The 72089-nt window shown below is 36.9% G+C and overlaps 1 protein-coding gene across 1 annotated transcript; it reads left to right on the top strand.

Annotated features, from left to right (window-relative positions):
* Positions 1 to 51155: 51155 nt before the first annotated feature.
* On the top strand, positions 51156 to 59580 carry LOC113318668 (BURP domain protein RD22-like). Its single transcript, XM_026566873.1, has 3 exons — positions 51156 to 51393; positions 51650 to 51755; positions 58533 to 59580. The coding sequence occupies exons 1-3, from the start codon at positions 51352 to 51354 to the stop codon at positions 59363 to 59365; spliced, it is 981 nt and encodes a 326-aa protein (XP_026422658.1). The 5' UTR covers positions 51156 to 51351; the 3' UTR covers positions 59366 to 59580.
* Positions 59581 to 72089: the final 12509 nt, after the last annotated feature.

Here is a 72089-nt window from a genome sequence, read left to right as displayed (position 1 = left end):
GGACATCTTCTTCCCAAATTCAAAAACCAAAAATTGGCGGGAAAAATACTATCAACTGGCAGATGTTTTGTTGGAAATTTTTGAACGTGTTCTAGGGCGATTCAATGGCTGATTTTTGGTAGGAAGTTGTGATATGTCCTAGCAAACACGTTTTGGGCTTTTGCTTCGATCAAATTTGGCCAGAATTAGCTGGATAATTCATGAAATGCAAAACATGGAAACACGGGTTGGACACGGGATTGGAGAAGATTTGAGCGTGTTCTGCTCATGCATGAGAGCTCTGGCAACATTGTGGGTCGTGTGTAAACATTTATAAAGTGACCAGGATGGAAATCTACGCGTGAGAAGCTAAATCAGGGAAGAAAATATTCCCAGAATATTTTTTCATCAAACCGAGTTAAGAGAGAATTATCTCGAGTTATAGAGAGACTTCTTGATCCTGTGGAGTATATATAGAGTGCTGGGGACTCATAGAAGGGGGGAGAGAGAATTGGGAGAGGTTTAGAGCACTATATAGCAAGAAAATTGAAGTTGCAGAGATTGTGGTTCTGCTGCTGCTGCTGCTGCTCGAGGAGGAAGAAGAAGAGGAATAACGGACTACCAAAGGAAGTCGTTTACCAACAAAGACAACGACTGTCGTTTGTGGGTCATAGTTTTCCAACGAAAACAACACTTCATCTCTATCGTTGATTCTGGACGCCTTCTCTGGGTCGCAGAATCCTGTTTTATATCATTTTCTTGTCTTTCTCTTAATTGTAAAACACTTTTGAGCATCAATGAAATATTTTGAAAGGTTTTTCATCATGAGTAGCTAAACTCAATCCCAGGGGTGACAGAGGAAGCCATTCTCACAATAATTATGTGGTAATCTCTATTTTTTTTATGGAATATTTTTATGTGATTAATTGCATTGATAAAAATGAATTAAATGATTTTTATTAATCAACTGTGTTTTCCCTTGATAATGCATGCTTAGTTTTAGACTCTAGATGCATTATACTTGTGATTAACATTTGATATTTTGGAAATCTGCTTTTGGCAATATTTTGAATCAAACTAATTATTTAAATTGCATAGTAAAAAAAAATATTAGATCATATAAGTATTGTTGAAAGGTGGAATCTTAAACCCCTATTTGTCCATAAAATTTCACATCACTTTGCTATTTAATTTTGCTACATTCTTAAGTTTTAAAAAAAAATCTAAAAATTTTATTCCCTTCACAAATATGAAAAGAACCCATTTTTACCACTATCACTACAACCATTTGAAAACACATCAAATTTTTGGCCCCCCCGACGCGGATTTGTGCTTAGGTAGAATTTTAGGTTTTTATTATTTTATTTTTTTTTTTTCCTCTTTACGTTTCTTTGTTTGTGTCTTTGATTTGCAGGTTTGAAGATTGGACACTAAGGACTTGGAACAAAGCTCAAAGCTAAAAAAAGAAAAAAAAAGAAGACAAATAATTTTTTAGGATTTAGTTTTATTATTATTTTTTTAATTTTTAATTTTTTTTTAGAATTGTATTAGGAAATTTTTGTAATATTTTTGCACTTTACTTTGGACTTTGGACATTTGGACAATTTTTTTTTAACCCTACGGAAGGGTACCCTTAAATACAAACTGTTTGCAGGGAAGGACGACGATTACAATATCGTCTCGGCCCCTCGGGTTCGTACACGACATAGGAGTCGTGGCCCGAGTCGACTTCAGCGGTTCTTCCCCGTCTGGTACGGGAGGTAAGTCTTTCGAAACACCCGCGAATCTCCTGCAAGCGGGTTTACTGTATGCCTTAAGGTGATTATATGTTGAGGACTGAACCGTTGCTTTAAATTCCTAGTAAAGGGCAAGGACTGGCCATACAAGATAAGGGTTCGGATTTCATCACCGTTCTCTTCTTGCCCGCCTTAGGAAAACGAAACCAAACGCGAACCTAAGCCTAAAATTTTGAATAGAACGAGACCTATAGGGTAACGAGCTTAATAGGACAGTCATTCGAAAAATATTGGTTACTCTTTTGAGCATACTTCGAAGTTCAGGATGGTTTCTGTGAGTTGAATGCGTGACTGCGCCGCCTTGAATACCGGTGAGGCCTTGGGTATCAAAGCTCCACTGAGCTTCCCTCGCCTCTATTCAACTCACTTTGACTCGTACTGATTCCAGAGAATTTGCTCAGATTGTAACGAATTCCTTTTCGAAGGATTAGAAGCTGGTCTAGAAACAATCTAAGTGGAGCCATCATGCTTTTTGTTTGCTAGAAATTTTTAGGTTTGATTTGGTGGAGTCGGCCTGCTGTGTGTTTGCTTAGAACCTCCCTTCCTTAGGATTTTTGTTTGTGTATGCCAAGAGCGCTCGATTCCTTTACAGAGCGCTTGGAAAAGAGATAATTTTGGCCGTTTGATTAGTGACGAGCCTAAAAGATCTTCTTGTGGAAGCGGGGAGCTCGAAGACTCTTCTTTTGAGAGCCCCGTTTTTGGAAACTTCAGTTTTGAGAACCTATCTCTTCGTGAGGAAAGTACCCCTAGTACTTCTGTTGTGCCTGATGGCAACTTTGAAAGATTACATGTTCCCAACTAGGTCCAACCGAGCTTCTTGCATTAAATTCCAGCCACTACGGCTAATTTCGAGATAAAACCTAGTATTCTCAGATGATCCCTATATTCTTAGGAAAGGATGATGAGAACCCTTTTTCATATTAGGGACTTTGAGGAAATTTGTGGAACAATTAGATAAAGGACCTTACGATGAAGTCTTGAAACTTAAGATGTTTCCCTTTTCTTGAGAGATAAAGCCAAGACCTGGCTGAACAACCTACCATCTGAATCCATAGAAACATGGCAGGAACTTATCGCTGCCTTCTATATGAAGTTCTACCCTAAGCATAAAACTGCAGCTGTTAGGCAGAACATTAGTACTAGTGTGCAACAAGAGGGAGAGTCTCTTTATAGTTTTTAGAGAGATTCAATGATCTCTATCCCAGTGTCCTCACCATGGATTTGATAAGATGAAACTTGTAGAGATTATTTATAATGGTTTGGACTATTCGACCAAAGCATGGTCCGTCTATGTGCGCTGGTGAGTTCACTAGTAAAAATGCTGATGATGCTTTTACCTTCTTAGGAGCTATCGCTGAAAAATCCCAACAGTGGGAGTCTTGTGTTGAACCCCCTAAAAGACTCTTGGTCAATAGAAGTAGCACCAATATGGTAGATACGAGTTTTGCGTCAGATGCTAAGTTTGCTGCTTTATCTAGAAGGTTAGAAGCATTGGAAATGGGTCAATCTAAAAATAAGTCCCTTGTTGAACCTAATAGAGCCTCTCAAGTCTCTAGTTGTGGAATAGAGCCCGATAACTCTGGGAAGGTCAGGTTAGTGAAGAGCAAGCTCATGCTGTCTATAACAATGCTAGGTTTGAAAACCGTCAGAAGTTTGACCCCTACTCAGAGACCTACAACCCTGGTTGGAGAAACCATCCTAATTTCTCTTGGTCTAAGGGCCAGAATCAAGGCCAGTCTAGTAATTCTCAGCCTCCCCAGGTTTTGGTTATACTAAGAACTCTTCAGGTCAGACCCAGAACCCATCTGAGAATAGAATAACTAGCTTAGAGGAAACCCTTAGTATATTAAGGAAGAGCCAGGAGATGCTATCACAAAGCCAGGAAATGTTAGTAAAAAGCCAGGGTAATTTTCAAGAGGAAACCAAACAGAATTTTAAGAATAGTGCCCAGTCTTTTGCTAAATTAGAGCTTCAAGTCGGCCAAATAGCTAAGTTTATCAATGAGAGAGAAGAAGGAAGGTTCCCTAGTCATACTGATCCTAACCCTAGAGGAGAGAAATCGTACAATCATGTGAACTCTGTTACAACCCTTAGGAGTGGAAAGAAAGTTGATAATAAGGTCGACATACCTGAAAGTGAACATGTTGTAGTTCACCCTTATGAGCCAGAAAATGAGGAGACTGATAGAGTCTCCAAAGAGACCAATGAGGGTCCTGATGAGCCCGGCTTTGTTCCCAGAGCCCCGTTCCCCCAGCTGCTAGTTCCGACTAAGAGGGAGTCCAACTTTAATGATATATTGGAGGTTTTTAAGCAGGTTAATATCAACCTTCCATTAGATGCAATTAGGCAGATTCCCTCTTATGCCAAGTTCCTTAAGGACTTGTGTACGCGAAAGCGTAAGCTCAGTGTCCAGAAGAAAGCCTTCATAGCTAGTCATGTGAGTTCTATTATTCAGAATACCACTACTCCTAAGTATAAAGACCCAGGGTCCCCTACCATTGCTTGTACAATAGGTAATACCGTGTTGAGAAAGCGTTGCTTGACTTAGGAGCCAGTGTGAACTTACTTCCGTACCATGTGTACCTTAAGCTAGGACTTGGTGAGATGAAACCTACCCAGTAACACTTCAGTTAGCTGATAGGTCCGTTAAAGTTCCTCGTGGTGTGATCGAGGATGTTCTCATAGAGGTTGACAAGTTTATTTATCCAGTGGATTTTATTATCCTAGATACCCAACCTGTCCCTGACCCAGAGAACCAAATACCAGTGATTTTAGGTCGCCCGTTTTTAGCCACGTCTAATGCGATCATAAACTGTCGAAATGGTATTATGAATCTATCTTTTGGTAATATGACTATTGAGTTGAATATTTTTAATGTCAATAAGCTACATTCTGAGCTAGATGACACGTGCATTGAAGAGGTCAACATGATAGGAACCTTAGTTCCGAAGTCTGTACCAAACACCGAATCGGAAGATCCATTAGAGAGTTGTCTAGCCCGTTTTAGCATGGATTTCGACGATGATAGCAACATTGAACAAGTAAATGCTCTGTTGGATTCATTCCTATGTTAGATACCGATAGATGGAAATCTAGGTTTGAACCATTACTAGCTACCGAATCTACCTTAAGCCCTTATTTCGAAGAGCCTAAAGATCCTCCTAAGTTGGACCCCAATTATGCATTTGTAGGCCCATCTGAGATTTTGCCTATAACTTCCGATTTGGATAGTGATCATGAGATTAGGCCAGTAACCGTGCTTCAACACAATAAGGAAACTCTAGGGATGACCATAGAGGATATGAAACATATAAGTCCTATAGCTAGTATACCTCAAAATAATTTAGAGGATGAACCACCTGATTATAACTCAGAGAAAGCAATTGACCTTTTTCAGGAACCGGATGGTCTAGAAATTAGGAATATTGTGACTAGTTTATCTAGAGACACCCAAAACTCTAAGTTTGGGGGTAGTGAACTAGAAGAAGCTCTAGAGTATTTTAAATACTCTCCGGATCCGGAAATTCAAGCCATAGTTAAAGGTCTTACGGAGAATAGTGATTACCCTAAATTTGGGGGTAGAGATTGTCAATTATCCCCAGTAGAAGTCCCTAACTTGGGACTCAAGCCTAGTGCATCTGAGGTATCGCTTGAGTCTATTCAGACTCCACAACCTGATCCGCCTGATACTGTTCAGGAGGAAATCCATATATTAGAAACCCGTTTTTCGGATGAATCTATTTTTCAAGACACTCTTATGAAGCCCAACTGGAGGCTCTGGATAGATCCGGTTGTCTTGCAAGAAACCTTAGATGAGGATGTGCTCCTTCTGTTCATTTTTCTGAACCAGTGCAGTTGTCTCATATTGGTGTTAGCTCTATTTGGTATTATGGACCCACAACTTTTTCGGCTATTGGTATATGACTTTGGAAGGTGAAGATCCTTTTTGAGGTATTTGATGTCTGGCTGAAGACTTTAAACTTAGCACTTCTTGGGAGGTAACCCAATCTCACGCAACACGGTAATATCTTTCCTCAACCCTTTTTGCTTCAAGTGGTAACAATTTCTCCTCGTTCATGCTGTTAATTTTATCATTGGAAACATTGAGGACAATGTTAGATTTAAGTTTGGGGGTATGGGAAAATCTTTTAGTTGCAATAAAAAATACGCTCCAGAGCCTAGAGATTTATGCGTATTCAGGATGGCACTAACTAATCTAAGTGGATGGAAGCATCTTGGTTGTAGGAGTTGAGGAACCAATCTGATTAGATGGAAACATCTATAGAGTCTATTCATAAAAGCACAGAGCTCAGGTGTTAGAAATAACATGATAGTTGCACCATATCTCGTTGAGTCCTTTTCATTTTTTTTTTTATTTTATTTTTTCATTTTAAACTATGTTTCTCTAAGTGATTAGGTGGGGCACACGATTCAAGTTGTTACCACTGCTAGGGTGAATTAGAGTGACTGAGTTACTAAAAAAGAGAGGACCAGAGTTAGACCAATCGGAATAAGTATTAACACTTGGATAGCAATATGCGTGTGTTCTCCCTGTTTCCGTCGCCTAAGCAAGCGTGGAATGCAGGACCCGTGGGAACTATCGTGTAATCTGCTGACAAGAAGCATGCGCTTGGATCAAAAAGATCTATTCATGCCGTTAAGTTAAAAAAAAAATGGTTATTGTTCTGTGTAGTCAACTGCTGGTTCCCTTGTATTTGCCAGTTTGTTGATCTAGATTTAAGTTATTGACCACTGGTTCCCTTGTATATGCCAGTTGTGTTGATATTAGTCAGACCGGTATCTCAGTCCATTAGGATAGGTTCATTCTGGCAGTGGCCTTCAGACAGATATGTGAAACATCGATCATTTGGTTAACATCAAAACCATCTACATTTTTCTATTTCCATCTCCTTTTTCTATCCATATGATTAGTTTGACTCCGAATATGATGTCCATAGTGCAACTATCTGAGTAGAGCTCTGTCACTTTATATGAATTTTAGTATGCTTGAGTGTAAACTCGTGTACAACAATTGGAATTTCGCATCAGGGTACTTCCTCCTGTAGTCAGTGATTGTAAGCCAACCAAGGAGATTCTTTAGTGCCTTCCAAGGTTCGACATAGATAGCTAGGGTCTGGAGTAATGGTTTTGTGGGTACACCTCTGGTAAACCCTCCCGAGATTAACTCGGTTTTACTTTTTTATTTTTGCTCGAGGACTAGCAAATAATAAGTTTGGGGGTATTTGATAGACGCATTTATGTGTCTAATTTGTCCTCAATGTTTCGTATTGTTAGTACTTGTTTTCGTCCTTATTATGGTGTTTTGTGTGTTTGTAGGTATTTTTGGAAAATAATTATTGTTGGAAAATTCGGCTCGAAAAGTTGCACGGAGCACCCCCAGGTCACCCCCAAGGCAGCTGCTATTCGCACCCCAGTTCTGGTTAGGGGGAGGACATCTTCTTCCCAAATTCAAAAACCAAAAATTGGCGGGAAAAAAATACTATCAACTGGCAGATGTTTTGTTGGAATTTTTGAACGTGTTCTAGGGCGATTCAATGGCTGATTTTCGGTAGGAAGTTGTGATATGTCCTAGCAAACACGTTTTGGGCTTTTGGTTCGATCAAATTTGGCCAGAATTAGCTGGATAATTCACGGAATGCAAAGGGAAACACGGGTTGGACACGGGATTGGAGAAGATTTGAGCGTGTTCTCTCATGCATGAGGGCTCTAGCAACATTGTGGGTCGTGTGTAAACATTTCTAGAGTGACCAGGATGGAAATCTACGCGTGAGAAGCTAAATCAGGGAAGAAAATATTCCCAGAATATTTTTTCATCAAACCGAGTTAAGAGAGAATTATCTCGAGTTATAGCGAGACTTCTTGATCCTGTGGAGTATATATAGAGTGTGGGGACTCATAGAAGAGGGAGAGAGAATTGGGAGAGGTTTAGAGCACTACAGAGCAAGAAATTGAAGTTGCAGAGATTCTGGTTCTGCTGCTGCTGCTGCTCGAGGAGGAAGAAGAAGAGGAAGAAACACTACCAAAGGCAGTCGTTTACCAACAAAGACAACGACTGTCGTTCGTGGGTCATAGTTTTCCAACGACAACAACACTTCATCTCTATCGTTGATTCTGGACGCCTTCTGTGGGTCGCAGAATCCTGTTTTATATCATTTTCTTGTCTTTCTCTTCATTGTAAAACACTTTTGAGCATCAATGAAATATTTTGAGAGGTTTTTCATCATGAGTAGCTAAACCCAATCCAGGGGTGACAGAGGAAGCCATTCTCACAATAATTATGTGGTAATCTCTAATTTTTTGTATGCAATATTTTTATGTGATATATTGCATTGATAAAAATGAATTAAATGATTTTTATTAATCAACTGTGTTTTCCCTTGATAATGCATGCTTAGTTTTAGACTCTTGATGCATTATACTTGTGATTAACATTTGATATTTTGGAAATCTGCTTTTGGCAATATTTTGAATCAAACCAATTATTTAAATTGCATAGTAAAAAGAATATTAGATCATATAAGTAGTGTTGAATGTTGGAATCTTAAACCCCTATTTGTCCATAAAATTTCACATCACTATGCTATTTAATTTTGCTACATTCTTAAGTTTTAAAAAAAAATCTAAAAAATTTATTCCCTTCACAAATCTGAAAAGAACCCATTTTTACCACTATCACTACAACCATTTGGAAATACATCACGTGCCTTCTTTGACCAGACACCAAACCTGTTGCCTCACCCAACACCAGACTTGCTCATTGACCAACACCGACCTTGCCTTGACGAACACCGGCCTTGCTGATTTGACGAACTCCGACCTTGCTGACGGACATCGCTGCCTCGACCGACACCGGCCTTGCTGCTGTGACGTCTTACTGACTAACACCGGTCTTGCTAACCAACATCTGTCTTCCCTTTGCTCGTGGGACCCATGCTGCTTGCTTTGCCCAAACGTGAACCTTGTATGTTCGAACGTGGTGTAGGTCCCGCTGAGAGCGTTATAGCAGCTTTTGGAGCGAGCAGGTTCTATAGAGCGTTAGAGCAGCTTTTGGAGCAAGCAGGAACCAGAGAACGTTGAAGCAGCTTCTGCTGGAGAGAGTGTTGAAGCGGCTTCTGCTAGAGAGTGCTGAAGCGGCCTCTTCTTCAGCTTGGTTTCCTTTTGCGAATTACATGCTTCTTGATTGACTACCTCTCTTGTGTTGAAGAAGTTCTTGACTGACGGCGAAGGAATTTCATGTTGAGCCTCAGTCCCCAAGCGTGGTCTACGTGACTCCATCTTGTATGCCCAATGGGTCTTTTGTACGTAATGGTTGTTGATATGGTGAAGCTCTGGATGGTATCAATCGACGAGCAACAACAGTTCTTGGCAGTAACTGTGATCAGAAGAGACTGGCAGGGAGAGGCGTGGTGGCAACTTGCACGAACTTGGCACCCTCTTAAGTCCCAGGTGCAATCTCCTTTGGTAACGTAACTATTTTTTCCACGGGAGACAAATTATGAAAGCGTCTCTCATTGATGTAGTTACCGTTGATCCAGATATGGAATATCTTGGACGTTTTTTCATTATTGCGGCAGTCTTGCACGTGGTGCTGGAGTTGAAGTTAGCAATTTTGGACGCGCAGGATGTTGTATCTCGGTGGCTTTCCTCTTGTTGCTTTAGTTAAACTTCTTACAGAAGGATGAAGGTTGTATTGCATGTTGGTGAGATGTATGCTTTCGCGAACATCATGAGGCTCTTCATTACTAGCAGTCTTGTTCTTCTAGCAGGGCAGGTGCTGTCGTAACTAAGCGTTTAGCAGCTTTACGGAGTTCAGAGGATGTCTGAAAGCGCAGGTTCTTCGACAAATCACGAAAGACAGGTTCTGTCATATTGATGCAAAATTACACCACTTGTTGTTCAGTCACATTTGGATCGTGACCTGGTGGGCCCGGGAAAGCGTATAAAATTGAAGCGAAATGAAATGCGGGCCTACAGTAATACCGCAAGTGCACGGTCGTCAGTTGTAGCTCGTGCAAGTACGGGTCGATACACAAAGATTGGGAGTGTTTGGAGTTTCTAGCTATTTGGGCTCTAAATTGCTATTGGGCTTCTAATTGTGCTTTGGTCTTAGTGGGTTTTTGTAACAATGAAATGGTTTTGGGCTCAGTGGGCTTTTGGATTGACTGTGAACTTATGGGCTTTTGGTATTTTGAATTGCACTGCGCCTTGGTTAAGTCCACAGTGGGCTTTTGTAATGACTGAACTTGTAGCCCAGAATTGAACTGGACCTGAAGCAGCAGCAGTGGTGGCTTCAGCAGCAGCAGCAGTGGTGCACAGCAGCAGCAAGTAGTAGCAGCTGGGGGAGAACAAGGAAGCAGAGCACTAGGCCAATGAAGGAAAAGGGCAGAAAAGCCAAAAAGACCTAGTGCAGCTGGAGCTAAACAAGGCAGCAGAGCACTAGGCCAAGGTAAAACATGGATATTTACAATGGCAAAAGCAAACAACACAAAAGTATTATGAGAAGGTGACAGAATAATGAAACTAAACAAAGAACAATGGAACCAAGGCCTAAGCCAAGGTCAGGGGAGACAGTGCACTGACTTCAGTGCACAGCAAAATGTGAAGTGCAAAAAAAAACAGTTAAGTTGCAAGTGACTGTGAAAACAAAATGTGGGTTAAGCTAAGGCTTTGAATCCACCCTTGTGTCCTAGCCAAACAATGTGATCCTAGGTTGAGTTGAAAATCCTATGCATACATCTAGAATGGGAGGAAAACTAATTTGCTCACTAGTTTTCCCCTAGCATTGACTGTCTTTTGACAGAACAATCAATCACAGGCACTATGAGCATCAATCTCTTCCCATTGCTCAATCAAAACACTGCACTAAGGCTCTAACCTAGCATTCCACTATCAGACAGTGCACTAAAGCTTCATCTAAGCCTCAGCAGTGAACTCAGAACATAATTAACATTACAATGGAACTAAACATGATCATGTGAAATAACATAGCATTTAAACAACTAAACAGTGAATGAAAATTGCAAATGAAGAACCCTAAAAATTAACAGTGAAATCAAATTGACATTGAGAATTAAATTAACCCAATTAGGGGGTTTCTCGGATGACCCAAGAACAACCTTTGCATTCTCTACAGCTTCCCTTTTATAGCTTACAACAAAATCCCTAATTTCACAAAACCCTAAATTTGCAAACCCTAACTTTTGGGGAAAAATCAAATTCGACATACCCATGTGTGAATTCTGCTCGACCCATGCCCTGTTGATGTTCTACTGCTCCTCCTCTAGCTCTTGTTGCGCTGTTGGCCTAGCCCTAGACTTCTGTGAACCCTAGCTTCTCTCACTGTCGAGTTTGTAGCATCAGGACTCGATGCTACAGACGAGAAAGGAAGAGACAAGGGTGGTGATTGAATCCTGAGTTTGTCGGGGGAAGGTGGTAGTGGTGGTGTTCGAGGTGGAGATGGAAGAGATGGTGGTGATGGAGATGGCAGAGTTGCAGAGAATTTGGGAAGAAGAGAGGGGGAAAAACTCGAAGGAAATGGGATTAGGGTCTGTTTGTTTGGGGTGTAGGTGTTCGGTTGCTAGGGTGTGAAGCGGAATCATCAGAAGTTGATGCGCAGCGAGGAGATCCGTTGGATAATCACTTACTAATTGAATCTAACGGCACGATGTAAACAAGCTCTGAGCGACCGTTGGATTAAGTGATACAACGAAGCTGACGGCTCCAGATGGAGTTAGGTACTATGGTGTTTGACAGGAGCTTCGGAATTTGATGCACAATGATGAGGCGACCGTTGGATGACAAGATGGATCCAATCTGACGGCTCTCATGGAAATGGGTATGGATAATGGAAATGGATTTGGGTAAGGGTTTTGGGCCTTGGGTATGCCAAGCCCATATCTTCTTTAAGAACAATTCTTCCTCTTCAAGCCCACTTCTCGTTGATCCGACTCTTGCAAACATCATTCTTCGCTTCCTCCTAGCGAGAGTCTTTGCCGTTCCTTTGCTCTTTTCGCTCCGTGAGTTAACCATGCTTTATTTAGTACCTAAAAATGCAAAATTAATTAAGAAAAGTATTTATTCTTGAAAACAACGAAAACACAGAATATGGGATAAAATGTAGAATTAATGCACAAAAGATGAGTTAAATGCCAAGAAAAATATATAGAAATATGCACTTTTTAGCACTCATCAAATACCCCCAAACTTGAATTTTACTTGTCCTCAAGTAAAACAAAACTAAGGAAATCCTACCTATACCACTGTCGCTGGTCTCTCGAATGCATTTAGCGTATGCACTAAGCCTTTTAAACCACTAAGTGGCCCTAGTGGACGAGTTAATTCTCGTGAAGGTTTGCTTAGAACGTACCTACAAAGTTTTAGGTCAAAATATAAGCTCATATTCCATCAAATGTGACATGTGCAAGTCATTTTAAGCTCACAGCAAAATGGAGATATCAATCTAGCTATCAAAGGCACAATCCTAGCACTGATAACAAAAAAAGACATGTGATAAGAGTGTAAAGTGTATCTACACATGTGTAAAGAAAGATCTGAAGTTATGACTACTAATCACCAAGAGATAGTTTCTCAGGCTAAGAACCAAGGTCGAAATCTAGCTAGCTGTCCGGACTTTACGAGAATTGTGAATGAGTTGGAGGTATTTCACAATCAATCGCGTTGTACATCAATGGCATGCACCCTTCCTTGCTTAATAAAACAAAAAATGACTCTTTGCATGACTCTTATTTACATTGACTAGTCTCTTTTATTTTTGGAACAAGAGAGAATGGAATTGATAAATACTTGAATTTTTTTTTTTTTTTTAACAAGCAAACACTTTTGAAACATATACAAAAGGAAACAAAAGATTACATGACACTTTGCAAGAGGTAGCCCTTTTTGATGCACCCAGTTAAATTCGATGGTTGTCTTTCTTAATGTAACCTCCACCTTCTATCCCAACCAACCAAAGAACAAGCTAGTCAAGTTTCGTTCAGTATTCTAAAGTGATTGGCAATCGTGACTTCCTATCAAACACCTTGAAGATCGAGGCTATACATGTATTGGTAGATCGTGCGCGTGCAAATTTCTTATCACTATGTGAATTGTGCTAGAAACAGGGTGCCTAAATATCTAGACTAAGACTCCTAATAATTACATATTTGCATAAGAGTCAACATTTCAAGGTAAATGAGCTCCATTTTTATGATTTTTTTTTTTTTTTTTTTTTTTTTTAATTTTTTATTTTGATTTTTCATTTTTTTCAAAAAGGAAGGAGTTCATGTTTTCAATTATGGCATATTATCAAAGTATCTACTTTTCACCCCCAAACCTAAACTAAACATTGTCCTCAATGTTTCAAAATATGAACAAAATTATAATACAACATATGAAGAGGATCATGTTGAGTAGAGAAAAAGGAAAGAGAATACCCGATTTCGGCGAAAGCAAGATTAGAACTCCGTTATTCAAGGCAAGAATCCAACATATGTCAGCCGAGATCATATTGGATTAGCAAAATACATACAAAAGGAACAAAAGGATTTTTAAAATTTTTATCTACTGGATTATATACAAAAAATTCACCATACACCAAAAGTCTAAAGAGTTGAGGATCAACCCAAAAGACAAAGTGTAGCGGTTTCAACAACTTCACACATGAAAGAAAAGCACGTGAAGCTGTGAAATCAAATGAGCTACCCCCAAACCTGGATTTTACAGAAGATATAATTTTGATAACAAAATCGCGCAGTTTTGGGGGTTCATCATGCACAAGATCTAACTCAAAGTGTACTTTGCTATGGACGGGCAAACATGCAATTTCTAACTGTGGTTCCTCAAAGATATTATATTTAAATGCAAAATGGTCCAAGAGGACTTGGGAAGCACACAGTTCCAAACCTAGATTAGGGACTCTCAGAAAAGTTGGTTTGACAATATGGGTACAAACCAAATCTAGGTTGGGTGGAAGGCCATCAGATTGTGACTTATGTAGGACGATAGGCACATCATTATTAATCACATCAACATCTCCTAAGTCTTCTACACGTGTCACAACATGCTCACAATCATCAAACAAATTGGCAAAATCACAATCAGAGTCATCAACATCATCAACAAATTTATTCTCATGCATCGGCAAATCAGGAGAAATATCACAATGTGACCTAGGTAGAGAATCAGACACATCAAATATATTTTCATGCATATTAGCATTAGTGTCTACAGAAGATTCAACTATTCCTATGTCATGCTCATCTTCACAGAATAATTGTACGAATCCCATGTCAATATCAAAATCATATGAATTACAATGAGTATTAGAAAGAACAACATGCATGAAGGTCGAGGGCGAGAAGCCATATGTTTTTGAACCAACAGGTTCCACAATATTTTCATGTTCTTCTAACATATCATCATAATCATCATAATCATCATCATGGTAGCATGCATATTGGTCCTCATTAACAGTGGTGGTGTCATTAGTCGATTCATGTTCCTCTAAATTAGGTTCATATTCAACATTATTTACATGAATGGGACTAGACACTTCATTAGGGACAACATACATTTCATCATGAATTTCCTCCTTTTGTAGGTGAAGCAAAATCTGATCTAAATATGCATGAATTCGTGATGTAGATCTATCATAGTCTTGCTTGCAGAGTCTTAAAGCTTCTGTGGTGGAGTCTAAATTCATGGGAGTACCAAATTCTTCATGTTCAAATTGTGGTGAATGGTACATGTGTGCATGGTCATTAGGGTTTACAAAATATTGATCGCAACCCTCAAAGGATTGATTATGGTCCCAATGACTACCATTCTCATAATTTATGGGCATTTCATACCTTGGATTTTCTCTAGATTGCCTAAAATTATGCAAAATATGACAATTCTCAACAGGGTGGTCTAAACTACCACATGCGGGACATGCATAGATTTCAGGTTGCCTAAGAAAATTAGATGTGACAGATTCCTCATGTGATTGCATTTCTAAAGCTGTGATTCGAGCTTCTATTTGATCCATAAGTGATGATTGTGTGAGTGAGGCTCTAACATAATGTTCATTTTCACGTTGCGATGAATGATGCATGTATGAATAGTCATTAGGGTTCATGTATTGCGGCTCGGGACTTTGAAAATGTCCATAATAATTCCTATGACTATTGACATCATGGTCTGTGGAAGGTTCATAACGTGAAGTTTGTCCATATGCAAGTTCTCTAAGGGATTTGTTGTACTCCCCAACTGTAGAAAAATATCTATTCATGATGGGGCTCAAAGGCTAAGTAAAGAGTTTACAAATCTCAAAATTTGGTTTTTAAAGGGTTTGGATTTTTGGGAAAAATTTGGTTTTGGTGGGAGACATTTTTTTTGGTTTTTTAAAATTTGGGAGCAAGTTTGGTTTTAATGGGATAAAGAAGAAAAAATTTGGTTGTTAAAATGGGAGCAAGTAAAATTTGGTTTTTTGAACGGGAGAAAAGTTTTGGTTTTTTTGAAATAAGGAGCAATTTTTTTTTTTTTTTTTTTAAAAGAAAATAAAATTTGGTTTTTGAATGGGAGCAAAGTTTTGGTTTTTGAAATTAGGAGCAAAATTTTGGTTTTATTTTTATTTTTATTTTTTGAAAGAAAATAAAATTTGGTTTTTGAATGGGAGCAAGCCCACTGTTGGCTTTGTGTTTGCTTTGGCTCAGCTGGTTTGAAAACGTTTGGTGAAACTGAGTCCAAAATCTCGGCCTAGAATTTGGGTACTCGGCCCACTAACGAGTTAACCTAGCGTGATCGGTTACAAGCTCAGCTGGGTTTAAAAACCCAGAATACAAAATACCAGTCCAAATTAAACAAGCTCACAAAAATTAAATACAAGCCCACAAATTAAACAAACAAGCCCACAAAAATTAATTACAAACCCAACAGAAAATAAAAAGCCCAAAAATTGGCTTTAATATTACAAGCCCACAATTAAAAATTGGAAGCCCACAATTCGGGTTCTCTGAATGGGTTTACCTTTTTAGCACAGCCCAGCTTCTCTGATATTGTTGCAAAAACCCAGTTGGGCTTTGGTTCTTTTCCTTGGTGGCGTCCCAGCAGAGGAAAACAGGTTCAGAACAGCAGGCCCAACAGCAAATGAAGTGAAGCAGATGCAGATGCAAATGCTATGCAGTGAAATGCAAAAATAGCTAATAAAACTACAAGAAAAAACAACCCGAGTCCCCGGCAGCGGCGCCAAAAACTTGGTGGGCCCGGGAAAGCGTATAAAATTGAAGCGAAATAAAACGCGGGCCTACAGTAATACCGCAAGTGCACGGTCGTCAGTTGTAGCTCGTGCAAGTACGGGTCGATCCACAGAGATTGGGAGTGTTTGGAGTTTCTAGCTATTTGGGATCTAAATTGCTATTGGGCTTCTAATTGTGCTTTGGGCTTAGTGGGTTTTTGTAACAATGAAATGGTTTTGGGTTCAGTGGGCTTTTGGATTGACTGTGAACTTATGGGCTTTTGGTCTTTTGAATTGCACTGGGCCTTGGTTAAGTCCACAGTGGGCTTTTGTAATGACTGAACTTGTAGCCCAGAATTGAACTGGACCTGAAGCAGCAGCAGTGGTGGCTTCAGCAGCAGCAGCAATGGTGCACAGCAGCAGCAGCAGTGGTGCACAACAGCAGCAAGTAGTAGCAGCTGGGGGAGAACAAGGCAGCAGAGCACTAGGCCAATGAAGGAAAAGGGCAGAAAAGCCAAAAAGACCTAGTGCAGCTGGAGCTAAACAAGGCAGCAGAGCACTAGGCCAAGGTAAAACATGGATATTTACAATGGCAAAAGCAAACAGCACAAAAGTATTATGAGAAGGTGACAGAACAATGAAACTAAACAAAGAACAATGGAACCAAGGCCTAAGCCAAGGGCAGGGGAGACAGTGCACTGACTTCAGTGCACAACAAAATGTGAAGTGCAAAAAAAAAAAACAGTTAAGTTGCAAGTGACTGTGAAAACAAAATGTGGGTTAAGCTAAGGCTTTGAATCCACCCTTGTGTCCTAGCCAAACAATGTGATCCTAGGTTGAGTTGAAAATCCTATGCATACATCTAGAATGGGAGGAAAACTAATTTGCTCACTAGTTTTCCCCTAGCATTGACTGTCTTTTGACAGAACAATCAATCACAGGCACTATGAGCATCAATCTCTTCCCATTGCTCAATCAAAACACTGCACTAAGGCTCTAACCTAGCATTCCACTATCAGACAGTGCACTAAAGTTTCATCTGAGCCTCAGCAGTGAAATCAAAACATAATTAACATTACAATGGAACTAAACATGATCATGTGAAATAACATAGCATTTAAACAACTAAACAGTGAATGAAAATTGCAAATGAAGAACCCTAAAAATTAACAGTGAAATCAAATTGACATTGAGAATTAAATTAACCCAATTAGGGGGTTTCTCGGATGACCCAAGAACAACCTTTGCATTCTCTACATCTTCCCTTTTATAGCTTACAACAAAATCCCTAATTTCACAAAACCCTAAATTGCAAACCCTAACTTTTGGGGAAAAATCAAATTCGACATACCCATGTGTGAATTCTGCTCGACCCATGCCCTGCTGATGTTCTACTGCTCCTCCTCTAGCTCTTGTTGCGCTGTTGGCCTAGCCCTAGACTTCTGTGAACCCTAGCTTCTCTCACTGTCGAGTTTGTAGCATCAGGACTCGATGCTACAGACGAGAAAGGAAGAGACAAGGGTGGTGATTGAATCCTGAGTTTGTCGGGGGAAGGTGGTAGTGGTGGTGTTCGAGGTGGAGATGGAAGAGATGGTGGTGATGGAGATGGCAGAGTTGCAGAGAATTTGGGAAGAAGAGAGGGGAAAAAACTCGATGGAAATGGGATTAGGGTCTGTTTGTTTGGGGTGTAGGTGTTCGGTTGCTAGGGTGTGAAGCGGAATCATCAGAAGTTGATGCGCAGCGAGGAGATCCGTTGGATAATCACTTACTAATTGAATCGAACGGCACGATGTAAACAAGCTCTGAGCGACCGTTGGATTAAGTGATACAACGAAGCTGACGGCTCCAGATGGAGTTAGGTACTATGGTGTTTGACAGGAGCTTCGGATTTTGATGCACAATGATGAGGCGACCGTTGGATGACAAGATGGATCCAATCTGACGGCTCTCATGGAAATGGGTATGGATAATGGAAATGGATTTGGGTAAGGGTTTTGGGCCTTGGGTATGCCAAGCCCATATCTTCTTTAAGAACAATTCTTCCTCTTCAAGCCCACTTCTCGTTGATCCGGCTCTTGCAAACATCATTCTTCGCTTCCTCCTAGCGAGAGTCTTTGCCGTTCCTTTGCTCTTTTTGCTCCGTGAGTTAACCAGGCTTTATTTAGTACCTAAAAATGTAAAATTAATTAAGAAAAATATTTATTCTTGAAAACAACGAAAACACAGAATATGGGATAAAATGTAGAATTAATGCACAAAAGATAAGTTAAATGCCAAGAAAAATATATAGAAATATGCACTTTTTAGCACTCATCATGACCCTCAAGTGTCCTGAATTTGGGACGCTGCAGTAGATCCGAAGATGTCCCTGGTTCACTCTTTGTCTGAGCTGACATGATAGAGATGACAATATTCGTTGAATCTTCTGAAACGCTTCCTATTGTAGTGCGTTCCAGACGAAAATTTCTCGTCTCTTCAGCAAGGAAGTGAATGAAGCAACGAGCTGGGCTAAGCCGGGTATAAAAACGTCGAATTCACCTTGCCCATGAAGTTTTGGAGCCCCTTAACGGTTCGCGGCATTGTGAGGATAGATTGAGTCTTGTTTGACTACTATATCGTCCACGTAGTCTTCAACTTGCTTATGCATCATGTCATGGAAGATTGTCGTCATAGTGCGTTGATACGTCGCACCGACACTTTTCAAACCGAATGGCATTACGGTATAAAAAAAGCTTCCAATAGGGTTTGAAAAGATGTCTTACTTGCACCATGCTCATACATCCTTATCTGGTTGTAGCCGCTACATCCATCCATTGAGGAGAACATGTCGTGTTCGCTGGTAGCATCTACCAACATGTCGATGTTGGGTAGAGGAAATCGTCATTGGGGCAACATTCGTTCAAAACTATGGAATCCATGCAACACCTGATCTCACGCCTGAATTTCCTCGGAGATTGTTTGACCGGCTTGGATCAGAGATTGTATGAATGCTTACACAAGGTCGAGCTGATGGAAATAGGCCTAGGAGATTCCTCATCATCGATCTCATCAGTTGTGGAGTTGGCACCATCTTGCAGCTGTCGTGGAGCGTCTAGCACTTCTTCTTGTGGCTGATCGTTGTTGTAGCATTCCGTTAGGTGGAGAGAAGAATTAAGATGCCTCGTCAGCAAGGATGCATAATGGGGCCTAACCTTCGATGATGCAGGTCGGTCCTCCTCCTAGATTGACGCTCACGTGGGGAGTGGGATGGAATGGACTTTGTCTGATCCTTCTCGCGGAGCTTCTCTCAGTTTGAACAGTTCCACCCCGTTTATTCGTGCGTAAGGAAACAATGATGCAGGAATACAAATGACTTCTTTATTCAACATAGTCTTCAGGCATTGGTGATACGTTGAAGGGACGATATTGTATGTGATGGTCTGGTTTCATTCAAAGTCTGTCATCGTGGTAGGATGCCATACGATCTTGCCTAAGCGAACCTTGGCCGTCCTGAGAGTCTTGATAGTAGTCACATTCGAAGACGCTCCCGTGTCGATGAGGGCCCTCTTGATCTCTGAATCCTTGATGCGTGCAGTAACGTGTTGGGCCCGTTAGTGACCTTCTTCTTGTTGATTGCAGCAAAACGTCTCTGCCCATTGATTCTTCGAGAGGTGTAAAAGTTCGCATAAACTTTTCACTAGAGAAACCGCTTCCTGATCCACCGGCCTCTGGCTCACAGTGAGACTATTGACTTGAGGAGGATCGTTGTGAGGATCAGTCCCCAGTGCAGGAATCTCCATGACAAGACCGTTCATATCTGATGTCGCTTCTTTGATCAGGTCCATGTAGGTCCGCGTCGCTGAAGTACCTTCTCCGGGTGCGTTGAATGCGTTCCTTGTTGGCTTCAGGGGATGTCGCGTCTCTTGTGGCAATCGATAAGTTAATGTCTTAAGAAAAGTGAGTACCTCTTTCTGAGTTGCATCCATAACCGTTTGAGTCTTAGCAAGGACTTCCTGCCTATCCATGCAATGGTATTGGGAGATGGTCATCCTCTTTCTCCTCTAGCTCTTCGTTCTGATGAAGGGGTGGAAGTTGTTGCTCTGGTGAACGCCGGAGGCGTTACACTTTGAGGAGATGTCGGGATTTGCGGCTGCTCTGGCTCTGGTGATGGGAGGTGTTACACTTACTGGAACATCTCCTGCTCCGCTGGTGCTGGTCGTAGATGAAGCAATTCCACGAGATATATTGATGGTATTGACTGGCTGCACGGTGACACCTGAGATATCAACACCGAGAGTGTTGTCAATGCTAGTCCCGTCAGGATTGGTCGCTGATCCAGACCTAAGATCCACCATTTTCTAAATCAGTAAAATTGAATTGGTATTGAAAAAATTGACTTCACAACCGAGAGATTAATCTCCCACTGTGGTCGCCAATTGTTTATGGGTGAAAACTATTCCTGCCGAATTTTGTAATTTGGGGTGTGGATGAGGAATGAATCTAAACACTAAACAAATGCACTGCATGGGAGTGCTTTATGATTCGAGAAATCAATCTGTACAATTATGGCCTAAACCAAGAAATGGTCGTTCCAGACTTGCTTCGGTCACAAAGTGAAGAAGATGGGGTTGATCTTAGAGAGGGAAGCGAAGAAGGTGTTGAGATTGTGAAGGTGTTGGCTATGTATGACTTGTATCAGAAAGCTGAAATGGATTGCAGAATGTAAGCTATCAGTTCCGGTGTTTGAATACGGTTGTATCAACACTTGCTTTTGTTGTCTTGTGAAAGTTTGATCTAAGCCACTCAATTTGTCCGGCGAAGTTGAGTGGTTGAGATCAATTTGCGACATAAATCCGGTGCCGCAAAAGTCGCGCGTCATGCCAACTTTGGGCGCGTGTTTCGAGACGACCAAGCTTGGTCGGTCTTGGACGATTAGTCTGGTATATAGACGGCGGGATGGTGTACACTTCCATACCATAATACCCCATAGAAACGTGATCTGAGCCACTCAATTTTTCCGGCAAAGTTGAGTGGTCGAGATTAGTTTGCAATTGGGAGGTGTGACCACGCCTAGTTTGGGCGTGCGAATCGAGACGACCAGGCATGATATGCCTTAGCCGATCGGGTGTGGAGATAGGTGGGACCACAGTGACCATGTTGATACTCACTGGACTTACTTAATCGACTCCTAGACCCTTCGTTCGATCAGGTGAAAATGGACGCTCGTGATCGAAAACCCTAATTAGGGTTTTGCCAGCCGTGCGTCATGCCTTGTTTGGGCGCACGAATTGGGACGACCATCCATGTTTGGTCCTGACCGATCGGTCATGTATGTAAGCGGTCCCATGGTGTTTGTGTTGACATGCTCTGGGACCTTTAATCTACAGCCTCCATCTATGCCTGCGAAGATGGATGGTTGAGACTGATTTGCGACACATGTAATGTGCTGCAAACCCTAATTTAGGGTTTCTCGTCCACGCTGCTTTGGTTGGACGAATTGGCAAGACATGCTACCCTTTTGGGGAAGCCGACCATGTGGGGTTCGCATTGGTCCGGTGTTGAACATTCCAATACCTGATTGAGGGTTATGGATTCGATCTAAGCCATCCAATCATGCTGGTGAAGTTGGATGGTCGTGATTGTTTCTGAGACTGATATGGACAGTCCAGATGCTCAATCGGGCTAGTATAACACACCGAGAGATGTATGCTCAATCGGGCTAGTATAACACACCGAGAGCGGCAGCCTGTACGGGTATTTCGTATATGCTTCATTATTAACGCTTGGAGATTCGTGTTGCTCTGCTGAGAGCAATACTCAGTCGTCATGCCGCACCAATAATGAGAGTTCAGCGGGAAATACAAGGCTAATCGTGTATTGATTAATAGTGCTATAAATTCACAGGGTATATGGGTTTGTTGCTACATGCTCCAACCGGGATGAATTAGTAAAGTGAAGAAGTATTCATCACTTATTAGTGGCTCTATCCTTTGCAGGATGTCATCGCATAATTTTGTCTTTTACAATTTTATCCCTGAACTAAAATCCACCATCAACAGAGTTAAATGACTTGCTTTGGCCGTCGGGGAAAGGGTCGCTGTTTTAGCGTCTTTTTCATCTCTGACGTGGCTTTGCGGGTCGCTGAACAACCTATAGCAACGACCGATTTTAACACTCCAGGGCTTATGACTGATCCCAATCGGTCCTAGATATAGATTTTAATATTAAAAAAAACATATTCAGACAGGCTGACTGAATCTATTTGGCCTGACTGAGTCTGATTAAATCTCAAATGAAACTCAAATAAGAATTCAAATAAAACTCAAATGAAAACTAAATAAAAAATTAAGTTCAATGAACCTGAAATGAAACTTGTACTCATAAATTTAATATGACATTTCCATTAATCTGTCAATGTATTCATTATGCAATTTATAATTAAATTCAGCTTACACTTAGATTCAGAATCATACAAAAAAGGATTCACATAAATCCAAATGCTAATAAGTTCAAGGTTCTTAAAAATAAGAGTACCTAGCCCCAGTAAGTTCAAAGTGTCTTAAAGAAAAGTGCAAACCAGCAAAATGATAAAACTAAACCCACACACTTGATACACCTGCAACAAAAGGAACTAACACTTCATAAGGGGGCACCTGAAGCAAAAAAAGTTGCACGAAAAACGCACTTAAGTTGGAAAGTAACAGAAAATGTAAATTCTGAATTCTAGATGTATGGAAGGGTCAAAAGACTACAAGTCCAACATGGAACAACAAGCACCAAATATTAAAAATAACCCACAAGTCAACATTTTTAGAAAATTTTGAAGTATAATATCTCTGGAAGTATATATAAATTCCTTGATTTCAGACATTCATAAAAATGAGCCTTCAGTGTAGTTATTTCAGTAGGAAATTTTCTAGTAATCCTACAATTTAGGCACCCATTACATATTTTAAGTTTAATATCACTATTATGAAACTAATCAATCAAGATAGACATTACTCCGTACCTTGTTTGCAACATGTATTTGAGGCTCTCCACAATCATATGGATAATACATTTGATGAGAGATGGATTATGGGATTCAATAGTAACCTCCATGGTCAGCAACATCTCCTTCCTCCTCCATCCAATTAACAAATGAGTTCCAAAGCTTTCCCAGCATTACATACAAACTTAATCAATCAAGTTATAATCTACACAAGTAAAACAACAAACGACAATAAAGTCTCATTCCCTAACGTTTCATTCCCTAAAACAACAAACAACAGTAAAACAACACAAGTTATAATCATCCTTCCACTTGAGGTTAGTGATATTTGACTTGAACTGTTTCATTCCCTAACGTATCTTTCAAGTGGTGCATAATGAAAACAAAACTGCGAAGCATGAACACTCTAGATAGACATAGTATTAAGCAATACAATACGAGGTTTTAGACATCGACATAATCGTGTTATAACATGGCTCGGTTGAACCCACCTAGCGTTGGTATGTCAAGTTTGGTTGTCATATTTTAGTGAATCAAAACTCATGTTAAGAGTCGCTTGATCATGTACTAGAGTCAACTTCGTATAGGTTAGCTTGAAAGCATTAGGATATGAGACATTACAAGTATTGTGAAGTCTTGAAGATGTGAAGAAACAAGGAGCTACAACGACAACAATCATCCTTCCACTTGAGGTTAGTGATATTTGACTTGAACTGTTCCATTCCTAATGTATCTTTCAAGTCGTGCATATTGAAAACATAACTACGAAGCATATCTGAACACTAGATAGACATAGTATTAAGGAATACAATACGAGGTTTATTGCTTAACCATTAAACTTGTAGATAAGACATCTCCATAATCATTTGAATGCTATTGTGATTCTGTGTGGGTATGAGGTGAGGATTTTATCCTATGGAACAATGTTTAGATGTGTTCTAAGGAAGTAAGTTCATAAACTTGTTTGTGAATCGAAAAGGAAATTGCTAGGTGTTATTGGTTTTGTTATTCATTGCATATCTTATGAAGAACCAATATGTGTGATTGAGTATAACCGCTCACAACTGGTTTGTGTTCTTGGTAGAACTATTCACAAAGGCCTGACTTATGTTTTGGTATGACTTTTATTAGTGAAGCCAATCTTAAGTAATCACCTGAGATGGTATGATCGGGTTTGTGTTTTGTCTGACCAAATATGGGAAAGGGGAACCGATCCTAGTAAGAGGTGCAATATATCACAAAGGGGAACCGATCCTTGTATGGGGTGCAGAAAGTTTTATAGCAGAAAGGGGAACCGATCCTATGGACATGTGCAACACGTTTTTAGGAAAAGGGGAACCGATCCTATGGACATGTGCAACACATATAAGTTAGATACCATATATATGTAAGGAACCGATCCTAGTACCTATTCAACCGAATTATGGAAATCTAGTGTGACTATGCACAGTCCTCACATGGAGGTAGAACCGAAACTTGTTTTGGTAGAACTGTTAAACACATGATTGTGATTGAATGTTGGTTTGATCAATCACATAATTCTTGAAAGTCATATGAACCAATTCTAAACTTGTTTGGAAGTGTGGTAAATCGATTTCAAGGTTGTAAGTGTGAAAGAGACCTTACAAAGTAAAGATGTCGACATACTTTGAACATGTGTTGTGAATGTTTATTTCTTTAATTGTTCAAAGACATTCCTTAACGGCCAAGGCAAGAGAATCCCAGGATCGAAACATAAGTAAGTTAAGAATCTTTTAATTAAGGTTATTAATTTCATTTTGTAGGGAAATTCCAGAATTAGTAATGTGCATTTACTAATTAGATTTTCCGAGAGATTTCGATCATTATTTTTGGACAGAGCATTACCAGGAATGATGGAAACCGAATTTGTGCTTTAATGAATATATTGAGAATATTTTTGGTTTTGGAAATTCCTTGGTGTCCAAACTTCCTTGTCTATAAATACTTGAAGTTTTCCTTTCTAGCAAACTAATCCTTCGTAACAACAGACTTCCTCTTTTGTTGTTGTTACTGGTGTAGCCGCCTATTCGGAGAGGAGAGTAACCTAATTAGCCGAAATCTCTTACGGCCTCTCAGTTTAAAGTCTTCTTTGGGATTGAGAAGCTCTAGCGTGTATCGTTGGTGGGAAACTAGATAATTGCGGTTTATCTTTTTTTTTTCGATTGATTTGATTGACTAACGGTGGTTGAAATCTGATTGCACCTAGTTTGTTTATTCTTGAGAATCTTTTCTAGTGATATAAGATTCACTCAAACTAGTTCAGAGTTTCGACAGGGATCTTTAGACTGTTGTGAGTTCTAAAGACGATCTTGTGATAATCCATTGTTAACAGACTCTGTTCTGTGCGTGACTGATCACAAGAGATTCAAGTGATTGTGTGCATGTTTTTTATTGAAGATTTAAGAAGATTTGAAGAAAAAGAAGATATTGAAGATATGACTTGGGTTTTATAATCTTTGGTATGCACAATACTTGTTTTGGTAAAAGAGGATCCAATTAATAATCGGTTTATCCTTGTGGTAGATTGGATTGATTAATTGAGTAGATCGGCATCAACAAAATTCTTTGGATTAATAGTGTTGTTGGCTTAATCTTAAACGATTACTTCGGTAATTGAACATAAGATAGATCTAAGGACCTGACGAAGGAGTTTATGTTAAGATAAACAGAAGAGCCTTTGTCCGACTCATATCACTTGGTTGAATAGAGTTGATACCAAACAGATTTGTTGTTCCTTTACTGTTTGGAATACGAACCAAAAGAATTGTTCCAAGTACGTGACTTATTTATAAGTTGGAGGCGTAGGAATACAGACGAAACTAGGTGAACTATAGGTCTTGGTATCAACTATACGAAGTTATGTGTAACTTTGTGTAGCGGCTTAATCCTGAGAGTATTCAATTCTGGACAAAGTCCCAGGGTTTTTATGCATTTGCGGTTTCCTCGCTAACAAAATCTTGTTATGTCATTTACTTTTATTTTTCGCATTATAATTTTCTTATTATAATTAAAGTAAATTACACAAATGTTAATTCATATTTACTTGATAAGCAATCCTATTGTCTTTGGTTAAGTCCGAACCTTTGTATCAAGTAAACATACTTCGTTGTTGTATTGTCTCGATCTCGTATCCATAGAAGATCACACGAAGTGTGAACCGATTAGTTGTATTGTCTCGACTCTGTCCATAGAAAATCACTTTCAGGGAAAGGACTTATAGGTAGGAAAAGTTTTAGCTTGAGGTATATTTGGGTACCCTCGCCTTTTCAATTGGTATCAGAGCAGGAAAACACGAAAAGATCTAACAATCTGTGTTTGGTGTGATCCAACCTATAAGAATGAACTCGAGTTCTCATAAATCGACTTTAATTAACGTATCGCTAAGATTTTACGGAACAAACTATCTATGGTGTAAATCTGCTATGAAATCTTTTCTTCAATCACGAGACTTTAATTCTTGGCTACTAGTCGTCGATGGTTATATTTGTCCAAAGATAGAAAATTCGGAAACTGAGTTTAAACGCTTAGTAGAGTTTTCGAACGAAGAAAAGACCCTTGCAAAGCAGAATTCAGATGGTTTGAGTGTTATTATTCATGCTGTAAGTCGTGATTTACAACATCATGTGTTAACATGTCAAACTTCGAAAGAAGCTTGGGATAATCTTCAGATGGTATTTGAAGGAAATTCATCAGAAAAAGAATCTAGACTTCAAACTCTCACCTCCGAGTGGGAAAACCTTTGAATGGATGACAAAGAAACTTTTGAAGAGTTTCACATTAAATTCTCTAAGATAGTTAATACTTCTTTCTCGTTAGGAAAGACTATTTTTGGAAAAGATATAGTATGCAAGATTCTCAGATCGTTGCCATCTAGATACGATTCTAAGAAGCATGAAATCATAGAAGCAAACGATCTTTCAACTCTCTAACGAAGCACACTCGTTGGTAAGTTAAAGATCTTTGATCATGAATCACAGTCTATTCAAAGTAAAAGAATCTCTTTTAAAGCAAGAATTCTAAAAGCTTAAATGGAAAGGAATAGACAGTTGGATGATTCAGATGAACAGATTGCAGAAAATTCTGATGATGAAATTGAACAATCATTGTCATTAGTTACTAGACAGTTATGAGATCTCTTGAAGAAAAGAAACAAGAGATTCGTTAAGGATACTTATCGATCTTCTCGACCACATGATCGAGTTCTTGTCAAAAAGGATCATGAAGAAGATGACCAATATCAGCCGCAGTGCTTCAAGTGTAAAGGGTTTGGTCAATATTGCTAAAGACTGTCCAAATCTTAATAAATACACTGGAAGCAAGGCATTGGCTGTGACTCTTGATGAGACCTCCATTCATACGATTCTGAAGAAGAGGAAACAACTAACATTGCATTAGTTTTCAATCTTATTTCTTCCTCCTCCATTAGTGATTTACCCATTTTAAGAATGGACATGTCTTCCGATGTTATTAAATCACCCAATGGTAAAGGGAAAAATAAGACAAGATGCAAAAACTGTCTCAAAAACAGAATTGCTAAAAGTTGCATATGCAATTCCAGTCAATCCCAAGATACTTTGTTAGTTCGATATAACAAAAGGAGATCTTTTCATACTATACTAGATCAAGAACACTCTGGTTGTTCAAAATCCCATAATGAGAGAAAATCTCATACTAATGCCACTTGATCGGTATTATAATTCTTTCCTCACCATGTGTGCCAAATCTTTGAGTGAGGAAGAAGAAAAATCAAGGCACTTTTGTGTAGGTTATGGAAATAATATCTAGTATTTGAAGATATTTGATATATTCGTATTTTTAGGAATATTATATTTTCGGTACTATGAAAAATATAAAAGGATTTTTTTCTCCTATTTTTATCATTCCTTGTCCGAACTATGGGTCTGGATCAAATGGTTTCTCTGGAGAAGATGCAAGATCAGAAAGATCATCTTAAAACTAAGTCCGGATTATCTCTTGATATTAAGGGTAAAATCAGAAAGGGAGATTGGCTTAGCAAGAAGGAAAGAGAGAATACTCGGAAGAAAGATCAGTGTATTGAGGCATTGACACACTTTTGTGTTCAATCAAAGACAAAATTACATGCTCTTGCAGAATCCTTTACGAAAAATTCTCATCTGCAAGAGATTCTTGTGAAGCAACAAGGTTTTCTACTTGAAGAAATTCAAAAGCTGAAGAGTAGTAATCCCCCTTCATTCAGCTCTGACATGAAGGACTAGGTTGCAAGGAAAATAGACATCAATTTTTGATTTCTTTCATTGATTATATTGGTCTATTATGAATAAAATTATTTGATTGGTAATTTTTCTTGTGATAGTTTTCGGTTTACATAGCATGTGCTTGAATGCTTTTATCTTATTGCTATGTATGTTTATGGGATGTTTGATTTCGGTTTTACTACCTTAATATTCGATCTCATATATTGTGAACCCTTATGGTTTGAGTGACTTTTTGGTTTAGCATGATTAAGTTCTAGCCCATGTTGGTAGGCTTTATCAAAGAATCATGAGGGAATCTGGTAGAAACAATATGTGAAAAATTCACAATATGTTGAATCGGTTTTGGTTTAGCATAAAAGCATATGTGTTTCGACGGTTTTCAACTCTTGTTTGCAATTGTTAAAACCGGTTTTCAACCTTTCTCTGGTAAAGGTTGAGGGTTGTTGTTATTCTCTTGTTTTGGCATAAGGATGACAACATGATGATATTTCGATATCAATTCTCCCTGGACGAAGATGCAAACATATTGGAGAAGCGGATGCGAAATTTGAGGTAACAATCTTGTTAGTTAATTGTTTTCCTGTTTAAGAAAAGCCTGAGTTTATATTATATATATTTGTTGCTTTTGCTTAACAAAATTTCGGTACAATTGATATTTATTCCATGATGTGTATGTGGATGTGTGATTCAATTGGTTCCGGTTAAGAAAAACTATAGTTATCTTGCTTTATTGTGTGGTATCAATTATTTAGGCTTATAAAATTTCGGTACAATTGATGTTGTGTGTGATTCAATTGCATCCGGTTAAGAAAAACTATTGTTATCTTGCTTTTATATGGTATCAGGTGTTTAGGCTTACAAAATTTCAGTGCAATTGCGGTGCTTTTAATGTCTATGTTGTTTCAATTGCTTCCGGTTGAGGTGAATAATTATGCAAGTTGATTTATTTTGGCTCAACGAAATAAAAGGTGTATGGGATGAGTTGTTTAGTCCAATTCGATTCCGGATAAGAGAAACTAAGTTAATTCTGATCTTAGTTAGACTTATCGAAGTGAGGTTTCGGTTATTCAAGTCTAATCGAATGCCTTAACAAGAAATGCTTGTTAACTAACCTAGTACTTGTCTTGTTTAAAATTGAAAGGTCTAAGTTTATGGATAATTAGAACCTGATGAGAAAAATAGAGTTTATCTTTATTTTGGTCTTATCGAATTAAGTGGTTGTTATTGAATAATCGGCTTAGTAAAGGGACTAAAGTGCTTAGTTGATTTTTGGTTTTCTAAACTAAAATGGAAAAATTGTTTCGGACAATTGTTTCCTTGATAACATATCGAAATAAAACTACTTGTAGTTTCAGTTTTGATATTGGTTATCAGAACATGATGTGTGGAACCCTCGTTCCTAACTCTACAGGTTTGCAAGTCTATTTTGAGATTTGTAAGATTCTTTTCGTGTTGTCCTTTATTTTTTCGTTTCTTTGTCATTTTTGTGACAAAAAGGGGGAGAAATATATGGAGTAAACATGTGATACTGGCATTGATTTTATGTTGATTGGTATCTCTAAGGAAAAGAACAATGGTGCTTGAATGTTTATCTAACGAAAGAGTGAAAGCACAGACTAAGGGGGAGTAACATGTCATATAAATTGGTATAACAAAGACGTGCAGTTTAACAAAACTAATACTCTTTTTCTTTGTTATTATAATGTCAACAACGACATTTTCAAGGATTGAATGTAAGCAATTTTACTGTGATGTTGAATCGGGAATCAAGCGGATGTGTAATGAATTCTTGTAATTTGTTTATCCATATGATGTAAGAGTTTTGTCGCTAAAATTGGCAAAGGGGGAAATTGTTAGAGCATGGCTCGGTTGAACCCACCAAGCGTTGGTATGTCAAGTTTGGTTGTCATATTTTAGTGAATCAAAACTCATGTTAAGAGTCGCTTGATTATGTACTAGAGTGAACTTCGTATAGGTTAGCTTGAAAGTATTAGGATATGAGACATTTCAAGTATTGTGAAGTATTGAAGATGTGAAGAAGCAAGGAGCTACAACGACAACAATCATCCTTCCACTTGAGTTTAGTGATATTTGACTTGAAATGTTTCATTCCCTAACGTATCTTTCAAGTCGTGCATATTGAAAACATAACTGCGAAACATATTTGAACTCTAGATAGACATAGTATCAAGTAATACAATACGAGGTTTATTGCTTAACCATTAAACTTTGCAGATAAGACATCGCCATAATCATTTGAATGTTATTGTGATTATATATGGGTATGAGGTGAGGATTTCATCCTAGGGAACAATGTTTACATGTTTTCTAAGGACGTAAGTTCATAAACTTGTTTGTGAACCGAAAAGGAAATTTCCATGTGTTATTGGTTTTGTTATTCATTGCATATGTTATGAACAACCAATATGTGTGATTGAGTATAACCGCTCACAACTTGTTTGTGTTCTTGGTAGAACTATTCACAAAGTCCTGACTCATGTATTGGTATGACTTTTATTAGTGAAACCGATCTTAAGTAACCACCTGAGATCGTATGATCGGGTTTGTGTTTTGTCTGACCAAATATGGGAAAGGGGAACCAATCCTTGTATGGGGGGCAGCAAGGTTTATAGCAGGAAGGGAAACCGATCCTATGGAATGTGCAACACATTTTAGGCAAAGGGGAACCGATCCTATGGACATGTGCAACACATATAAGTTAGATACCATATATATGTGTGGAACCGATCCTAGTACCTAGTCAACCGAATTTTGGAAAGCTAGTGTGACTATGCACAGTACTCACATGGAGGTAGAACCGAAACTTGTTTTGGTAGAACCGTTAAACACATGATTGTGATTGAATGTTGGTTTGATCAATCACATAGTTCTTGAAAGTTAGATTAACCAATTCTAAACTTGTTTGGAAGTGTGGCAAATCGATTTCAAGGTTGTAAGTGTGAAAGAGAACTTACAAAGTAAGGATGTCGACATACTTTGAACATGTGCTGTGAATGTTTATTTCTTTAATTGTTCAAAGATATTCCTTAACGGCTAAGGGAAGAGAATCCCAGGATCAAAACATAAGTAAGTTAAGAATCTTTTAATTAAGGTTATTAATTTCATTTTGTAGGGAAATTCCAGAATTGGTAATGTGCATTTACTTATTAAATTTTCCGAGAGATTTCGATCATTATTTTTTGGACAGAGCATTTCCAGGAATTATGGAAACCGAATTTGTGCTTTAATGAATATATTGAGAATATTTTCGGTTTTGGAAATTCCTTGGTGTCCAAACTTCCTTGTCTGTAAATACTTGAAGTTTGCCTTTCTACAAACTAATCCTTCGTAACAACAGACTTCTTCTTTTGTTATTGTTACTGGTGTAGCCGCCTATTCGGAGAGGAGAGTAACCTAATTAGGCGAAATCTCTTACGCCCGCTCAGTTTAAAGTCTTCTTTGGGATTGAGAAGCTCTAGCGTGTACCGTTGGTGGGAAACTAGATAATTGCGGTTTATCTTTTGTTTTCGATTGATTTGATTGACTAACGGTGGTTGAAATGTGATTGCACCTGGTTTGTTTATTCTTGAGAATCTTCTCTTCTGATATAAGATTCACTCAAACTAGTTCGGAGTTTCGACAGGGATCTTTAGACTGTTGTGAGTTCTAAAGACGATCTTGTGATAATCCATTGTTAGCAGACTCCGTTCTGTGCGTGATTGATCACAAGAGATTCAAGTGATTGTGTGCAGGTTCTTTATTGAAGATTTAAGAAGGTTTGAAGACAAAGAAGGTATTGAAGATATGACTTGGGTTTTATAATCTTTGGTGTGCACAATACTTGTTTTGTTAAAATAGGATCCAATTAATAATCGGTTTATCCTTGTGGTAGATTGGATTGATTAATTGAGTAGATCGGCATCAACACAATTCTTTGGATTAAGAGTGTTGTTGGCTTAATCTTAAACGATTACTTCGGTAATTGAACATAAGATAGATCTAAGGACCTGACGAAGGAGTTTATGTTAAGATAAACAGAAGAGCCGTTGTCCGACTCATATCACTTGGTTGAATAGAGTTGATACCAAACAGATTTGTTGTTCGTTTACTGTTTGGAATACGAACCAAAGGAATTGTTCTAAGTACGTGACTTATTTATAAGTTGGAGGCGTAGGAATACAGATGGAACTAGGTGAACTATAGGTTTAGTTGCTTGGTCTCAAATATACAAAGTTAGGTGTAATTTTGTGTAGCGGATTAAACATGAGAGTATTCAATTCTGGACAAGGTCCCGGGGTTTTTCTGCATTTGCGGTTTCCTCGTTGACAAAATCTTGATGTGTCATTTACTTTTATTTTCCGCAATTATAATTGTTGTTATTATAATTTATAGTAAATTACACAAACGTTAATTCCTATTTATTTGATAAGTAATCCTATTGTGTTTGGTTAAGTCCGAACCTTTTTATCAAGTAAACATACTTCGTTGTTGTATTGTCTCGATCTCGTATCCATAGAAGATCACACGAAGAGTGAACCGATTAGTTGTATTTTCTCGACTCAGTCCATAGACAATCACTTTCGGAGAAAGGACTTATAGGTAGGAAAATTTTTAGCTTGAGGTATATTTGGGTACCCTCGCCTTTTCATCCTTCCACTGGAGGTTAATAATATTGACTTGAACTGTTTCATTCCTAACATATCTTTCAAGTCGTACATATTGAAAACATAACTAAGCTGTATATATTGTACATATTGTATAATACTCTAGTGATGTGACATGATTATAATAGATGATCATAGTATTAGGGAATTAGGCTACAAAGTATAATACTTATCTTTTGAACTTCGTAGCTACGGTATCGACATAATCTTGTATACATTGTTATGATTTTGTGAATCGGTTATGATGAAGATTTCATCCAAGGAAACAATGTTTAAAATTTGTTTAAAGAAAGTACATTCATGAACTTGTTCCGTGAATCGAAAGGGAAATCATTAGGGTTATTGGTCTGGCTATTCATTGTAAATATTTGTATGACCAATATGTGTGAGATGGTGGAACCGAGCTTAAGTAACCACCATGTGATGGTATGATCGATCCTTGTAATTGGTTTGACTGATCTGAAAAGACGAGGGTACCCAAATACACCACAATCTTTAAATTATCCACCTATAAGTCCTCTTACCGAAAGTGTTTGTCTATGGAAAAAGTCTAGACAATACCACAAATCGGTATTCACACTTTGTGTGATCGTCTATTGATACGAGATCGAGAAAATACAACAATAAAAGTGTGATTACTTGATAATAGGTTCGGACTTAACCAAACTCTATAGGATCACTGTCAAGTAATACAGAGTTAACGTTTATGTATTTTACTTTTAATTATAATAAACAATTATAATTGTGGAAATATAAAAGTAAAAGACACATCAAGATTTTTTTAACGAGGAAACCGCAAATGTAGAAAAACCCCGGGACCTAGTCCAGAATTGAATACTCTCAGAATTAAGCCGCTATACAAAATCTAACAAACTTCTTATAGTTGAGACCAAACAACTAAACATATAGTTCACCTAGTTTCTTCAGTATCCATGCGCTTCCGACATTCAATAAGTGAATGCACTGGAACAATTCCTTTGGATCGTATTTGAAAAGACGAGACTACCCAAATATACCACAATCTTAAACTTTTCCACCTATAAGTCCTCTTACCGAAAGTGATTGTCTATGGACTGAGTCGAGACAATACAACGAATCGGTATTCATACTTGTGTGATCGTCTATTGATATGAGATCGAGACAATACAACAATCAAAGTGTGATTACTTGATAATAGGTTCGGACTTAACCAAACTCTATAGGATCGCTATCAAGTAATACGGAGTTAACGTTTTTGTATTTTACTTTTAATTATAATAAACAATTATAGTTGTGGAAATATAAAAGTAAAAGACACAGCAAGATTTTGTTAACGAGGAAAACGCAAATGCAGAAAAACCCCGGGACCTAGTCCATAATTGAATACTCTCAGAATTAAGCCGTTATACAAAATCACACCAACTTCGTATAGTTGAGACCAAGCAACTAAACCTATAGTTCACCTAGTTTCTTCAGTATCCCTGCGCTTCCGACATTCAATAAGTGCATGCACTGGAACAATTCCTTTGGTTCGTATTCCAAATAGTAAAGGAACAACAAATCTATTCGGTAACAAATCTATTCAATCTCAGTGATATGAGTTAGACAAAGGCTCTTCTGTTTAATCCAATAAACTCCTTTGTCGGGTTTAGATCTGTCTTTCCAACAACTACCAAAGTAGCAGAGTTTAGATTTTGCAATCAAATATAGGATCTACCAAGATACTATATAGTGATGCCGATCTACGCAACTAATCAATCAAATCTATCAAGGATAAACCCATTATAGTTGGATCCCAGCCGATCAAGTTTTTTGCACACCAAATAAAAAATCATTTTTGTCTTCAAATCTTCTTAAATCTTCAATAAACACCTGCACAACACAACTTGAATCTCTTGTAATCAATCACGTACAGAACAGAGTCTGTTAACAATGGATTATCACAAGACGTCTTTAGATCTACAAACACTTCTAAAGATCCCGTCGACACTTCGATCTAGTTTGAGTGAATGTTATATCAGAAGAGAACATTCTCAAGAATAAACAAACTAGGTGCAATCAAGATTCAACAACCGTTAGTCAATCAAATCAAATCGAAAACTAATAATATTGCAATTATCTAGTTTCCCACCAACGGTACTCGTAGAGCTTCTTGATCCCAAAGTAGTCTTTAAACGAGTGGTCGTAAGAGATTTCGCATAATTAGGGTACTTTCCTCTCCGGATAGACGGCTCTACCAGTAACAACACAACAAGGTAGTTTTGATGGATCTTAGGATAGTTTTCTCGAAATACAAATTTGGTATTTATAGACCAAGGAAGTTTGGACATCAAGGAATTTCCAAAACCGAATATTCTCAAGATATTCAATAAATTCCCAAAATCGGTTTTCATAATTCCTAGAAATGCTCTGTCAAAAATTAATCGAAATCCTATTAGAAAATATCCAATTGGTAAATGCACATTACCAATTTTTATTTTCCAGATATATGCATTTTAATTGCTGGTAATTAAAAGCATATAAAATTAACAACCTTAATTAAAAGATTCTCAACTTATTTCGATCCAGGATCTCCTTGAGTTATTAAGGAATATCTTTGAACAATAAAAGATAAGAGTTATTAAACATGTTCAAAGTATGTCGACATCTTATTTCTTTGTAAATCCTTTTTCATATTTACAATCTTGGAATTGATTATACCACACTTCCAAACAAGTTTAGAACTGGTTCATCTGATTTCCGAGAACTATGTGATTGATCAAATATCAATACAGTAATCATGGGTTTATGGTTCTACCAAATACAAGGATCGGTTTTACCTTAATATGGCTACTGGGACTGGTTACATCAGTTACCAGGATCGGTTACGTCAATTACCAGGACTGGTTACCTTATTCTCATGGTATTACTTGTCATCGGTCACACCAATTACCACGATCAATTACACCAATTACCAGGACCGGTTACACCTATTACAAGGATCGATTACACACTCTTTTTTGATCGGTCACACCAATTACTAGGATCAGTTACACCAATTACTAGGATCGGTCACACCAATTACAAATATCGATCATACCATCTTTGGTGATTACTTAGGATCGGTTACACTAATAAAAATCATACCAATACATAAGTCAGGCATTGTGACTAGTTTTACCAAGATACATAACAAGTTATGATCGGTTCTACTAATTCACACATATTGGTAATCCAAAGATATGCAATGAATAACAATACCAATAATCCTAGTGATTTCCCTTTCGATTCATAAAGCAAGTTCATGAATGTACTTCCTTCAAATGAATGTAAACATTGTTTCCTAGGACGCAATCTTCACCCATACCCATACACATAATCACAATAGCATTCATACGATTATGTCGATGTCTTATATACGAAGTTCAAAAGATAAGCGTTATACTTTGTATTCTAATTCCTAAACACTATGTCTACTAGAGTATAATCATTCACAGCTTCGCAGTTATGTTTTCAATATAGCACGACTTGAAAGTACGTTAGGAATGAAACATTTCAAGTCACAATATTACTAAACTCAAGAGGAAGGATGATGTCGTCGATGTAGATTATTACTTCTTCACATTCTTCAAGTCTTCGAGTAATACTTGTATGTCTCATAATCCTAATCTTTCTATCCTAACATATACAGAGTTGTCTCTAGTACATAATCAAGCGACTCTTAATTGAGTTTTGATTCACTAAAATATGACAACCAAACTTGACATACCAACGTTTGGTGGGTTCAACCGAGCTATGCTCTAACAATCTCCCCCTTTGTCAATTTTAGTGATAAAACTCTTACAATCATATGGATAAACAAATTACAAAAATTCATTATACATACGCTTGATTCCAAGTTTCAACAGCACAATAACCTGCATATATTCAATCCATAAATGTCGTTGTTGACATTTAAATAAGAAATCTAATACTCCCCTTAAAGGTAAGATAGGTAGATTTTCAATCCGTACATCTTTGTTATTTCCCATTTGTAGTCCAAATAACTACAATCATCGTATGATATGTTTCTCCCCCTTAGTCAATGCTTTACTCTTTCGTTAGATATAATGTTTAAACACAATTTTCCTTTCCTTAGTGATTACAAATCACTTGTTTACTCCATATATTTCTCCCACTTTTTGTCACAAAATGACAAAGGTCCGAGCAAATACCAAAACCGAAAGGATCTTACAATCTAAAAGAATTGTACAACCTATAAGAGTTAAGCACGAAGGTTTCACATACCACTTTAGATAACCAATATCAACACCGAAACTACAAGTAATTTGGTTTTAATATGTTATCAAGGAAACAATTGCCCGAAGCAATTTTCCCTAATAGTTTAACCAATTGACTAAGAAACTTAGTTCCCTTGCTAAACCGATTGCACAAATACAATCACTTATTTCGATAAGACCAAAATAAAGATCAGAATTAACTTTATTTTTCCTATCAGACACTAATTATTCATATAATAACTTACACCTTGCACTTTAGACAATAAAAATACTAGATTAGTTAACTAATATTTCTTGTCAAGGCATTCGATTAGACTTGAATAACCAAATCCTTTACTTTTGATAAGTCTAACTAAGATCAGAATTAACTTAGTTTCTCTTATCCGGAATCGATTTGAACTAAACAAATGATCCCGTATTTTGTTAATCCATAAACAACACATACAAACCAAATAAATTGACTTGCTCAATTATTTCTCTTAACCGGAAGCAATTGAAACAAACATAGACATTAGAGCTCCGCAATTGCACTGAAATTTCGTTAAGTCTAAAACAATTGATACCAAACAATAAAGAAAGATATCAAACCAGTTTTTCTTAACCGGAAACAATTGAATCACACACACACATACATCCATACACAGATAATGGAATCAACATCAATTGTACCGAATTTTGTTAAGCAAAAGCAAAATATATGCAATAAATTCAAGCTTTTCTTAAATAGGAAAACGATTAACTAACAAATTTGTTACCTCAAATTCTGCATCCTCTTCTCCTCTTCTTTGCATCTTTCTTGGGAGGAATATCGTTATGTTGTCATCCTCTCGTAAGAACAAAAGAACAACAACAAAAGCAACCTTTACCAGAGAAAGTTTGAATCAGTTTTAACTAATGGGTGCCAATAGTAAAAGTTGAAAACCCGAAACACATATGATTTTATGTTAAACACAAATCGATTCAACATATTGTGACTTTTTCACATATGAGTTTCAATCGGAACACCTTATGATCATTTGATAAAGCCTACCAACATGGGCTAGAACTTAATCCCGGTAAATCAAAAAGCCACACAAACCATAAGGGTTCACACATCATATGAGATCGAATATTAACGTTAAGAAAACCGAAATCAAACATCCCATACACATAGCAATAATATAAAGAATTCAAGCACATGCTATTTAATCGAAAAACTATCACAAGAAAAATTATAAAATAATAATTTTATTCATAAATAATAGATAGTTTTATTCAGCAATAGACCTTACACAACAATTGAAAGAAATCAAAAACTGATGTCTATTTTGTTGCAATTTAATCTTCGAACAGATTTTTCAAAGATCATCTTCAATTTCCTCAAATTTTTCAGGATCTTCATCAACTGCATCTCGACTGATTTCTCGGATTCTGCACCCAATACCTTGATTATGTTCACAGGCTAAGGCATTAACCTTACGATTAATATTCCCAGCATACTCCCTATTACCGATTCCAAGTTTAATCAGCTTCCTTTGGTTACGGATAACAGTTCTTAGTAATGCTTCCTGTCTATGATGTGTTTCAATAGTACTGAGGAGGACTTGTCGAAGATTGAGAATGTCAATCTTAGCATCCAAACTTTTTTGGACAAGAAGATGAGTCACATCTTCCTTTTCTTTTCCTTTATCTTCACAACCAGATTTCTTGAAGGAATCATCAAGATTGATAGTTTCAGTAGAAGTCATTCCACTCAACGCTTTCAGAATTTTAGCTTGAGATCTGGTTTGAGGATACATCCTTTAGTATAAGTTCTCAAACATGATGAGTACATATACTTGAGAATTATTTTTAAACACATACCAAAGATAGGTACCAACCTTAATTAAGTAATTCTGGCTAGATTTGAAAAGATTTTTGCATCTAATGTGTTATTCCATTTCAAAGATTCTTTGGAAAGAATCGATCTTCTAGATCAGGTATCAGATGATACATTAGACAAGTAAAATTATCATGTTTACACAAGTTGTTGTAAGATAACTTTTCTAACCATGAAGACAATAAAATATCTTTATGTAGATTGTGTATTCTCTCTATGTTGAATAAGAGATATTTACAGGATATACGATGCCCAGGTACTTGTACTTCCTTACATCAAAAGATTGGGCATTGTAAGGACACACTTTCCAACACATTTAAGCGTTGGGGTGAGAAGTACCATTCTCACCGAGTACCTTTTGAGGAACTTCTTCCTTTTTGCCTTTAGGGACACAATCATGTTCCCTTGTGTGGGATTTGGATTCAACCTTTTTATCAGGAAAATTGCGTGATGATATATCCTTGATTATATCTTGTGCCCAGATTGGTATGTTCTTTGAATTCGAACCCGTGTGATCTTGATCTGACATTAGACAAATTGAAGATTTCTTTTGTTCAAGACAATCTATATGTCCTTTTAAGGTATTCATTCCTTGTTGAAATTTTTTTTCTAAGCACTTATCAAGGTATACCTTTCGGCGTGTCTCTGTAAGAAGTTCTTTTATAAGGATTTTGTTCCTTATTTGTGAATGCTCCAGCGATTGATTAAGAATTTCATACTCTGAAGTTTGCTGATATACTTCATTGCACAAGGCCAATTTTTGTTCCAAATAATCGGCTAGATTACTTTAAAGACTAAGTGTTTCTCGCTTTCCTACACAGATTCTTACATTCAATTGAACAATCACATCATCTAGGCTGTCAATGGTTTTTCCTTCTTTTGAATAATTTTCAACATGTTTGAAAAACCTTTCCAACATTTTACAAAATTCAGAATTTGGACAGACTAGTGAATTAAATCTTTTTTCTCTTTAGAAACAGAAGATTTTCCACTAGTGATTGGAGATGGATCCAAAACATGTTCCTTGTTTTTTGGATTCATTCTTTTCTGATCAGAATCCTGATCGTTAATCAAGTTATCAGTCTTAGACTTTTTCCTTGATTTTCGAAAAGATTTATGAGACCAATTTCCATTGACCTTTTCTGAGACCATATTCTCATCATCTTGATGAACGTTAACTGAGTTCGTCATAAGTTTAGCTTTGGTTTTCTTATTTTGACACATTTCTTATAGGTTGGATCGCACCAAACACAGATTGTTATATTTTTTCGTGTTTTCCTGCTCTGATACCAATTGAAAATACGTGGGTACCCAAATATACCACAATCTTAAACTTTTCCACCTATAAGTCCTCTTACCCAAAGTGATCGTCTATGGACTAAGTCGAGACAATATAACGAATCGATATTCACACTTTTTGTGATCGTCTACGGATACGAGATCGAGACAATGCTACAACCATAGTGTGATTACTTGATAATAAGTTCGGAATTAACCAAACTCTATAGGATCACTATCAAGTAATACGGAGTTAAGGTTTGTGTAATTTACTTTAAATTATAATAACAACAACAATTATAATTGCGGAAAACAAAAGTAAATGACACAACAAGATTTTGTTAATGAGGAAACCACAAATGCAGAAAAACCCCGGGACCTAGTCCAGAATTGAATACTCTCAGAATTAAGCCGTTATACAAAATCACACCAACTTCGTATAGTTGAGACCAAGCAACTAAACCTATAGTTCACCTAGTTTCTTCAGTATCCCTGCGCTTCCGACATTCAATAAGTGCATGCACTGGAACAATTCCTTTGGTTCGTATTCCAAATAGTAAAGGAACAACAAATATATTCGGTAACAACTCTATTCAATTCAGTGATATGAGTTAGACAAAGGCTCTTCTGTTTAATCCAATAAACTCCTTTGTCGGGTTTAGATCTGTCTATCCAACAACTACCAAAGTAGCAGAGTTTAGATTTTGCAATCAAATATAGGATCTACCAAGATACTATATAGTGATGCCGATCTTCTCAACTAATCAATCAAATCTATCAAGGATAAACCGATTATAGTTGGATCCCAGTAAATCAAGTTTTGTGCACACCAAAGATTATTGAAAAATCGGGGGTACAACAACCTCACCCAATATTTCGATTAGAAATCTATATGGACTAACACTAGTATAATTTTAAGAGAATCAGCTAGACAGTCAGACTCAATCTTAATAAAAAGTATATCAAGGAGTTAATATCTCTATCTCTCGATTTGATCTATACTAAAAAAAATACAAATCTGTGAGTCTTTATCAAATATAAGAGATATAAACTTGGATGGTACCAAAGACCAATATCCAAGGATCAATCAATTTCCAATCAACAACCAGAGGTTGTATTTCACAATTGATCGATACAACGCACAACCTGTGATATTTCAATTATATAACAAAATATAATGCGGAATAGAAATAACACAGACACCAGAAGTTTTGTTAACGAGGAAGCCGCAACTGCAGAAAAACCCCGGGACCTAGTCCAGATTGAATACCATACTGTATTAAGGCGCTACATACACTAGCCTACTACAAACTAACTTCAGTCTGGACTGTAGTTGAACCCTGATCAATCTCACACTGATTCAAGGTACAGTTGCGCTCCTTACGTCTCTGATCCCACCAGGATACAACGCACTTGATTCCCTTAGCTGATCTCACCCACAACTAAGAGTTGCTATGACCCAAAGTCGAAGCCTTCAATAAATAAATCTGTATCGCACAGAAAAGTCTATGATAATAGATAAATTTGTCTCCCACAGATGAGTTTTGTTCCGTCTTTTGATAAATCAAGGTGAACAGGAACTAATTGATAACCCAGACATATATTCCCGAAGAAAATCCTAGTATTATCAATCACCTCACAATAATCTAAATTGTATGGTAGCGAAACTAGATATTGTGGAATCACAAACGATGAGACGAAGATGTTTGTGATTTCTTTTTATCTTGCCCTATCAGAGATATAATCTCAAGCCAATTATTCAATTGAACTCGTACGATAGAAAATGGCAAGTTCAGATCGCTCAACTACAAAAGAAGTAGTTTCGTCTAGCTTCACAATCCCAATGAAGTCTTTAAGTCGTTAACCGACAGGGTCTCGAGAAGAAACCTACGGTTGAAGGAGAATCGACTCTAGCAAAACCAACTAGTATCACACAGGAGGTGTGGGGATTAGTTTTTCCAGTTGCTAGATGTCTCCTTTATATAGTTTTTAAATCAGGGTTTGCAATCCAAGTTACCTTGGTAACAAAGCATTCAATACTCACCGTTAGATGAAAAACCTGATTCAACCAAGCTAATATCTTTCAACCGTTAGATCGAAACTTAGCTTGTCACACACAAATGAAATGTATTCATTTAGGTTTGAGTAACAGTACCTAAACATGTACACTTAGTTGGTTCACAAATAGTTAACCAATGGTTAGCCATATGAGCACTTTCATATTAACCGTATTCATCTTTCTTATAACTAGTTCAAATAACTCATAAGAACTAGTTCAAGAGTTGTTCAATTGCTTAGGTCTTTATTCATAGACACAATTGAAACAAAATCGGTTTGATTTTGTAAAGATTGCATTCCTTATAATTTATTGTTTTAAGTTCATGAACAACCGATTTGAGAAATAACCAGCTTGGGTACGCAGTACGGGTATGCGTACCTTAGCTGCCGGATTTGAGTTTACAAACTCAGTAGAAATTTTCGGTTCGAAAACTTCCGTGGGTACGCATACGGGTATGCGTACCTAAGATGACTGGTTTACTAGTTTTCAAACTTACGGACTCTCAACCTGTCTCCTTCACCAATACCGCATGCACACATATGCACGCACTTGGTTTCCTGCACATGGATATATGCACTAATGTGCGAACACACTATATATGCTTATATCCATAGTTGGTAATATCAACTCTACATTTCAATCATTGAAACATTCTTCTATAATGTTATAAAAATCGTTATTCACGACTATCGTCATCAAAGCTATTTTCAAGATTGAAACGTCTTCATGACTTGCATCACGGGTAAAGATGAAAATGGCTAAAGAAAAATCTCACCAACAAATATTTCGAGAAAAAGATATGCGAGTAAACTCGGCTCGAAATAGCAAATGTGTATGTATGAAAACTATCATACTTATACGACTTTGTCTCAAGAGTAGGAGATAGAATAGACTTTTGAGTGACGGATAAGTTCAAGTCTCCACATACCTTTTTGTCGCATGAAGTTCCACTTATTCCTCGAGTAGTTCTTCGTCTTCGTAAGATGATCGCCATGGAGTCTGGAGCTCAACTGCACTTAACTATCCTAGACCGAGACTTAGTCATAAGTAAACTAGAAATCAAGACATATATTTTTGATCACTAATATTGCCAAATATGCTTGATATAGCAACACATGTGAGTTCGACCGAGCAGTGCTCTAACAATTATGAAACAAATAAGAAATCTTCTTTGTCGTCAAATCTTGTTAAATCTTCAATAAACACATGCACAACACAACTTAAATCTCTTGTGATCAATCACGCACAGAATGGAGTCTGTTAACAATGGATTATCACAAGACGTCTTTAGATCTAAAAACAGTTCTAAAGATCTCGTCGACACTTCGATCTAGTTTGAGTGAATCTTATATTAGAATAGAAGATTCTCAAGAATAAACAAACTAGGTGCAATCAAAGTTCAACAACCGTTAGTCAATAAAATCAAATCGAAAACTAATAATACTACAATTATCTAGTTTCCCACCAATGGTAATCGTAGAGCTTCTTGATCCCACAGAAGTCTTTAAACGAGCGGCCGTAAGAGATTTCGCCTAATTAGGGTACTTTCCTCTCCGAATAGACATCTCCACAAGTAACAACACAACAAGGTAGTTTTGCTGGCTCTTAGGATAGTTTGCTCGAAATGCAAATTTGGTATTTATAGACCAAGGAAGTTTAGAGACCAAGGAATTTCCAAAACAGAATATTCTCAAGATATGCAATAAATTTCCAAAATCGGTTTTCATAATTCCCAGAAATGCTCTGTCCAAAATTGACCGAAATCCTACTAGAAAGTCTCCAATTAGTAAATGCCCCTTACCAATTTTTATTTTCCAGAGATATGCATTTTAATTGCTGGTAATTAAAAGCATATAAAATTAACAACCTTAATTAAAAGATTCTCAACTTATTTCGGTCCGGGATCTCCTTCACTTATTAAGGAAAATCTTTGAACAATAAAAGATAAGATTTACTGAACATGCTCAAAGTATGTCGACATCTTATTTATTTGTAAATCTTTTTTCATATTTATAATCTTGGAACCGATTATACCACACTTCCAAAAAAGTTTAGAATTGGTTCGTCTGATTTCCAAGAACTATGTGATTGATAAAATATTAATACACTAATCATGGGTTTACGGTTCTAGCAAATACAAGGATCGGTTCTACCTTAATATGGTTACTGGGCCCGGTTACATCAGTTACCAGGATCGGTCACGTCAATTACCAGGACCGGTTACCTTATTCTCATGGTAGGTGTTTTTATCTCCTCTATTAGAGAGGTTTATCTCGGTTTTAATGGTCGTTCTTGCGTTTTATGGGTTTTAAGATCACTTGAGATGATTTTCAACGACGGAAACTTCATCATTGTTAGCTCTGGCGATGTAATCTTCACCGGAATCTTCATCATCTATTTATCCGGCGAAGAAAACTTCATGATTGATGCTTTTGATGACGAAATCTCCATCACAAGTTTTAAGAAATTTGAGAAAATCACTCAAACTTTTGGAGCACATATTAATGAAGAAGAAAAACAAAAAAAATGGTTGGAATACACTTCCGAGAAAAACCATCCCCCCCCCCCACACTTGATCGGTTCTTATTCATGCTTGTATTTGTTCTACACCGACAATCCTTCTCTTGTCGGATTTCTCGGTATACTTGTACGGCGTGTCTATTTGTATTTTCTTAATTTTGATTTTAAACCCATTGTAACCTTGAATTTCCATTAATGAAGAGGTTTTTTGCATCAAAAACAAATAAATAAATAACCCTGGAGAGATTGGGGTATACCCAGATTTATATGGACATAGTGCCCTAACTAAGGGGAGGACAAATATGGATGAAGTTATAATACTACCCTTACCCTTTATAATTCTAATTACCCTAAATCATTTTTATTCTTTTCATTTCATCTTCCTTATTCTCTTCTTCTTCTCCTCCACAACCATACCGGGTCTCCATTACACCACCATCAAAACTCGTTGATTAATTCGTCGTAATCGTCGATTCGAAAATTCCGATTAATCTTCAAACATGGAGCCACCACGGCCGAAACCTAGTCGTACGAAAAACACAAATAGAAAACCCAACGAATACAACCCTGGAATTGCTTTGTTAGTTCAAAAGAAAGAGAAGAAAAAAGCGGTTGAAGAAGAAGAAATCAAAGCCGCTGAAAAGGGAGAAATGACGCGATTGAGAAAGTAAGGGCCTACTTAAACTCACTCTAGTACTTCAATTTCATGTTTGCATGTCAAATTAGGTCAGAAAAATCAAAATTCTGAATTTGCAGTTATTTAGCCGGCAAGGTGTTTGTTCCACGACCTTGCCGACAATTCATAGCTAGGTTTAGTCGGAAGGCTCTTAGGTTGAAGATCTTGCCGTCTGTTAATATCTGTAACTGCTACTTACAGGGTCGGCAAGGTATTCAACCTAAGAGACTCCCGGTGTTAGTTTTTTTTTAGCCGGTGGGTTATAAATTTTTATCCTGTCGGCTGTATTTCAATTTTTTAGTATCTCCTGATGCCTTAAATTTTGAAAGTCGGAATAATATTTGAATACTACCCTGTCGGCTTTATGTTAGCCAGTATTGTTTTGATTATAGAGCCTGCCGACTATTGATGTTGAAAATCCTGTGTTCAAGTTGTTATAAGCCGGCAGTTTATTGGAATAAGACCCTGCCGACTATGCTTTAGCCGACATGTAGTTTAGGTGTCGACCCTTCCGACCTTCTTCTGCCGGATTGGTTACATTTGTCGACCCCGTCGACTTTTGATTTCTTTTTAAATTGTTCTTGTTTAGGTCGCAAAAGGGAAAGAACAAAACTGCTACTCCTCTTTCAAGACCTCCTCGTGTTGGTGAAAAACTCTTGACTGCAACACATCGAGGGGAATTTGTTGAGTCGGGGACGCTCAAGATCCGTGTGCGGAATGATTCTCAACCACCACCGAAACCAAATGATTCGGATGAAACTCCAGATGAAGACCAATCAATTACATCTTGTAGAAGAGATGATGATGATGATGTTGTTGAAAGAACTCTGGTTGCTGGAGGAGGTAACAATGATGATGATGATGATGGTGATCAAGACATGCCACTTGATGGAGGAGGTAATGATGATGATGATGATGATGATTATGATGATGATTATGATGGTAATTGAGATAAAGATACGGATATCGAAGATGAAATTGTTGAAGAGGAAGAGGAACAAGAAGAAGAATAAGAAGAAGAAGATGGAGAACAAACTCAATCTAATGTTCAACAAACCCAAGATTCAACTTCAACTGAAACCGGAAAGAAGAAGAGGGTTATCACTAAACCAGCTGATTCCCACATGCCTCCCCCTCACTTGAAGGTTAGACTGAAAACAGGTGAGCCTCTAAAGGGGACCCCAGAAGATGGTGGAGATGTTCTTTTTGGATACAAAGACTCATGGGCATGTCAAATCCAAAATATTGTCGTAAGTAATCTCAATCTGTCTTTGTTTTTTATTTAAGTGTATCTATCTTAAATTTGCGTCAAGTGTTTGTATTTCTTTTCATTTTGTTTTTTTGGTATTTAGGATCATAAGTATGCCATCCATCTCTTGAGGCGCCAAGCTTCATGTTCAGTGATGAAGAATTGGGAACTTGATGATGAATATGATGAGGTGCAAGCGATTGTCAAGAACTCCGGGTTTTGGCCTGCGGTGGAGAGTTCAAATATTGAGTATGATATAGTTACCATATCTGCATTCTGTGAGAGGTTCTACGAAGAGACTGATACAATGTTATTCCCATTCGGTGAGATAGCGATAACTCCCGATGATGCTCATCAAATTCTAGGCCTCGAGGTTGAGGGAAAAGAAATCAGTGAGGACTTCAATAATAACATTTCTTGGGAGGGTATCTTCAAATTGACCAAAACTTTGTTCAATTGGGATCAGATTGAGACGGAGTCTATGCTTGTGATGAAGGATGGTCATCTAAGCAAGAAGTTTAATCTGAAAAAGTTTAGGGACACATTATCTGGGACCAAGAAAATCTATGATGAGGAAGGAAGGATGGACTTGGTGCGAATCAATGCTACCACGTCAGCTTATTTGGTATACGTCTTGGGAAAATGTATCTTCTCTGACAGTTCCAGAAGCTTGGTCGACATCAGGTATATGTAACTATTGGATCCCTTAGATAAGATGCATGAGTATTCTTGGGGTACTACGGTGGTCTCCTTCTTGAACAATGAGTTTACAAAGGGTTCAATGGCACTCACTGCGCAAGTTAATGGAAATATATGTCTCTTCCAGGTAATTTTATTGTCTAAATCATTTATATTTGCAAAATTCTAGTAATATAAGATTCTTACTAAACTTTGTCTTTGCATAGGTTTGGATATATGAGCACTTCCCTACTTTAGTAAAAGACAACTTCTACGTCAAAGTGATTAAGAATGTTGCGATTGATAAGCCAAGAGGACAAAGATATAGTTTTAAGGGTGGTCAGGATAAGGAAATGCCGCAATAGCTTATCAAAATCTGAATCGCCTTGGACAAATTGACTGCGGATGAGGGGTTTAATCCAAAGGAAAGATGATGTTGCATTATACTACGGACCCTTGTTGTTCACCCATGGATTTTCAATGTACAATCCACATCAGGTAATGCGACAATTGGGTTACGTCCAAGAAGAACCTAATTTCGATGTTGAGTCGTTCTTTAAAGTATTAAGGAAGGACTGCAGCACGTCCCAAAAAACTATTAACGTCGCTTACGCACCAGAGCCAGTTAAAGATCATTGGAACGGAAGACGTGGTCGTAAAGTCGATACGAGTCTTTTGGATGAGGTGACCAAATGTCATGAAGCTCATGAGAAATACATGACGTGGTACTTGGGTTGGGCTCGTCCTACTGTGATTAGGGAACCGACTGTTGAAGAATTGGCTCGTAAGAGGAAGATGGCATCGAAAGACCCGCCAACAAGTCTTAAGTTCTTTGTAAGTATTTTACAGTTGTTCTTACTGTTTTAAGATTACATTATTGAATCATTATTTGTTGTTTAATTGAAAATAGAAGGAGCATTTGAAGACCTTTGTGAAGGTGTTGTGTTGCACGAGAGACAGAGGAGAGCCTTTGTCGATTGAAGAGCAAAGCAAGCACATTGACTATGCTAGAAATGTTGACAATTAGTAAGCCTATGAATTGTTCAAGCAAGATGATGTTGAAGTAAATAGGGAAGAAAAATCCATGAGGGAAGCACAAGCCAAGATGAGTTCTGACAAAAAGAGGGCTCGTTGCCGTGGTGATGGTAGTAGTGGTAGTGGTGGTGGTTGTGATAATGCTAAACGGGGCCGTAGTCATGGTCGTGGTCATGGTGGTGGATGAATGCATTCCTAGTTTATTTCTTTATGTTGCGGTAGACAAATTCTAAGGTTAACGGTTGGGCAAATGTTTTTTTAAGGTTTATGGGACATGTTTTCGTATTTTGGACAAAAAGTGTTGGACTTCTAGTTGTTGAATGAATGGTTTGTTTAGCTATGTAAAATTTCAATACTTACGAAGACATGCTTTTGTAAAGTTACATTGCCGACTAAACCAGGGCCGACAAGGTTGTGAATTGTCAGACTGTCGGCCCTGACAGCAGAAATGGTGTAGTTACCAGGGTCGTCAAGGTAAGCAGATTAATACCAAGCCGGTTGTTTTACAGTCGACAAGGTATTATGTTATCGACCCTGCCGACTATGTGTTGCAGAAAATACCTTCTCATGATGCCTAAAATCATCATAAGGTCGGCATGGTTATAAATAACGATCTTGCCGACTATATCATAGTCGGCACGCTAATGACCAAATACATTTCCGACGGTTATACAGAAGAAAATGAACTCCTAATTCCTAAAATCACCATAAGATCGACATGGTTATAAAATACGACCTTGCTGACTATACCATAGCCGGCACGCTAATGACCAAATACCTTCCCGATGGTTATACAGAAGAAAATGAACTTCTGATACCTAAAATCATAATAAGGTCAACAGGGTAACAAAAGTTCCACCCTGCCGGCCAAACTTAGTCGGCATGTTGGGGAAACAAAAACCTTGCATTGATTGACTACCATAACTGCCAAATTTGGGCACCATCCTATAAATACACTACTTCTCTCTACAAAACAACATACAACTATTTGCATATACTCTCTAAAGCTCATATCATCATACACTCCATCTAACTCACCCAATAGCTCTCCACATACAACAATGGCATCATTTGATTCAAATGAAGATTTGGCAATCACCAAAGCGTGGTACGCGGAGACTCGAGTTAGACATCAGTCCTCCATAAGGGTGGATGTCGTTAACTTTTGGGCTAGGGTAAGGCAAGAGTTTGGGAATCCTAATGGAAGAAGTGTTCAACCAAGTCCATGATAGGCACCTAGTCATCGAAAATGCGATACTTGCTTATTTAGCTCTCCAACCCCGGATTTTCAACGCTACCAACTTCAACTTGTCCATTGAACAATTTGTAAGTGTTTTTGTGGTTTATTTTACGTGATCCATGTTGTTTGATCTTCCTACTAAACACCACTAACAAATTGTGTTTTTTTTTGTAGCATGAAGTTGTCAAAGCGCGCTACTTGGAGGAAAAAAGGGAAGCATTCACATTCGGTGCAAGCTATGAATTCATGGTCTCCAAAATCCCGGAGTATGGCACGGACTTCATACAGGCCGGAGATGACTGGGATTCCTCCAACGAAGATTGATGGTTTTAGTTTAGGTTTTGTGGATAGATCTCTATGTAAACCCTCACGAGACTATAACTCGTCCACTGGGTCGCCTAGGGGTTCAAAGGATTGATGCACATGCTAAGTGCATTCGTTTTTCCGTCGACAAGGAGTTAGATTTTATGTTTCAATCAATGTAGTAACCAAAATTGCATGAATAAAGTGAATTATATCTTCCCATATTCTGTTTTCTGTTGGGTATAACTACAGGTCGGCAAGGTTACATTGCCGACTTTTCAACAACCGACAATGTTTGAAATCATTAGCATGCCGACTATAGGTCAGCCGGCAATGTTATAAATTATGTGCATGCCGACTATATGATAGCCGACATTGTATGAAATATTTACATGCCGGCCATAAGATTGCTGGCCCAAGATAGTCGGCATATTCTTCATTCAAAGACCCTTCCGGCCAAAAAATGGTCGGCGTTTTTTCAACCGAGGACCATGCCAGCTAAACTTAGTCGGCACATTATTGAAACATAGACCATGCCTGCGAAACTTAGTCGGCACCTTATTCAAACGTCGACCTTGCCGACCTTTCACATTTTCAAAACCAAATTTTTTGATCGAAATCGAACTCCTAAAACAGATAAAAGGTTTAATCTACTGAATTCATAATTTCAAAATTTTAATCCAAACTCAATTAATTAACCTAATTTGAATTTTTAATGTTAATTAAACAAAGATATGTTAGCCATTTAGAAAATATAAGGTTAAGAGGTGGCTTCTTTTATTTCAAAATATCCTGGATTTTGTCTCATTAGGTATACCCAATTAATCTGGGTATACCCGAATCAAGTCACGTAAATAAAGGATATACAAGTTATATAAATAATTTACTGAAAGCGAATCGACAGTGTCAAATTGTCAATAATGCGTTGATACGAGACAAAGAAAGAGATTCTCTGTTTCCTACACGGAACAAAAATCCAAGGACAAAGGGTTCTTGCCTTCTTGGGACACCACATGTTTTACTTTTTTGTAAATGGTTCTTGGGTCGCTACCATAAAAGTAGATATTAATATGTTCACATACTTGGTAGGAAGGTTTAGTCACTGTGAAACGCAGTGTTCAAAACTATAAGCCAAAGATATATAATTGTCACGATAATAATCAAATCCTCCTCAAGAATATATTATAATCAATTCGAGGGACCTGTAATTCAGCTATAAATATGACTCTCTGCTTCTCTAGCTTTTCAATAGAAGCTCACAGTTTTTAAAGTTCGTAGTTGTGAGGTGTTCTTACTGACAGACTGCGTAGTAAAATGAAGTTCTTACATTTTATACTCTTCTTTGCTTCTCTCTTGGTAAGCTTTTTATCTTTTCATTATACAAGAAGATACAGTTCTTTATATCTTCTATTTGATGTTTACCGAGCAAAAAAAAAAATAGTTTAGTTAAGTTTGTTTCTATCAACATGATGTTTTTCAACAGTCTCTCCCTTTCTCTTCTTTTTCTTTTTCTTTTTTACTTTATCTGATAAGGTAATTATTTTCTCCGCAAAAGCTACTTGAGACTTAGTTCTACTTGATAGCCTGATACGTGTGTACGTGCTTCTTGCAGATTGCAGCAGCACTTAGCCATGCAACCCATCCTGCTGAAGTCTACTGGCGTAATGTGTTACCAAACACTCCTATGCCAAAAATAATTCAAGATCTTTTACGATCCGGTCTGTTATCAAACTTGCTGATATTAATTTCTTAAAAATTGTGCTATAATTGCTCGTGCAACGTTATTAATGAGTCTCATGATCTCATCACCAGAATTTAGAGACCGTAGTATCATAGAGTAAAAGACTACCTAATTTGACCACGAGTTGTCCCATCGACAAACTTACAATTTTTCAACAGCGAGGTTCGAAGTTGGAACTAGGATTCTAGGAACCACCGAATTCTATTTTGGCAAGTTTGTTAAAGTTTGTCGAAGCACTAATTCAGCCAGGATACTTCTTTTTGGGTGTTCCTTTATATACACCGGAATATATTAAGGATACCCCATTAGTTAATTATGTTAATTATAATTTAATTAACATTAAAATTATTATATCATTAGAAATTTCTCATATGCATACCCCTTATATTATACATAACCATAATTAAAATCAAAAAGTAAAATCCGGTATAATAAATATTCATACAAGATCTTCCTCCCAAATGAAGAGCGTAATTTTAATAGTGAGATAATATAACAGTGGAGAATCATACTATTTTACAGAAGAACGTATCATGTGGAATCATTAGAATCGGGAAGGTCTTAAAATTAAATCATATCATCATGAACTGAACATTTGGAATTTTCTTCGAAGATTGTTGAATTATCATATAGAGCTTCGTAAGAGGAACATATCCCATAAATATTAGAGATATTTTGTAAAAGGGTGCATGTTTTTGGCCATATTATGGTCTGGGTCTCAGACCATGTCGTTGATGTATTTGGGTAGTTGACTAACTTTGACCGTCTGATTTGTTACCAAAATACCCTTAAAAATTAATTAAATGACATCACATCCTTGCATGGTTAGAAACTTAACTGGGTTTTTAGATTATCCGACCCGTATGCATCTGACCGAACTACTTGAAAAAATCTAATAAGAATTTGAAATCACCATTAATGGTGACTTCTAAAAATCATGCCCAAGAGTTTTTCATTTCATAATCTTGATAGATCAATGAAGTAAATAAAAAGATAAGAGAATTCATGATCATAATTTGAAGTACAAACACAAAGAATCCAAGATAAACTAATAGGGTAACTATTGTATGTGGAAAAAAATAAAATTGCTGCTGATAAGATCGGGGAAGTTCGCCTTTAATAGAGCTCCAACATCGAGCAAGAACACTACCAATCTACCGTCATCTAAATCTTAAATGGCCATTCCTCTTTCTTAAATCTCAATCACTATATCTAGGGTACTTAATCAAGAAGAGTCTTCCCAACTCCCTAGAAAACCCGTTAGTCGTGGGGGAGTTTGAAAGAAACTCTTAAACTCCCTGTTAGTGGTAAAAATTAGAATGATAGGGAGTTTTTTTTTTTTTTGGGAGTTCTGGGGAGTTCTAGGGAGTTTATAGTGTACTTTTGCCTCACTCCAAATCTCTCAAAAAAGTAGAGATTTTGGGAGAGTCTCTCAAACTCCCTACACTCAACACACCAAACTCTCTCAAACTCTCAATACTTTCTTACACTCCCTCAAAATCCCCAAATTGATTTGTGTATATTTGATAGGATTACTGGACCAAAAAAATAAAAAGTTAGATACCTTTGCAGTTTTCACCCTGTTCGTAGATGATCATCATTATAAAATGGTTGTAAGATAAATAAGCTAAGTATGATGGGGACCGTAGCGGAAGAAAGAAATCATAACTTCAAAGACTGAAAAACGTCAAAATTTAGGGTTATGTGATTTTGACGATGGTGGATGGAGAATATGGCCAAACAGTGACAAACAGAGTTAATCGTTTAAACAGTCTCCGTGTTTGACTAACGTGAAAAAGTCAAATAACGGTTTTTTAACAGTCTTCCGTTAGTCTACGACCCAAATACATCAACGGCATGTTCTACGATCCAGACCCTAATATGGTAAAAAGGATACGACTTTTTTTACAAAATATCTCAAAATATTAGCTTCAAATCTCTTGTCGGTTGGTTTTGATTCACGAAAATGACGTCAACGTGTGAGATAGTCTGAGAATAAAAGTGTGAAGAAATTCTTCCATGGCACCTTGCACTTTATGAATTTAATCAACGTTAACTTATCAAGGGAATCGATGAACGAAAATGTGAAAGAATATGTAATTTAAAGAAAGGGTTATGGGATGAGAGTTCTCGCTCAAAGTAAAAAAGTTTGATCAAATTAAACGATGTTGTGGGTAGTGTGGAGATCAGTCGCTTGGAAAAAGATTTGTCTCGAGTGGCTGATGATCAGCCTCCCAACTCATCCACTTCTTTAATAGTCACTAACCACTTTAAAATGGGTCTCACTAATTTAATTAATATTAATATAATTAAACCAAAAAATATACTTGAGAGGTTGATCATGAGTCGCTCAAGGCAAAAAAAAAAAGAATATTTCATTCCAAGCGACTGATGATCAACATCTCGGTGTGTTACACTTTTTTTCCCGTTGTCCAAACATCGCTTCTTTACCTTGTATGCTGGGAGTATTCATGTTAACTAAATTCCTATAACCTTAAAAAGATTTCTGGGGTAATTTGCGTTATCTTCCCTGACGAAGATCATAATTTGAATTACCTTCCCTACGGAAACAAAATTAGTGAAATCTCCCCTCGTTAAATTTTCCATCCAAAGCTGGTTATTTGAGTCAGCAATCTTATACAGGTGGCAGAGAGAAAAAAAAATTGGTCAACTACCCAAAATATCCTCACCTTCTCCCGTTCATTAATTGTGTTGATTCTCTGGCTTAACAGTAAAGGAGGTATATGACAATCGGTCATCACAATCAAAGTTAATTGTGTAGATAGTGATGAACTGATAAGTCAAACTAGATATTTTGAGATCGATAAATGAGGAAAAGGATTAAGTGATGAGTGACGGTGGTGGTGTTAAGTCGAGCAAATCGATCCCAAACTCAAATATCGGTTAATCAGATGTTAGAAATTAGGGTTCTGGATTCGATGTTGAGTTTGCGTAAATTCAAGATGTAAACCGTGTTGCTAATTAATAGACATGGAATCAAAGGGTTGATGTTATTTTGTTGTTCATGAGTTGTATTAATGAAGATTGAGGAATTAAGGTTTCATAACAAAAAACTCAAAGAAGAATCAAAATATGAAATTGATGTTCTAGGGGAGTGATTGAAGTTGGGTAATTAATTAATTGAATGGATTAGGATATAATTGATGGTGAAATCAAGTTTAAGGACGAAATTGATGTGGTGATCGATTTCTGGATTATAAGCAATAATTCTAGGGTTCTAGCAGAGACGATTTGCTGGAAAAGCGGAATCCAGAGAACATCAATGCTTGGAGCAAGCATCTAAATTGATTTAACTTTTGTTTTATGAATTGAAATTTTTTTAACTGTTGAGTTTAGATGGTTGAGAATGGAATTGAGACAAACATATAATTGAACTCTGGTTTTCTCAATTGAGTACCGAGAGCTTCGCGGTTCAAATTCAACTCAAACCCAAGTTATCTTATTCACCATTCATGCCGAATTCAATCACCACCAGTTCAATCACCATTCACAATATATTTCAGTTCTCTGACAGCATCACTTTCTCTACCGATCCAACATCTCAAACCCTCGAGTTATCAATCCATTCTAGAAACACCAGACTCTAACTGTCAGATTCAAGTAATTCGTCACTGTCATCATCTGTACAGCTCCGAACGTCTCTCTTCAATCCTTTACAAACCATCTTCTTAATAGAGACCACTGATTCTCCACCATCTTTATCTAATTTATCCTCTCCTAGAAAACCCATGTCAGGATCTTCATAACTGCATCGAACAACACCATCGATCCATTCAAATTTATCTGAATCTTCTTCAATTTCTTGCTTTTGACGATGTCAGCAGCTTGAGTTTCTTTGCTCGAGATCTCTGCATCAACAGCATCTTCCGTGGATGCCATGCCTTCACTCTTGATTTCAGATGCAGTAAGAGAACGAAAGAGTTGGTATATTTATTTGTTGGAGGGTATTTTAGGTAAGAAATGTGACACGTATTCATTTTTTCCACGTGTGTATAATTGGTGACTCAACTAACTGAGTTTGGACGGAAAATGTAACGAGGGGAGGTTTCACTAATTTTGTTTCCGTAGGGGAGGTAACTCAAATTATGATCTTCGCCACGGGAGGAAAAGCAAATTACCTCAAGATTCCTTCTACTTTCACCCAAGTGAAGTAATTATGATTTATACAAATCATTATCAAACTAATCTATTAACTTAGCTAACTATAATTAATACAAATCTTAATTAATTAATGTACTACTAAAAATGATTAGTGAGGGGTAGATTAGGAATTATTAGTTAAAATACATGGACAGGGGAAAACTCTAATTTACTATTTAAATCTTGTTTTTGTTTTTTTCTCATATCCTCAATTACTTTACATATTCCTCAATTGCACGTCCTAAATAAATCAGTTCATTACATCTTTTGGCGGGTACAAATGACTCACAAAAAAATCTAAATCCAAGTTCTTCCCATTGATATTTTTAGCCCCTGCATTCAAGATGCTCTTAAGCCTTGGGATGATATATTAGTAATTAACAAATGATATTCTTGAATGTTTTATTTCCGCTCGAAAATGGATTTTAAAATTCTAATCTAGGGTTAATACTTAATAATGTATAATAGTATTTTAATGAAAAAGGATCGAGATTAATGAAGAAGAGGACTAATAAAAATGGAAATAGTTAGAGCCAAATTTAATTTGACTTTTGTTGGTGGTTACAGGAAAAATTACAATTGAAAAGTAGAACCACTTTACAAATTCTGAAAGAGGTGGCAAATAGGAAAAATATAGGTGGTAAATAGGTAAAACCTTTAGTTATTTACCAAAATTCAAAAGTGATTTTTTATTCATAATAAGGTGAGTTTGGTATTGTTGTGGGTTTTTGAAAAGTACTTTTCCCTTGTTTTGTGTGGTGCGTTGCTGTGTTGTGCTGTTGAAATAAAATAACTAAACGTTTGGTAAACTATAATATACAAAGTGTTGTGGAACAGATATACTGTAAATTTTGTTTGGTAAACTTCCATGTTGAAGTGATGCAGATGTGACTAATGACAAAAATGGACATACTCTCATATTATAATAGTTTTATGTTTTTTTTTTTAGACGTTATTATTATTAATAAAAATATACATATAATACAATAATTATTATTATTATTACGGAAATTTGGTCATTTGTCCAAATATTTTTGAAACATGGTTCAAGTGGATGAGTAATAATTAGTATGGGTGAAATGGACACCAAAAAAATAGTAAGGATGAAACTGAATTCATCCTGACTTAAACTTAAAAAAATAGCAATGATGGAACTGGATGCATCCTGATGTAAATTAAAAATAAAAAAAATATTTGAAAATGGGTAGGATGAAACCGTTTACATCCTTGTTATTTTTATATTTTTGTCCATTTAAACAGTATCAAAATCTAAATGTCCTTTTCACCCAGAAATTGTTGATTTTGGTCTTTTTAACCAATTTTGTGTTATTATTACCACTATTTTATATAAAAAATTAAATAAATGAAAATAATATTACATAAAAAATATGCATGTGCAAGTATTACAATTGTATTGTAATAGCAGACTCTTTAGGTATTACGTATTCATGCTTCAAAAAAAAATGTGCAAATATTGTCTTTTTAATGAAATAAAAAAGTTAAAATAGAGAACCAATTAATTAAAAAAAGAAAATGGGACCACGGTTTCTGTGTTTACTGCTTTTAAAAGCTATTCCTGTGTAGTTTTTAAAAGTTCCCCTAAAATGAAATTGCTTTCGAAGAAAAGCACTTTAAAAAATATTTACTACACTTTTTTCTTGAAAAAGTTATTACAAATTTGTTACAGAGTGCTTTTGTCGAAGAAAAAACAATCCCCAAAGAGGCTTAAGCCTGTTGATGACGTTAGACTTAAATTTTTTTAATTGGTAGTCTTTACACCGGCTGTACACATGCAGTCACGGATTTGTACGGAGCTGATAGGAGTTTTATTTGATTTGATTGAATCTTTATTTTTTTATTTATTTTAGCACTTGCTTGAATTAAGTCAACAGAACATTAAACCAAATGAGTTTGGGAAACCAAAAATGGGTCATTTATCCAAATATTTTTAAAACATGGTTCAAATAGACGATAAAAATTATTATGGATGAAATTGACAAAAAAAAATTAGCAAGGATGAAACTGGATTCATCTTGGCTTAAACTTAAAAAATAGTGAGGATGAAACTGGATGCATCCTGTGTAAATTAAAAAATAGGAAAAAGTATTTGAAAATTGGAAGGATGAAACTGTTTACATCCTGGCTATTTTTACATTTTTGTCCATTTAAACAGTATCAAAATCTAAGTGTCATTTTCACCCAGGAATTATTGATTTTGATTTTTTTAACCAATTTTGTGTTTGCGAAATTCTATACCCAATCTTTTTTTTTTTCTTTTTTCCTACACAATTCTATACCCAATCCGTTTCAGTTGATGACTACTTCAGTATTCGTCCGAAACGATGATCAGATTTCTTTAGATGTTCGGTTTAACATATTTAGTCGTAAAACTATTATATTTATTGAAATGAAACGCATTTTTACTAACTCAGCCAAGATAATAGTCGTAAAACTATTATATTTATTGAAATGAAACGCATTTTTACTAACTCCCAAGATAATTATATTTATGACCCATTTTCCGAAAGTCCTTATAAGGGATGCTGCTCAAATTTATAATTATTTATTAATATATATATATTTGGTAATGCAGGGTCCAGCGGAAAGCCAGGAGGAAGAACTGAAGTGAACGTAGATAAACAAGAAATCCCCGTAAACACTAGTCATGCACGATATACACGACCGACACCTATACCAGGATATACACGACCGTCTGGGAGCTTCAGGAATTATCATCGCGGATCTGAAGATCAAAAACTTCTAGACAATCCTAATTCTGCTCTCATATTTTTAGAAAAAGATTTGCATTCTGGAACCAAAATGAATTTGCAGTTCTTTAAAACTACAAAAGGGGCTATATTCATGCCACGCCAAGTCGTCAAATCGAAACCATTCTCCTCAAACAAGTTGACTGATATCCTAAGCCAGTTTTCGGTCGACCCAAAATCCAAACAAGCTGAAGTTATCAAAGAAACAATCAAAGAATGCGAAGCACCCTCAGAATCTAAAGAACAAAAGTATTGCGCAACATCATTAGAATCGATGATTGATTTCAGCACTTCAAAATTGGGAAAGAATGTTAATGCTTTAGCAACTGAGATGAATAAAGAAGTAGCAGAGAAACAAGAGTATGTTGTTCAATCAGGAGTCAAACAGATGAAAGGCGATAATTCAATAGTCTGCCACGGTCAGCCATATCTATACGCAGTCTACTACTGTCATGCAACACATGCAACTAGAGCTTATGTTGTACCATTGGTCGGGAATAATGGCACAAAAATCAAGGCAGTTGCCTTGTGTCACACTGACACTGCGTCGTGGAACCCTAAGCACATGGCTTTCCAAGTTCTTAAGGTTAAGCCAGGAACTGTTCCAGTTTGCCACTTCCTTCCCGAAGATCATATTCTCTGGGCTACCAAGAACTAAAGAACCAGATACAACCATTCTTCCGTGGTTACCTGTGTTGGCTTCTAGCTTTAATTGCTATAGACTATAGTGTGTGTTTATTATTCTGTACTGAACCTCAAGGTGCTTTTTATAGCACCCGTTGTCCGTGAAAGATAGGAATGGTCTGTAAGTCCTTATATGTCTTATATATGCTGAGATATAAATAAGATTGATGTTAATGTCTTGTTGGTTTTTCTTTTCCCTTCTTTTTCTTTTTTTTTTCTTTTGAAGCGATCTTGTTGGTTTTTCTAATGTGTTCTTTTAACTTCTTTATTTTAGTTTGACCAATCTTTGCTTGTGGCGTCCCTAACTATTCGGTTAGCGTCTTTCACTTAATGAATCACGCCTTTATCAAAACATTACTCTTCGTGAATGCAGGTTCTGTCATTCATGCCATGTCGGATGAACAAAATTACACTAATTGGTATTTCCTACTTAATCAGCAGCCAGAACATATATAGAAACTAAGGTGAGAAAAAAGATCTCACCGTATAAAATGGGACGGCAGGAGCAGTTCTTAGGATAGCAGTTCTTAAGAAATTGGATGGTCAAAATAGGAATAAAACTTTAACCATCATATAAAATGGGACGGGAGGAGCAGCAGTTCTTAGGATAGCAGCACCGAGTACTTGTCTAGAACTATCTCCACCTGTAATTTATGTTCTGGAGTCTTCGGATTTTCCTCGGATATCATTAGGTATTTATTTGAAAAAATGAACTTTATTTTTTATTCATATATAATAACGAAATTTTTGTTGTATGTTCATTTTAAAGAATGAACTTTATTCTAGTTTGAATTTGGTTTGTTCTGTGTTCACTAGAAAGAAGAAACTATGTTTTTTTGTCATCATAATGAAGTTTTGCGTTGTGTTTATTTTACAAAATGAACTATGTTTTCATATGTGATTTAGTTTGGTTTTATTACGTGTTCATTTCCAACAGAATGAACTCTTGTACGAAAATAAGTATGAATTAACACGGAAGGGTATTGTTTTCCGTTTTATATTTCAAATAATTATGGATCAAACTGAAAACGCATTTTCCCGACCAAATAGACTTGAGACCACCTACAAAAAGACCAAACGATTATTTCCCCAATAAAATTTATCTATTTTTAGAGTGAAAATAGGAAATTAACATAAAAGTAAATAAGTAAAATATTGGTTTTAACCCAACTAGCTAATTCCTCTAATATGGAGTGCCGAAATGTGCTCCTGGGTTTTAGAAGGATGCAAACAAAGATAAAAGCGTATACAGGAAACAAAGATTAAAATATCCCTATATTGTCTCCATTTTGTTTTAGCTTATGTGATGGAAAGTTCAACCCCTCTGATCACACCATACAAAGAAAGAAGAAGAATTTTTCGCTTAGTCGGTAGAATTATGTTGTTGATTACGTATTGTGAAACAGAAAATAGGAAGAAAAAAAAACACAAAATAGATGGAGAAAGAAGAGAGAATTTCTCCATGGATGCGCGTGTATTATGATATAGATTTTAAGCCTCCATTTGTATAAATAGAAGACTTGGTGTCCAGGATATATAAATTGTAATCTTAGACACGAAGGGTATCTTAGTAGATAAACTTAACTTATAACAGTCCTAACATTAAACTCTGACCAAGAGAATTTATGTATAGAGTTACATGATATATACGGGTTGATGCCTAAACTAGCAGGGGACATGATATTATTTAAGCGAGTCGATCAGTGAGGATTTGTTAGCATTCATTTATCTAAGATACAATACAAAGTTTGGCTAAGTTAGGCTAGATAAAGAGCGCTAATATATATCTAGAAGGGAGATAAATCTACGGTAGTGGTTTGTCCAACTTAAGTATTATAAATGTTTTATTAATTAGTTTTTCATTAATTGCTCATAATGAATGATCTAATAATTTTTCACAAAATTGGTCAAAAAGACCAAAAGCAACAATTCCTGGGTGAAATAGATTTTTAAGTTTTGATATTGTTTATATGGACAGTAATAAAAAAAAATATTGTTTAAGTAACCAATTTAGATATTTCACCCAGGAAAAAAAATAGGTTCTACCTAAAATAACCCCCAGCCCTTTAAACAACCTTTTTTAAACTCAACCAAAAACATTTTCTCCTCTTTTTTTCTCTCATCACTTTCTTCTTCTTCAGAACGATTTTAATTTTGGGTTTTCAGATCTGGGAGCGATTTTCAAAGATCAATCATCAATCATGGTGGTTATCGTTTGTTGAATCAAAGTTAAACAGTATTCTACCTTCAAAAATTATATCAGCAAATCAGTAAGTTTGAAGTTTCAATTTCACCAAGATTTGTTGATATGATTTTGTTCCATTCATCTAACATTAATTTTGGTTTTGGTTTTGGTTTAATTGTTGTAACGCCGTTCTGTTTGTGTTGATTTTGGGTTGAATTTTCATATTTTTGTTAATTTTTGGGTTCAGTTGGTGATTATCCAGGGTTTTACTAATAACCAATTTTTGGGTTTAGTTGGTGCTTCTAAACGTGATTATTTGTTTCTATGCAGTCGATTCATTGTTCATCAAAGTAATTTTAGTTTAAACCTGCTGAAACAAACTAAATTGATTGAAGTTGATTTGTAGTTTTTCATTGTTTTAGATGTGAACTGAATTGGTATAATATCATCATGTTTGTGTGTTTATGTACTTCTTTTGGTGGTAAGGAATTGTCTTAGCATCAGTCATTGTATTGGCTTACTTTTTTGGCATAGAAGAAAGCTCTAACTGGTTGCCATGATGATTTTGAGTGTCACAATTCATTTTCCAGTTTTTTAAAGCAGGATGAAGTATTTTTTAGCCATCCTGGTTGTTTAATTTGGTCATCATTTGGTTATGTTTTTTTATTTTTAATTGAATACATCCATATTCATTTATGTTGTTATATATTCCTTGTAGATGGACTTTCATTTTCTTTGTGTGGTTATACGGGATATGGATGCATGTCCATACCAAGTTAATATGAAGACAACAGTTGATGAGTTGAAGTCGCATGTTTATTCTTATTGGGATAACATTTCACCGGACTCAATCCAGTTTGTATTTGACCATAAGGGGAAAAGCAATGTTGTTAACAGTGACGTGAAGATTCAGTCTTTCTTATCATTGTGTATTGTTAAGCAGTTGTCTTTTTGGAGCTTCGTTTATTTGAACATGTTCCTGATTTTGTTCGTGAACCTACAATGAGCGAGTTGCGTTTAGTATCAGACCCTATCACAGATCAGTTGGTTATTCTCTGTCATCTTCTGAACAGAAGTAAAGTTACTCGTAAACCTACAATGATGGAGTCTCTTTTAGGTAAAGACAATAGCTCGGATCAATCACTTATACCTTCTTCTCAAGAACTTGTTTCGTCTCAAGATATTTCCATGTCTCAAGAACGTGCATTCAATGGAAAGATGGCAGTTAAAAGATCTTGCAAGGCGGCTGAATGGGAGTTTATTATAAAAGGTGTTGGTCAAGATTTTTATGGAGGACGAGATGAAGCTCGTCTTGTTGTTGAAAAATATAACCATTTTTTTGGTCGCAAGGTCAGAGTCGTCAAGAGCAATCTAGAATGGTATATTGTGGAGTGTTTTTACAAGGAGAAATTGGAATGTGACTGGAGATTCGATGCAGCTCCGAAGACTTCCAATGTGAAGGGTCATTTATTCCTCAAAATCTATAATGGGGAACATACATGTTGTGCTGGTTATAGTGACGGAACAAAGGATGATCCAGTTACGCGCGAACTTGTAAAGAGCTTAATATTTGACCAGATCAAACAGAATCCCAACAAGAAATGCAGGGATATTGTTAATGATTTCAAAAGTGATTATGGGTTAACATTGAGCTATGATCAGGCGCATGCCGGGAGAGAATTATGTTTCAAGGAATTGTATGGCGATGACACTCAATCATACACTGACTTGGTTTGGTGGTGTGAAGCCGTGAAGAAAAATGATCCAGGAAGTCGGGCTGATTTAGTTATTGAAGGGGGCGAGTTTAAGAGTTTGTTCTTAGCCTTCGATGCTTGCATCTCGGGTTTCGAGTATTGTCGCCCGGTATTGTTCTTGGATGCTACTTTCCTAACTGGAAAATTTATGGGTTGTCTTATGGAGGCTACCGGGAAGAATGCGAATAATGGTATATCTTCTAGTTTAGATTCATTTTTGATGTCAGATTATAAATTTGAAAGAAATTCAGAACTTGTTTTGATGTCAGATTATATATGAAACCAGTTTCATCCTTAATTGGTGAAGTCAGATTACAGAATGAAACTGGTTTTCATTCTGTACAATAGCAGTTTCAGTCAGTTTAATGATTTTTTTTTCGTAGGAATATTTCCTGTGGCATACGGTATTGTTTCAAGTGAAACTATTGACAATTGGCGTTGGTTCTTGGAGAAATTAAAATCTATCTTGGGTCCTCGTGTACTAACTATTATTTCGGATCGCCATGAGGGTTTGATCCAAGGGATTCGTGATGTTTTTCCAACTTTCCATCATGGTTGGTGTTACCAGCATTTGAAGAACAGTGTCGCAGTAAGACCAACAAGAAAAAGGGAGAGCATGGTGCTGCAATGGATTTGTTCAAACAATGTTTCTATTCATCAACGCATGAAGGCTTTCGTGAAGGTATGCAAAAGTTGAAAGATATGGGATGTGATGGTCTTCACAAATTCTTGAGTGAACTTCCAGTGGAATGTTGGTCCAATGCATATTGTGAAGGTTGTCGTTATGGCGACATGTGTTCAAACATTGCAGAGTCATTCAACTCTTGGATTAGGACTGCGAAAGGTATGCCTATTGCAACACTAGTTAACTGGATTAGACTTAAGATAATGGATCATATGAGCGAAAGGAAGTCGAAGGGGGCGACGTATAAAAGATTCATTTGCCCCAGGCTAGAGAAAAAAGTGCAGGCTTCCATTCGTGTTGGTGCTCAGTGGATAATAACCAAGTCTGGTAACATGGAGTGACAAGTAGCTGATGGAAAGTACAATCATGTTGTTAATATTGCGAAGTTTCACTGCAGCTATAGGGTTTGGTTTACGGAGCAGTTCCCTTGTGCTCACGCTATTGCGTGTATGGTCTCAGCTAACATCAATGTTTACGAGTACATTAACCCGTATTTCAGCATTCTCAACTTCCGTGCTTCGTATGATCATCCTATCAAGCCCATTCTCGATCACGACAACCCTATTGATGTTACTACTGGAGAGCTCGTGTACCCACCAACTGTCCTAGGGAAAAAAACCTGGTAGGCCGAAGACGAAGCGCATTCCTAACATTGGCAGTTCAAGTTTCAAGAGACCAATTACGTGCGGTAACTGCCGTACTCAGGCACATCATAACAAGACGACATGTCCTCATCCTCCCGCAAAAAAAGCAACGTTAAGAACCAGCTTAAGAACATCTCCAGCCTTCACTCTTTGCAGCGTCTTACTATGATTTCTTTATTAGTTTATTCTTCTTTGCAGCCTCTTGTTGCACATTTAAGATTCATTTACCTGGAATTATATTTTTGCAACTAGTATTTACCTTGAATTGTTTTTTTGTTCATAAAAACATATTTCTCTTCAGTTTTATAGTATATATCTTATAGTCTTCTGTTGGTTTTTTAATTGTACATTCTTTTCAGTTTTCATTGTAAAACTTGAATGCAATCAGTTTTACACGCTAGGATGTAACCAGTTTCATCCTGCCTATTCTGGAACAAAATGAGATTTTTGGCCTAGGAGAAACTGGTTTCATCCTTCATATTCTGACAAAAAAAAAATCAACCTGCACACTCTGAAAATAGTTTTATACAGGCTAGGATGTAACCATTTTCATCCTGAGTATTCTGGAAAAAAAAAATGAGATTTTTGAACTGGGTGAAACTGGTTTCATCCTTCATATTCTGACAAAAAAATATATTTTCAACCTGCAACTCTGAAAATAGTTTTATACCTGATGAAACTAGTTACATCTTGTATATTCTGACAAAAAAATGTAATCATTCTGGCTTCATCCTGCATATTCCATCACAACATTCTATGAAAACTATCAGAAAATTAAAGTATATGCAATTTTCAGAAGAAAAAAAAATCATATTTAATTAACCTGCAATTAAGATATAGAAGAATCCCGGATCATAAATGTATGCGAAGACATAGTTCAACAACAACAAAAAAAAGTACTTCCAAATGTACTTCCAACCTAAATAAATCAATCTTTCCAGCAACCATTCTCATCACTGAGGATTTCATATGCGAGATCGATTCGTCTTGCGCTCATCTCCTTTCCTACAGTATTTTTATCTTTAAAGGTGTAACCGTTTGTCATTGCCCATTCCATGAAGTAGATAACATACACTAAAGAATCGGGACTGCAAGACAAATGAATATGTAATGTTAGTTCAAACTTCATTTCAGTTTCTATGTTATAATTTCAGTTCAAAGAGTTAACGACCTACCTTTCGCCCTGTTGTGGACAATCTGATTTCACGACGACATCAATGTCATCCATACTAGTACTTTCAAGGTGAATGCTAAGGAGATGATTTATTCTTTGCGCCATTATTTTAGCATCTCCTAAATAGTTTGAAGAACCTAGGAGAGAATTGTAGTGTATCCAAGTTATGCCATGGATGTCAGAGTGAAGCAATGTGAAATGTTCTTTCTTGTTCAGCATTGGGATGAAAAAGTGTTGCGTTTCGACATCAATATTCTCCAATTCAGCAACTATCATATCTACATCCTTTATCTCATTTCCCGCAATGACATCAAGCTGAAGACAAATTTGAATCAAAATAGTTAAACCATATTTTTAATATGGATGAAACTCAATTACATCTTATCTTTAAGCATGATAACATAAGATGAAACCAGTTTCATCCTCATCAAACATTGAGCTATGATTAGGCGCATGCTGGGAGAGAATTATGTTTCAAGCAACACTACCAACCAAGCAATAGATGTAAGCCAGGTACATCCTAACTTAAATTTATATGAAAACCAATTGCAAACCTTAGTTCATTCATTTTAAAATGTAGGATTCAAATTTTTAAGCACGTTGAGAAAGATCGACTTGAAGTATCCTTTGGTATCACCGCCAGATTGAAACATTTGTCTCCATTTTTCGATTTTGAACTCCAAAATAGTGTTCACCAATGGATGATTGAAAACAAGTTGTTGGATGTGTTCTCCAGTAATACATACACCTCTATTGGATTTCCAAACGCAGTCGCTGCATTTAAACAAGTTCATCTAATTTCAGACAAGCACATAGGTTTTATTTTTTAACATGATGTAACCAGATAAATCATCTTATAAACTTAGCAGTCCTTTTACAAAAACAAGAAAAGTAGAATGAAAACAAAATAACAACAAAAGAATGCGTGTATGTACCTTAAGTTTCCAGTTCCAAAGTACTCCTTTATTAACTTTTATTCAGCTTCTCTTTCTCCGCCACTCAAGTAATTTTTCCACAACTTGTTGTTCTTTGTTAACTTCCTCAACTTATCTTCCTTTTTCTTCTTCTTTGCACGTTCATCCTCAGCTGTTAAGTTTCTAGTCCTTTTATATACGTTCTTCACTCTCTTCTCAATTGATCCAATTTGATTCATAACTGCCAGAGGTTCTGCTTCGACAATTTGTTCTTCGATGATTTCTGCTAGAGGTTCTGTTGCTACATGATCTGATTCGGGAATATCGTCAGCTTCTGGATTTACGGCTCCACTGGTTTCACCTTCCTTTCTACCGTCTTCAGGAACAGCACCCTCCACTGGTTTGTTCATATCTTGAGTGATTTTAAGGTTGAAAAAGTTCTCGGGTGTAGAGTGAACAACAATCTCAAGAGGTGAAGCTTGCGGAGTTTTCGGTTGAGGCTTCAATTGCGCTTTCAAGGCTTCCACTTGACTTTGCAAGTCCGAGATTGTCTTATCCTTCGCTTGAGATTCAACATCCTTTGCTTCCAACTCAGCATTCCTTTCTCCTAACTCGGAATTCAAGTGACGGATAATGTTGTCCTTCTCTTCTAGTTCATTCTTCAACTTGGACATTTCATCTTCATCTTTGTCATTTTCTGCCTCATCAAACAAGCATAATTGTTTCTCCTCTTCGCTCCAGCTACCAACAAAATCAACAACCTGCAAACACGTAAAAACAGATTTTCCATTTTTGTTAGCACATGATGTAACTGATTTCATCTAGTGAAAACACAGGATGTAACTGGTTTCATCCAGTGACAACACAGGATGTAACTTGGTTTTCTGGTTTTCATCCAGTGTTAACACTGTATGTAACTAGTTTCATCCAGTTATAATATGGATAGATTTTAACCTGGTTGCTCGAAAGAGTTTCAAGCTTCCCCTCAATTTCGCAAGATACTTTATACAAGTCCCATCTTGCAAACCTTGGCCATGCATCACTGATTTCTTTCCTATCAATGACTTTCATTTGTAAAAAATCCATAACTGCAACAACAAAAGATAGAAGATGATACTCACCACATGATTCATTTAATGTAAAAATATATATATATATATTCAAAAGATAGAAGATGATATTCACCAGAAAATAGAAGCTACAACCATTGATAGAGTAAGGTATCTTGTGTACGGCTGCAACGCTTTGCATTAGATGCTCATGGATAATATCCGGCCATTTTACTCTGTTAATGGTATTGATTGACTTTAGGCATTTCAAATACTTGTAGTGGATACACATACCTCCGGTGTTTATGAAGAAGATTATACAGAACATGAACAACAACAAAAGTATCGTCAAGTCTTCTTCTTTGCCTTCTTAATTCATAACAGTCTTTATTCCTTCGACGATGTATTTCTTATCCAATTTTCCCCCAGTATTCTTCTCTTTCCTTTTCTTCTCTTTGGCCCCAGCTTTCTTCTGTTCACCTTCCCTTTTCTTCTCATCATCCCTTCTCTTTGGCTCCAGATAGTACTTTGTGTAAAATTCAAGATCTCTTTGGCATTCAAGATTGGATCGGTCTTGAAAACTTGATCACCAATCTTGAATGCCAACTCGTTCGGGTCAAAATTTCTTATGATGAACTCTAACGCCCTTGGAGATTTGCTACATTCGACCTTGCCCACCTTTCCTTCCTTGATCGCCTCAATAAAGTTCCAAAATTTGGTCTTCCTTAATACAGCCTTTTGTCTTTCAGTAAATACCAGTGAATCCAGCACTTCAATTGTCGGTTTCATGTTTGATCGGAACGTTTTCTTCCCTTCCTTTTTCTCTGACTTGTCTTCATCCATTTCGGCATTCATACCATCCATATTCCTTGTGCTTGATTCACCACCCACGTTCACATCATGCTTATTCTTGGTTCTTCTTTCAACACCAGCACTCTTCTTACTCTTTTTGCTACTGCTTCCTGCAACAATTTGGATGAAACCAGTTAAATCATATTTTAAATATGTGGATGAAACTCAATTACATCCTATCTTTAATGCTAGATGAAAACCAGTTTCTGCAGGTATCAGATGAAACTCAGTTACATCCATGAATATATCATACAAACTATTGTTTTGTTTGTAAGCAGTAAGCTCATCCATGAATATAACATAATAAATCAATTACATCCTATCAGATACAAAGAACTAACCAGAAAAAATAACTACACAGATTAATGTTGTGATTATTTCAGTTTCATCTTGCTTACCCAGTAGCAAAGAACTACACAGATTTCATCGTGTTTACCCAGTTACATCCTAACTTAAACTGAGATGTTTAGTTTAGTTTTTCCAAAATGAATCAACTCATATTGTCTACATCCTAACTATACAGATTTCATCCATCATCTGAAATTAGTCTACATCCTAAATATACCAACAATATGATGTTATTAGTCCCATAATCATTAAATTTAAGACCACCAACAGATGCAAACCAGTTACATCCTAACTTAAAGTTAGATGAAAACCAGTTTCAAACACCTGCTGAGCATCACGTCGATTATGCCTATTTTGTAACCAAATGCAAACCCAATTTCATACAACAACCAAATTAAATCCTGTTAAAATTACGACCAAAATCCACAACATACAATACTATCATGCTATTAGTCTCATATTTACTGCAGATGTATCTTTAAACCTGAGCGAAACTGTTTTCATCCAGTTTTAATCTGCTGAAACAATATACACTGCAGATTAACACTGGATTAAACCAGTTCCATCCTACTTTAAACCTGCTGAAACAATTCAGATACCCAGATGAAAATCAAATTCACCCAATTTCACTTAAACCAATTTAACATTGGAAATACTCAAATAACTAGATGCAAACCAATTTCATCTAAAACATACTAATTGAAATAAAAATAAAACAAGCAATTCAACACATTAATCTATTGAAATGAAAATAAGAACAACCAATTCAACAAACTAATCATGCAATTCTGAAAATAAGAACAAAACAGAGTTAGGGTTTGAAAACTTACTAGTTTTAGGAGACATTTTGTGGATCGATGTTGCATACTTAGCAATAATGGCAAGACCTAGGGTGCCCATATCTTCTTGTAAGGGTGCCTCAGTAAGATCTTTTATGTCCACTCGTCTCGCGTCACGTGTCATCCCACCATTACTCCTCTTTGGGTTTCGTGGATTGGATATAAGGGTTGTAATAAACCTAATCTGCTAAGGAATATTAATGAACTGAGTTTTGGCTGCGTTGTTTACAGCCAGATTGGCCTGAATCTTTGATTTAAGAATTTTTAATTCATTTTCTTTCATCAATTTTATCATTTCTTGTTGTTAATTTGTTGTAAGTATACAACAATTGGCATCAGAGTCGTTCTTTCCACTCAAAAATCATCCAAAAAAAATTTTCACCATCACTTTGAAGGAAGTTGAATATGAGGTTGAACAATTGAAGACTTCTCAGCATGTTCTTGACACTAAAGTCACAGCTCTAGGTGGTTCAGTTGATGCTCTCACCACTAAGTTTGATAATCTTATGAATCAGCTTGAACGCTCGTCCTTTCTTCGAAACAATACTGAAAAACCATCTGGATCTCATCATGATACTCATATCCCAACTCATCAATATCACCATTATCTAATACCAAAGTTAGATTTCCCAAGATTCGAAGGTGATAATCCGAGAAGCTGGATTCAGAAGAGTGAGTGGTATTTCCAAATAAATGATATTGAGGAGCATCTAAAGGTAAATATTGCTTCAATTTATTTAGAGGGTAGAGCTGAGAGCTGGTTTCTCAATTTTCAGGTCAATCGACCTCGTATTACATGGCATGACTTAGCTGCTCATATTTGTGCTCGTTTTGAAAATCCCATAGAGGAAAATTTTGTGGGTAGTTTTAATAAACTAATTCAGAGTTCAACAGTGGATGATTATTATGAACAGTTTGAATCATTGAAAGACTTGATGCTGAACATGAATCCTTCACTTTGTGAAACTTGGTCTCAATGAGGAGATTGGTAGATCTGTCTTTATGTTTCTGTCATATTCCTTACTAGAGGGCACCCTTCTTAGCAACCTGAGTGTAGTTAGTAATATGTGAGTCTGGCTGGCACGTGTGCCAATTGTTGCCCTAATATGTAGAGACTGATTTTCTCTTCTGAAGTAATCGAAATAGAATTGTGTTGTGTGTTTTTCTTTGCCTCTTTGAGGTTTTCCTTTCCATACTTGCAGAGTAGATCCTGTAAGTGTTATTTGAGCTTCTTTGTAGTGTAGAGCACTACAAGTGGTATCAGATAAGGTCTTTCCTTGGCACCAATATAGCTGATGGCACCATATTGAAGCAATTGGATGAATCCAATAAGAAATTGATCTTAGATTTGCAGGAATTGGGTAAAGAGGTAAAAGGGGATATGTCGAAGATGAAGACTGATATCAATAATCAACTGCATCTTATTCGTACTGCTCAATCCTCTCTGGACCAGAAGTTGCAGTTGCTTCTTGATATATCCGTTTTTTCCCAGAGTCAAAATTATGGTGGTGAAACCAATAAGCATTGGGAAGAAGAGGAACAGCCATATCCATCTTCTAGCAATCCATTTCAAGGTTTTCAACATCATCACCAACAGCGATTCATTCAACATCATCAGACAGGTGAGGGTTAGTTTGCTAATTACAGGCTTAAGATTGTTTTCCCACGTTTTGATGGTACTAACCCTAGAGCTTGGATCCGTAAATACAACAAATACTTCTTTCTACATCAACCGAATGATGAGCAGAAGGTACACATAGCCAAATTGTACTTGGAGGGTAAAGCAGATGTTTGGTTTCAGGACTACCAAATAGGTAAGGCTAACTTGTATTGGGAAGATTTCATTATTGATGTTTGTACAAGGTTCCAAGACTTAGGCCATGACAATTTTATAGGTGAATTTAACAAACTTGATCAAACAACTAGAGTCTTGGATTATCAGGAACGGTTTGAAGAATTGAAAGATTTGATGTTAGCTAAGAATTCATCCCTATCTGAAGAATACTTCATACATAGTTTCATTAGTGTCCTGAAAGAGGATATTAGGTTAGTAGTGCAACTGTTTAACCCTACTACCTTACAGCAATCTATCCTTCTAGCTAGAAGACAGGAGTGTATCCTAGACAGGGCTGCAAAACCCCAGCCAAGATTCTCCAACAGACCATCTTATGGGGGTAAACCTTTAACAATCCCCAACCAAACAACACATTTCACCACATCAGTTACGGCACCAACTATTACCAGTCCTGCAACC

The sequence above is a fragment of the Papaver somniferum genome, chromosome 10 (genome assembly GCF_003573695.1).
Source record: "Papaver somniferum cultivar HN1 chromosome 10, ASM357369v1, whole genome shotgun sequence".
Lineage (NCBI taxonomy): Eukaryota > Viridiplantae > Streptophyta > Magnoliopsida > Ranunculales > Papaveraceae > Papaver > Papaver somniferum.
This window is presented reverse-complemented; position numbering and strand designations above follow the sequence as displayed.

Coding starts and splice junctions, on each gene's coding strand:
- LOC113318668 (XM_026566873.1), top strand. CDS start 51,352: ATGAAGTTCTTACATTTTATACTCTTCTTTGCTTCTCTCTTG. Junction 51,394..51,649: donor TCTTCTTTGCTTCTCTCTTG/GTAAGCTTTTTA, acceptor TGCTTCTTGCAG/ATTGCAGCAGCACTTAGCCA. Junction 51,756..58,532: donor TCAAGATCTTTTACGATCCG/GTCTGTTATCAA, acceptor TTGGTAATGCAG/GGTCCAGCGGAAAGCCAGGA.